Genomic DNA, 72089 nt, shown 5'->3' with positions numbered 1-72089 from the left:
CATTGGTAATGATTAAGTCCATTAATTTCAAAGAGCACTCTGACAAAATGATTTCCTATTCCTGCAAAAAGGTATCCGAATATATGGTGGTAGGTTTTTTCTTTAGTCTGAGCCCTCTAGGGATCATTCCTTTATCTGTATATTTTTTCAAGGAAGTAAGATCCCACCATGTACGGAGCTCTCTAGACATAAGATTTTCAAGTGAAGACACTGACATAGTAAGTTGTAAATTCTCCTGGATGGATCTATTGGGTGCATCATATATAGCATTATTATTATTATTAGAGTTATAGGTGCGGACACCACAGATGTATTTGCTGCACACATATGATGAAATCCAAAACTTTTTCCTCAACTGCAAACAACAGAGTTTTTCCAATGAAAGCGTATCTTAATTGCAACACAGCCCACGCTGTATACTTGATTACCTGCACAAAGTGCAAACTGCAATACGTGGGCTGCACTATTAATGCAATAAAATCTAGAATACGCAAACACATTTCCGATGTGCCCCACCATGGCAGCCGCAATGTGTCTGCAGCTAGTCTGCATTTTGCTGTCTGCCATGGTGGGGACACATCGGATATGATAGTACAAGGCATAGAAAAAGTTTTTCTGCCTAAACGTGGAGGAGACTATAGAAGAAAATTATTGAACAAGGAATCGTTTTGGATTTTTTAACTGAACACACGTCAACCTTAGGGGCTCAACAAACGTTTATTTGCAGCAATAATCCACATACTATCAATTTTGGTGTGTGTATTTCTCCTTTCTCTGAGAATGTTATAGTAAATTTCTGATGATCTGATCTCCATTACATTCCACCATAGTCTGCTAAAACACTGCTATATACCCGGCTCATACCCCATGTATCCTATTTATATGTATACCCTTGTATGACATAGTTTTTTGCATAGTTATTATACATTTATTTTCTCTATGCATACATATGGTTATATTTTTGTTTTTTCTTTCATTTAATTTTCATGAGAAGAGTTAACTGAAGGTGCAGCACCTTTTCCTGGGGGCGGTTACAGGCCTGTGGAAACAATCAGTGAACACAGGTGCACCCTCCCCTTTAAAAGGTCTCACTTTTAATGTCTTTCGGTGTCATGAAGAAGGGCTGGAAATGTCTCTGGTAGCCCGAAACGCGTAGACAAGACTGCTAATGTTTGTATTTCATGGATGAGTTTTTAAACGCAAGCTGAATAAACGTATATTCCTTTAAAGTGGAGCTGGATTTTTCTCAACTTCTTTCTGCATTTGCTGCCCGCACCTGACACGGGCCATCCGTGCTCACAACTAAAGGAAGGGCAGGTGAGAGCTGCTACACTTCTCTTTTCCTATCAGTTTTTTATATATGACACAATCTCTACATCATCTGCTCTGTAGTTCACTTGTGGCCATCACCATGATACAAGTTCAGACTGTCCTCACTGGGCTCCCAGATATCTGTGTCTTCATTTCCAGTTCTGAGAATGTAGACCTCTTCTGGTCATCTGTTTGGATTTCCCCTGACTATGATTATTCCTTCATTAGATACCACTTATACCATTGAGTCCATTTCACAATCTTTAGTCCATAGAACATATGAGGTTTCATAACAAATGATCAGCTAATAGAAGAATGTTAATTGCTGTTTTTTGAATTCTGGATTTATTGAGATTGAATATAGAAGAAGGAGAAAACATGACAATCTAAAATAGAAATCCAAACTGGATGCTGCTTGTTACACCATTACTTCATCAGAGATATTTCTGCTACTTACTTACTAAGAAGCAATCTGATAAATCAAAAATCAAAGGGGTTATTCAGGTAAATTTAATGATGACTTGTCCTAAAGTCATCATTTAGTCAAAACTACCTTTTTTAAAACAGACAGGAAAGCACATATTAAAATGATTATCTTGCCTCAATTTGTGGACATTTTGAAAGTCAGTCCAGTATGGATCGATGATAAGCATTTCCATTTTATCGAGAAGCTTATGAACGATCTAATATGAGGCAGAAAAGGGTTAGCATTACCTTTATTTTGTTATGTAAATCATTTTCAGGGGGGGGGGTTGGTGTTGTGACTCCCATATTTCAAAGATTATTTTCACGTATCCTGTCTTTGGACAGTTATGGAGAAGACATCCTGCTTTGGTACAAATGGTTAATAGACCATCGTTTAATAATATATTTTCTTTTTTAGAATCAGAGGATTTGAGGCGAGGTATTTATAAGAATAGAGCAATAAATGTCCTGCTTAGTAGAGTTGAGCGGACACCTGGATGTTCGGGTTCGACTGGTTCGAGTTCGGAACCCGAACTTGATCCCGAACCCCATTGAAGTCAATGGGGACCCAAACTTTTGAGCACTAAAATGGCTGTAAAAATGTCATGGAAAGGGCTAGAGGGCTGCAAATGTCGTCAAAATGTGGTTAAGAGCATGGCAAGTGCTCTGCAAACAAATGTGGATAGAGAAATGACTTAAAATAACATAAAATATGTAAAAATAAAAAATAATATTCTTGCTCTAGCAGGACCAGGTCCATATGGAGTAGGAGGTTGAGGAGGCGGTGGATGTGGCGGTGTAGGTGGAAGTTGCGGTGGAAGAGGAGGTGGCCTACACTTCTTTTTGATTTTAAATGTATTTGAATTTTTTTAAATTAGGGTACACCCCAAAACATTGGGAAATATAACCTGTGATAACCCCCTCCAGTCATGCTAAACACACATTCAGACAATACACTGGCTGCAGGGCAGGCCAGCACCTCCAAGGGGTAAAGGGCAAGCTCAGGCCATGTGCCCAATTTGAAGACCCAGAAGTTGCAGGGGCTGACCCCTGTCAGTCAGTTCGTGTAGGCGTGTGCACACTTACTGCCCCACCATGTCGCACGTCCCCGTGATGTTCACGATCCAATTTGATATCTGCTCTATCAACTTTCGATGTTCTTTTATGCGCCTACCATGGTGATCACGGGTGGCGGGGAATCAGGGTTCCAGGCCAGAGAGTGAGCGTGAGAAAGAGAGACCACATCCAAGGGAGGATTCATTTTTTCAAATTTAAGATTATAGAGTTGAAATATGGGAGAAATTATTAAAGCGTAAAAGTGTGAAATATTTTGAAAGTTTAAGCATTGAATAAAAGTATGTGGTGCACAATAATTACTGAATAATATATTACATTTTATTCCCTGTCCCTTATGCATAGTAGGTGTTTATTCACATCTAGAGTTGAGCAAACACCTGGATGTTCGGGTTCGAGAAGTTCAGCCGAACTTCCCGGAAATGTTCGGGTTCGGGATCCGAACCCGACCCGAACTTCGTCCCGAACCCCATTAAAGTCAATGGGGACCCGAACTTTTCAGCACTGAAAAGGCTGTAAAACAGCCCAGGAAAGGGCTAGAGGGCTGCAAAAGGCAGCAAAATGTAGTTAAATTTCCTGCAAACAAATGTGGATAGGGAAATGAATAAAAATAAAAATAAAATAAATAAAAATTAACCAAAATCAATTGGAGAGAGGTCCCATAGCAGAGAATCAGGCTTCATGTCATAACAGAGAATCAGGCTTCACGTCAGTCAAAACTGGAACAGTCCATTGTCATATATTTAGGCCCCGGCACCCAGACAGAGGAGAGAGGTCCCATAACAGAGATTCAGGCTTCATGTCAGCAGAGAATCAGTCTTCATGTCATAGCAGAGAATCAGGCTTCACGTCAGCCAAAACTGGAACAGTCCATTGTCAGAAATTTAGGCCCCGGCACCCAGAAAGAGGAGAGAGGTCCCATAGCAGAGATTCAGGCTTCATGTCATAGCAGAGAATCATGCTTCACGTCACCCAAAACTGGAACAGTCCATTGTCAGATATTTTGGCCCCGGCACCCAGACAGAGGAGAGGTTCATTCAACTTTGGGTTGCCCCGCAATATAATGGTAAAATGAAAATAAAAATAGGATTGAATGAGGAAGTGCCCTGGAGTACAATAATATATGGTTAAGGGGAGATAGTTAATGTCTAATCTGCACAAGGGATGGACAGGTCCTGTGGGATCCATGCCTGGTTCATTTTTATGAACGTCAGCTTGTCCACATTGGCTGTAGACAGGCGGCTGCGTTTGTCTGTAATGACGCCCCCTGCCGTGCTGAATACACGTTCAGACAAAACGATGGCCGCCGGGCAGGCCAGCACTTCCAAGGCATAAAAGGCTAGCTCTGGCCACGTGGACAATTTGGAGACCCAGAAGTTGAATGGGGCCGAACCATCAGTCAGTACGTGGAGGGGTGTGCACACGTACTGTTCCACCATGTTAGTGAAATGTTGCCTCCTGCTAACACGTTCCGTATCAGGTGGTGGTGCAGTTAGCTGTGGCGTGTTGACAAAACTTTTCCACATCTCTGCCATGCTAACCCTGCCCTCAGAGGAGCTGGCCGTGACACAGCTGCGTTGGCGACCTCTTGCTCCTCCTCTGCCTTCGCCTTGGGCTTCCACTTGTTCCCCTGTGACATTTGGGAATGCTCTCAGTAGCGCGTCTACCAATGTGCGCATGTACTCGTGCATCTTCCTATCACGCTCCAGTGCAGGAAGTAAGGTGGGCACATTGTCTTTGTACCGTGGATCCAGCAGGGTGGCAACCCAGTAGTCCGCACACGTTAAAATGTGGGCAACTCTGCTGTCGTTGCGCAGGCACTGCAGCATGTAGTCGCTCATGTGTGCCAGGCTGCCCAGAGGTAAGGACAAGCTGTCCTCTGTGGGAGGCGTATCGTTATCGTCCTGCTTTTCCCCCCAGCCACGCACCAGTGATGGGCCCAAGCTGCGTTGGGTGCCACCCCGCTGTGAACATGCTTCATCCTCATCCTCCTCCACCTCCTCCTACTCCTCGTCTTCCAGTAGTGGGCCCTGGCTGGCCACATTTGTACCTGGCCTCTGCTATTGCAAAAAACCTTCCTCTGAGTCACTTCGAAGAGACTGGCCTGAAAGTGCTAAAAATGACCCCTCTTCCTCCTCCTCCTCCTCCTGGGCCACCTCCCCTTCCATCATCGCCCTAAGTGTTTTCTCAAGGAGACATAGAAGTGGTATTGTAACGCTGATAACGGCGTCATCGCCACTGGCCATGTTGGTGGAGTACTCGAAACAGCGCAACAGGGCACACAGGTCTCGCATGGAGGCCCAGTCATTGGTGGTGAAGTGGTGCTGTTCCGCAGTGCGTGACCCGTGCGTGGTGCAGCTGAAACTCCACTATGGCCTGCTGCTGCTCGCAGTCTGTCCAGCATGTGCAAGGTGGAGTTCCACCTGGTGGGCACGTCGCATATGAGGCGGTGAGCGGGAAGGCCGAAATTACGCTGTAGCGCAGACAGGCGAGCCGCGGCAGGATGTGAACGCCGGAAGCGCGAACAGATGGCCCGCACTTTATGCAGCAGCTCTGACATGTCGGGGTAGTTGCGAATGAACTTCTGCACCACCAAATTCAGCACATGCGCTAGGCAAGGGATGTGCGTCAAATCGGCTAGTCCAAGAGCTGCAACGAGATTTCGCCCATTATCGCACACCACCAGGCCGGGCTTGAGGCTCACCGGCAGCAACCACTCGTCGGTCTGTTGTTCTTTACCCTGCCACAACTCCTGTGCGGTGTGGGGCCTGTCCCCCAAACATATGAGTTTCAGAACGGCCTGCTGACGTTTACCCCGGGCTGTGCTGAAGTTGGTGGTGAAGGTGTGTGGCTGACTGGATGAGCAGGTGGAAGAAGAGGAGGAGGAAGCTGAGTAGGAGGAGGAGGAGACAGGAGGCAAAGAATGTTGCCCTGCGATCCTTGGCGGCGGAAGGAAGTGCGCCAAACAGCTCTCCGCCTGGGGCCCAGCCGCCACTACATTTACCCAGTGTGCAGTTAGGGAGATATAGCGTCCCTGGCCGTGCTTACTGGTCCACGTATCTGTGGTTAGGTGGACCTTGCCACAGATGGCGTTGCGCAGTGCACACTTGATTTTATCGGATACTTGGTTGTGCAGGGAAAGCACGGCTCTCTGGAGAAGTAGTGCTGGCTGGGAACAACATACTGTGGGACAGCAAGCGACATGAGCTGTTTGAAGCCAGCCTAAATGACAGCATTTCATAGGCCAGTGGTTTAGAAATGCTGGCATTCAGGGCCAGGGATCGAGGGTGGCTAGGTGGGAATTTACGCTTTCTCTCAAATGTTTGTGAAATGGAGAGCTGAACGCTGCCGTGTGACATGGTTGAGATGCTTGGTGATGCAGGTGGTGGTGTTGGTGGTACATCCCATGTTTGCTGGGCGGCAGGTGCCAACGTTCATCCAGAGGCGGAGGAAGAGGCCGAGGCGGCGGCAGCAGAAGTGGCCGAGGCGGCAGCAGTAGAAGAGGTAGCAGGGGGAGCCTGAGTGACTTCCTTGTTTTTAAGGTGTTTACTCCACTGCAGTTCATGCTTTGCATGCAGGTGCCTGGTCATGCAGGTTGTGCTAAGGTTCAGAACGTTAATGCCTCGCTTCAGGCTCTGATGGCACAGCGTGCAAACCACTCGGGTCTTGTCGTCAGCACATTGTTTGAAGAAGTGCCATGCCAGGGAACTCCTTGAAGCTGCCTTTGGGGTGCTCGGTCCCAGATGGCGGCGGTCAGTAGCAGGCGGAGTCTCTTGGCGGCGGGTGTTCTGCTTTTGCCCACTGCTCCCTCTTTGTCTTTTGCTATGCTGTTGGCTCGGTCTCACCACTGCCTCTTCCTCCGAACTTTGAAAGTCAGTGGCACAACCTTCATTCCATGTGGGGTCTAGGACCTCATCGTCCCCTGATTCGTCTTCCACCCAGTCTTGATCCCTGACCTCCTGTTCAGTCTGCACACTGCAGAAAGACGCAGCAGTTGGCACCTGTGTTTCGTCATCATCAGAGACGTGCTGAGGTGGTATTCCCATGTCCTCATCATCAGGAAACATAAGTGGTTGTGCGTTAGTGCATTCTATCTCTTCCACCCCTGGGGAAGGGCTAGGTGGATGCCCTTGGGAAACCCTGCCAGCAGAGTCTTCAAACAGCATAAGAGACTGCTGCATAACTTGAGGCTCAGACAGTTTCCCTGATATGCATGGGGGTGATGTGACAGACTGATGGGCTTGGTTTTCATGCGCCATCTGTGCGCTTTCTGCAGAAGACTGGGTGGGAGATAATGTTAACGTGCTGGATCCACTGTCGGCCACCCAATTGACTAATGCCTGTACCTGCTCAGGCCTTACCATCCTTAGAACGGCATTGGGCCCCACAAAATATCGCTGTAAATTCTGCTGGCTACTGGTACCTGAGGTAGTTGGTTCACTAGGTTGTGTGGCTGTGGCAGAACGGCCACATCCTCTCGCAGCACCAGAGGGTCCACTAACACCACCACGACCCTTTCCGCGTCCCTACTAGATGTTTTCCTCATTGTTACCGTTCACCACAATAAGAAAAATATTATTCGGCCAATGTATTGAATTCAAATTCAGGCCTATTTTACAGACACCTAACACTATCTGGCTATCTATTTAGGTACCGTATTACACTAATACAGGCACACCAGTAATGACAGATTTAGCTGAATATAAATTTGAGGCCTATTATTTAGGCTTGGTGACAGGTATACGTTTACAGACAGAATTAGACTTGGATCTGCACTGTAGCGTGTGTGTGAAGTTATTGAGAATAACCCTATCTGCACCTTGAATCTTATATACCCTTTTAGGGATAGATTTAAAGTAGGCCTGATACAGCAGAAACCACTAATTTAGAGAATTGCAAAATTGGGAATTGTATTTCAACCCAGAACAAAAACTGTGCTTTGACGGACACTAAATAACTTGACCAGCTAAAGCAGTAATGACAGATTTGGATGAATATAAATGTCAGGCCTATTTTTTAGGCGCTGGGTGACAGGTATACGTTTACACACAGAATTAGACTTGGAATTGAACAGTAGCGTGTGTGTGAAGTTATTGAGAATAACCCTATCTGCACCTTGAATCTTATATACCCTTTTAGGGATAGATTTAAAGTAGGCCTGATACAGCAGAAACCACTAATTTAGAGAATTGCAAAATTGGGAATTGTATTTCAACCCAGAACAAAAACTGTGCTTTGACGGACACTAAATAACTTGACCAGCTAAAGCAGTAATGACAGATTTGGATGAATATAAATGTGAGGCCTATTTTTTAGGCGCTGGGTGACAGGTATACGTTTACACACAGAATTAGACTTGGAATTGAACAGTAGCGTGTGTGTGAAGTTATTGAGAATAATTTTGTGACAGGCTCAGCTTGAGCCTGATGTAGGATATAGCCAAAAAATAACCACACTATTGATGGTTAAATGCACTTGGGTGACAGGCTCAGCTTGCCCCTGATGTAGTATATGGCCAAAAAATAACCACACTATTGATGGTTAAATGCCCTTGATGACAGCTTGACCCTGATGTAGGATATAGCCAAAAAATAACCACACTATTGATGGTTAAATGCACTTGGTGACAGGCTCAACTTGCCCCTGATGTAGTATATGGCCAATAAATAACCACACTATTGATGGTTAAATGCACTTGATGACAGCTTGACCCTGATGTAGGATATAGCCAAAAAATAACCACACTATTGATGGTTAAATGCACTTCGTGACAGGCTCAACTTGCCCCTGATGTAATATATGGCCAAAAAATAACCACACTATTGATGGTTAAATGCACTTTATGACAGCTTGACCCTGATGTAGGATATAACCAAAAAATAACCACACTATTGATGGTTAAATGCACTTGGGTGACAGGCTCAGCTTGCCCCTGATGTAGTATATGGCCAAAAAATAACCACACTATTGATGGTTAAATGCACTTGATGACAGCTTGACCCTGATGTAGGATATAGCCAAAAAATAACCACACTATTGATGGTTAAATGCACTTGGGTGACAGGCTCAGCTTGCCCCTGATGTAGTATATGGCCAAAAAATAACCACACTATTGATGGTTAAATGCACTTGATGACAGCTTGATACAGCAGAAACCACTAATTTAGAGAATTGCAAAATTGGGAATTGTATTTCAACCCAGAACAAAAACTGTGCTTTGACGGACACTAAATAACTTGAACAGCTAAAGCAGTAATGACAGATTTGGATGAATATAAATGTGAGGCCTATTTTTTAGGCGCTGGGTGACAGGTATACGTTTACACACAGAATTAGACTTGGAATTGAACAGTAGCGTGTGTGTGAAGTTATTGAGAATAATTTTGTGACAGGCTCAGCTTGAGCCTGATGTAGGATATAGCCAAAAAATAACCACACTATTGATGGTTAAATGCACTTGAGTGACAGGCTCAGCTTGCCCCTGATGTAGTATATGGCCAAAAAATAACCACACTATTGATGGTTAAATGCACTTGATGACAGCTTGACCCTGATGTAGGATATAGCAAAAAATAACCACACTATTGATGGTTAAATGTACTTGGTGGCAGCTTGTGCTGGCGCACCACAAGCCACAAAATGGCCGCCGATCACCCCAGAAAAAAGTAACTGAAAAACGCTCTGGGCAGCCTGAAAACACTGAGCAATTGAATAGCAGCAGTTCAATGATCCACAGCTGTAGATCGATCACTGAATGAAGTCTTTTGGAGGAGTTAATCACTGCCTAATCTCGCCCTAACGTCGCAGCTGCAACCTCTCCCTACACTTATATCAGCAGAGTGACGTGCAGCGCTACGTGACCCAAGCTTATATAGAGGCTGGGTCACATGCTGCACTGGCCAATCACAGCCATGCCAATAGTAGGCATGGCTGTGATGGCCTCTTGGGGCAAGTAGCATGATGCTTGTTGATTGGCTGCTTTGCAGCCTTTCAAAAAGCGCCAAGAAAGCACCGAACCCGAACCCGGACTTTTACGAAAATGTTCGGGTTCGGGTCCGTGTCACGGACACCCCAAAATTCGGTACGAACCCGAACTATACAGTTCGGGTTCGCTCATCCCTATTCCTATAGTGTCTCTTGGTATGTTTAACATCTTTGCAATCTTCTTATAGCCATTGCCCTTCCTGTGAAGAGAAATCACCTCTTCTCTTGTCTTCCTGGACCATTCTCTTGACTTCACTATGTTTGTAAACACACCAGTAAATGTCTAGAAGGAGCTGAGTATCACAGTCCTTTTAAATCTGCCTAATTGGTGCTTATTATTCTTGATCGCTGCTCCTTGACATCCACAGGTGTTTTCAATACCTGATCGAAAACACTTGAATGAACCTCTGTTCTTAAGAGTGGTAGTCTTTAAGGGGTTGAATAATTGTGTCAATGAAGAAATCACAAAAAAAACATTTAATACTGTATTACAAAAACAATTCATGTCATTTTAGTTGCATTTGGTTCTTTAACCCCTTAAGGACCGAGCTCATTTTCACCTTAAGGACCAGGCCATTTTTTGGAAATCTGACCAGTGTCACTTTAAGTGCTAATAACTTTAAAACGCTTTGACTTACCCAGGCTATTCTGAGATAGTTTTTTCGTCACATATTGTACTTCATGACACTGGTAAAATGAAGTAAAAAAAAAATTTTTTTTGCACAAAAAAATACCTAATTTACCAAAAATTGGGAAAAATTAGCAAATTTCAAAGTTTCAGTTTCTCTACTTCTGTAATACATAGCAATACCCCAAAAAATTGTGGTGACTTTATATTCCCCATATGTCTACTTCATGTTTGAATTATTTTGGGAATGATATTTTATTTTTTGGGGATGTTATAAGGCTTAGAAGTTTAGAAGCAAATCTTGAAATTTTTCAGAAATTTACAAAAACTCAATTTTTAGGGACCAGTTCAGGTCTGAAGTCACTTTGCGAGGCTTAGATAATAGAAACCACCCAAAAATGACCACATCTAAGAAACTATACCCCTCAAGGTATTCAAAACTGATTTTGCATACATTGTTAACCCTTTAGGTGTTGCACAAGAGTTATTGGCAAATGGGGAGGAAATTTGAGAATTTCATTTTTTTGTCAAATTTTTCATTTTAACCCATTTTTTTCCACTAACAAAGCAAGGGTTAACAGCCAAACAAGACTGTATCTTTATTGCCCTGACTCTGCCGTTTACAGAAACACCCCATATGTGGTCGTAAACTACTGTACGGCCACACAGCGGGGCGTAGAGTGAAAGGTGCGCCGTTTGGTTTTTGGAAGGCTGATTTTTATGGACTGGTTTATTTACACCATGTCCCATTTGAAGACCCCTGATGCACCCCTAGAAAAGAAACTCCCTAAAAGTGACCCCATCTAAGAAACTACACCCCTCAAGGTATTCAAAACTAATTTTACAAACTTTGCTAACCCTTTAGGTGTTGCACAAGATTTAATGGAAAATAGAGACACAATTTCAAAATTTCACGATTTTGACAGATTTTCCATTTTAATATTTTTTTTCCAGTTACAAAGCAAGGGTTAACAGCCAAACAAAACTCATTATTTATGGCCCTGATTCTGTAGTTTATAGAAACACTCCATATGTGGTCGTAAACCGCTGTACGGGCACACGGCAGGGCGCAGAAGGAAAGGAATGCCATACGGTTTTTGGAAGGCAGGTTTTGCTGGACTGTTTTTTTGACACCATATCCCATTTGAAGCCCCCCTGATGCACCCCTAGAGTAGAAACTCCAAAAAAGTGACCCCATTTTAGAAACTAAGGGATAGGGTGGCAGTATTGTTGGTACTAGTTTAGGGTACATGTGATTTTTGGTTACTCTATATTACACTTTTTGTGCGGCAAGGTAACAAGAAATAGCTTTTTTGGTACGTTTTTTTTTTGTTATTTACAAAATTCATCTGACAGGTTAGATCATGTGGTCATTTTATAGAGCAGGTTGTCACGGGCGCGGCGATACCTAATATGTATACAATTTTTTTTATTTATGTAAGTTTTATAAAATAACTTCATTTTTAAAATCAAAAAAATGTTTTAGTGTCTCCATAGTCTAAGAGCCATCGTTTTTTCAGTTTTTGGGCGATTATCTTGAGTAGGGTCTCATTTATTTGCGGGATGAGATGACGGTTTGATTGGCACTATTTTGGGGTGCATGACCTTTTGATTGCTTGCTATTACACTTTTTGTGATGTAAGATGGCAAAAAATGGCTTTTTTTACACTATTTTTATTTTTTATTTTTTTACGGTGGTCACCTGAGGGGTTAGGTCATGTGATATTTTTATAGAGCCGGTCGATACGGACGCGGCGATACCTAATATGTATAATTTATTTTTATTTGTGTAAGTTTTACACAATGATTTCATTTTTGAAACAAAAAAAATCATGTTTTAGTGTTTCCATAGTCTAAGAGCCATAGTTTTTTCAGTTTTTGGGCGATTATCTTGAGTAGGGTCTCATTTTTTGCGGGATGAGATGACTGTTTGATTGTTACTATTGTGGCGTACATGCGACTTTTTTGATCACTTTTATTACCTTCTTTGGGAAGTAAGGTGGTCAAAATTTCAATTTTCTCATAGTTTTTATTTTTTTATTTTTATGGCGTTTACCATGCAGGGAAAGTAACAGGACCGTTTTATAGATCAGGTCGTTACGGACGCGGCGATACCTAATATGTGTAGTGTATTTTATTTTTTATATTTTTATTCAGTGATAAATGTTTTTTTTTTTAATCTTAACTTTTTTCACTTTTTTTTACATTTTTTTGACCCAGACCCACTTGGTTCTTGAAGATCCAGTGGGTCTGATGTCTGTATAATACAGTACAGAACCCTATATAGGGCTCTGTACTGTATTTTACTTACACTGAACAGACCTATGCTTTTAGCATAGATCTGTTCAGCACCATGGACAGCAGGACGCCTGAGCAGGCGTCCTGTTGCCATGGGAACCTTCCCCGTCTGCCACAACTGCGCAGACGGGGAAGGGTAAGCACAGGGCTGAGGGGGGCTGTCGGGGGGCTCTCTCCCTCTCCATTGGGGGGCTGAAAAGGCAGTTACGGACCGCGGTATGGAAAGGGTTAAACGGCTGATATCTGCACAGATGTCAGCCGTTTATACCAGGGTGTCAGCAATGTGCTGGCACCCTGGCATACCCACTAGAATCCAACGAATTTTCAAGGGGAGGCGAGCGGGGGATCGCGATCCCGCCTGCCGCACCGCCCGCCTCCCGCAACGCCCCCACCGCCTGCGACACCCCCCCCGCACCACCCGCCGGCATCAAATCGTGCAGGGGTGCAGGGGGGGTAAAAAATATTGATTTTAGCCACTCTAAAGTTTCTGATCCCCGCGGTCAGGGACCGCGGGGATCAGAAACTGCAAAAAGCGCAGCAAACCGCAGGTCTGAATTAACCTGCGGTTTGCTGCGATCGCCGACACGGGGGGGTCACATGACCCCCCCTGGCGTTGTGACAGGATGCCGGTTGAATTATTTCAGCCGGCATCCCATTCCGATTAACCCCCGCGGCGCCGGAATCCCGATTTTAAGTCCTTAAGGACTCGGGAAATAGGGCGTACCGGTACGTCCTGTGTCCTTAAGGGGTTAAAAAGTCCTTGTAAGATTTCATTCTGAACACAATTACAAATGTACACTAAATTCCCTAAAACCCTTTCCAGCATTGGGGGTTGAATAATTTTGAACACAACTGTATGTGTTTTGCGGAAAGAGAAGACGTCATCGGCGCAGGCGCACTGAGGGAGTGCTGAGGAGGCGAGCCTCCTTATCTCAGAGCGCCAGTGCCGAATCAACACAGGCGCGCGATTTTTGAAATGTTGACAGAGCTGGCCGGAGGAGGAGATCGCGGCTGGTCCTGTCAATCAACAAGAGGAGGGGGCGGTTTTCTGCGGCTGCTACCAGCAAGTAGACGCCCTACTTGCTGGTAGAAAGGTAATTAGCATATCATAAAAGTAAGTTTTTTGCTAAATCTACTGAACGAAAATTATTAATAACATAATGTATGGCAATATGGCAGGATAGGGATTATAAGTACACAAAAAAAAAATATGAGTTTAGTGGGGTGACAGAAACCCTTTAAGAACATTTTTCCAAATATATTACCAATATTATATCAGGATGTCATCTTACTGAAAATTGTTGAAAAGGGAGTTAAATATGTAGATAGAAAAGAGACGACTTTGGAAGATATGTTAAAACCAAATTTCTTCAGGTAGCCAAGAACTCAAAAAACCTGGCTAACCATAGAGGTTCAAGTTGCAATATGAGCACCTATGCTCAGACAAGAGGAACTTTAATGCTTCTTATAATAAAGAAGGTGTATGACATTAAAGAATTTATCCGTTGTGTCAACAATCCAGCAGTTTATAAAATTCATTGTACTGATTGCAATAAATTATATGTAGGATGTAGAATCAGGAAACTAAAAACTAGAATTTCAGAAGGTACATGTCACAGCCACTATCTCTGGCTGTGACCTTCTGTCATTGCTTGTTCGGCGCTCCTCGCTGAAGTTCTGTTTCTGTGTATTTGTAGTTCTTTATGGGTTATCTCCCCTGTGTGCCTATTAGGAGTTAATCCTCTGTCTGCTCCATGGGTGTGGTCTCTCTGCTGCACCCATGGAACCTGTATATAAGGCTCAGGTTTCCTCAGTTCTGGGTCAGCTCTCCTGGTGTGTGTTGTCTTGTCCTGCTCTGCTCCTGGTTTGTACTCTTTCTCCCATGCTGCTGACCCATGGGATCCGTGTCTGTCTGCCTGTGCTCTGTGGGTTTCCCTACTTGTTCATTTGCGTCCTCTTTCCCGTCCTACTTTACGTCGTCTGTCTGTTATCTGTTCTGCCTGTTATGTTTTAGTTACTTTGTGTTTATTCTGATGTCTGTGTTCAGCAAGCCTTTGTAGCAGAGTGGCACGACAAGGCCATGCAGTTTACTACTGGTGGAGCAAGTCCTTCTCTGCTCATTGCCACTCCTGCTCCCTTGCGTGAACTCCTGCTCGTATTATTAGTTGCCCTGTTTTGTATTCATATGTCTGTGTTCAGCAAGCCTTTGCAGCAGAGTGGCATGACAAGGCCATGCAGTTTACTACTGGTGGAGCAAGTCCTTCTCTGCTCATTGCCACTCCTGCTCCCTTGCGTGAACTCCTGCTTGTATTATTGGTTGCCCTGTTTTGTATTTGCCTGTATGTTATGTATGCCTATGTGCCGTCGGTACCTGTTGTCCATTCGTTCCTGCTGTCACTGTCTAGTTCACGCTCCAGAGTGGACCCTGGCAACTTCCTGCGGCAAAGTCTAACCCTACCATCTAGGGCTCTAGTGAACACCAGGAGTTGCTTAGTCACGCCCCTCTGGAGTATTACTAGACAGTGGCGCAGTGGGGGTTTTCTCCCACTGTGCTGACGGTACATAGAGCTCTTGTTTTGTCTGTGTTGCCTTCCCTGTTTTGTTTGTGCAATAAACTCTTATGTGTCTGTACCTGATTTCTGTTTTTTTGCTTGACGACGCGGTGGTCTCTCCTGGGACCTCCAACTCGTGACAGTACATCAGATATCAGTAAGAAACACAGAGCTACATCTGGCACAATGAACATTTCATTAAAAAAAATTCAAAAATTGCCTAAAACTATTTTGCTTCTATGGATTTGAGTACAAAAACCAATGAGAGAAGATTATACAAAAATCTATTGAATCAGGAAGCATATTAGATCCTTTGTTTGGATACAATGTTTTTTACTGATTTAAATTACAAAACTGCTTTATTGTATATTATATTTAAGATCTTACTTATAAGTAATAGTTTATCTGATTTATGACCCAAATCATATTATAGTATCACTAACTTCGAATTCCACCAAACTTTTGAATATGTCTCTGATGCAAGATGGGGATGTGTGCAGTAAGGCTGGTATGGTGATAGGTCTAAGTTGGTTTCAAAAGTGAAATGTAAGCTCTGCATGATCCTAAAACTCGCAATCGGGAAAGAATGCCTTATATTATTTTTATGAATGTAACTAATAAGTAATTTTATTAAGCGCTGGAGAATCTGTTTCTTTTAACTATTTTTATGGCTGGTCAACAGACTCTATATGATAGATTTTTACAGGTGTCTTAAAATGAAGTGGAAGTATACAAATTTGGTATCTTTGTAACCATGCTCACCTATAGAATAAGGAGAACAGGTTAATTTCACCATATAGTCAAACATATATTTTTTCTAGCTTCCCACTTTGCGAGAAGTAATAAATGGTGCCATTAGAAAGTACAAGCCCTCATATGATCATGTGAATGGAAAAATAAAAATATCATGGCTGTGTTAAAACAGAAAGCAAAAAACAAAAATATAAAAATGGAAAATTACCCAGTACTAAAAGAGTTAAACTTACAATGAAAATAATGAGAATAATCTCATATTACATTGTCTTGTAAACGCCTTACTATTGTTTTACTATAAGTAAATCAGTTAAAGGGAGTTTCCCACAGAGCTCTTTTGAAATTCAGTTGTTGGTTTATATCGCTCTCTGTGGATATCACAGCCAAGGGGAGACTCTCTGAGTGTAAAGAGACATTACTCGGTCAGTATTCACTCATTGTAAAATTTATCATAAAACAAGTTGGCAGAAAAATAACGAACACATCATACGGTAGGTAGCAAGTACTACAGTGGAGCTCCACACCTTCCACATTTCATACAGTCTAAAAATTACAGTGGCTTCTAACTTGTCAGCTTTTTCATTTGCCACAAGACCTGATTTTATACTACTGTTTCCTCATACTATACTTGGTTACTTCTTCGTATGAATTTTTAAATGTTTTAAAATGCTTGATTTTTTTCTAAATCCTTTCCCACAATCTGTACATGTAAATGTCTTCTCTCCTGTGTGAATTCTCTGATGTTCAGCAAGAATTGTCTTCTGAGTCCTGACTAAAACACTTCTCACATTCAGTACATGAATATAGCTTCTCATCTGTGTGAGTTTTATGATGTTGAACAAGATGTGATTTCTGACTAAAACAGTTCATACATTCAGTACAAGAATATGGCTTCTCTCCTGTGTGAATTCTCAGATGTTTATCAAGATGTGATTTTTGACTAAAACTCTTCTTACATTCAGGACATGAATATGGCTTCTCTCCTATGTGAATTCTCAGATGTCGAACAAGATGTGACTTCTTACTAAAGCACTTCTCACATTCTGTACATGTAAATGGCTTCTCTCCTGTGTGAATTCTTTGATGTTTAACAAGATCTGATTTATGACTAAAACACTTCTCACATTCAGGACAAGAAAATGGCTTCTCTCCTGTGTGAATTTTCTGATGTTGAACAAGACCTGATTTATGACTAAAACTCTTCTCACATTCAGGACATGAAAAAGGCTTCTCTCCAGTGTGAATTTTCTGATGTTGAACAAGATGTGATTTCTGACAAAAACACTTATCACATTCTAGGCATGAAAATGGCTTCTCTCCTGTGTGATTTCTCTGATGATATACAAGATTTGCTTTCAGACTAAAACTCTTCTCACATTCAGGACATGAATATGGCTTCTCTCCTGTGTGAATTCTCTGATGTCGAACAAGATGTGACTTCTTACTAAAACAATTATCACATTCTGTACATGTAAATGGCTTCTCTCCTGTGTGAATTCTTTGATGTTTAACAAGATCTGATTTATGACTAAAACACTTCTCACATTCAGGACAAGAAAATGGCTTCTCTCCTGTGTGGATTATCTGATGTTGAACAAGACCTGATTTATGACTAAAACACTTCTCACATTCAGGACATGAAAATGGCTTCTCTCCAGTGTGAATTTTCTGATGTCGAACAAGATGTGACTTCTTACTAAAACAATTATCACATTCTGTACATGCAAATGGCTTCTCTCCTGTGTGAATTCTTAGATGTTCAACAAGATTTTCTTTTCTAATAAATGATTTCTCACATTCTGGACATTTATGCAACCTTTCACCTTGATGAATTTTCTTAGATCTCTTTTCAAAAAGTTTACTATATTCAGATCTTGTCGACATTTTACCCAGTCTATATTCAGTAATATTACTGACAAGTTGTGCTTGATTATCTTCTACTTTATAAGAGGAAGAGAAAAGATAAGTCCAGTAGCCTCATATCCCGTCCTCACCTGGAGAAAGAAGAACATATTTATAAGATAAAAGGTCCTTGTTTTCTTTGCAAATAAAAAAATTAAAGCTACCAATACATAAATATATGTAACCTGCTTCCCCACATTTAACACTGCTGACATCCCCTGACAAGGCTCCACATTTTATCAGTCATACACATGGATAAGAGCTCCATGCTACACCGGGTTATTACACACTTATGTTTGAATGGTCTTGTATATAGATTTTCTCTCCTTGGATGTCATATTCAGAGACTTATGTTCCTCTATTTATTTTTTGCATTTTACCTTTTTAGCACTTTGGTTGATTATTAATCCTGCAGACCAGTCTATACCAATGTGTTCACATAAAAGTTTTTTTTGCACTTTAATATTATTTCTTTATGAACTTTACACTTCGGTCAATGTGCTATGTAGATAAACTATTTTTTACTTATTAAATAAATTAAAAACATGACAATCATGTCTCTCTGTCTATTAGAGAGGTGCTGGTAGTTCATAAACTGGCAACACGATGTTGATAATTGAAACTTCTGCACACTCTAAACTCATGTTTAATACATTTCTATTGGTTTTTCATGATTTAAGAGGCTAATCAGTGTATAGATGGCAAACATTTTCAGTCGACAGTAGTGATGAGAGAAAACAGAAAGAGTGTTGGCTTCTTCCTCCACCTCTTCTGCCTCTTCCACCTATACCACCACATCCACAGCTCCTTAAGTTCCTATTGCACCCCCTGGTTCAAGATTCTAATTTTAAATTTTTATGTTATTTCAAGTCATTTCTCTATCCACATTTGTTTGCAGGACAATTGTACTGCTCTTACACCCATTTTGGATCCTTTTGCAACCCTTTTTACCTTTCAATGACTTTTTTACAGCCATTTTTTAGCCCCAAATTTTGAGTCCCCATTGACTTCAATGGAATTTGTTGTTCGGAGTCAAGTTTGGAACCCGTACCAAACTTTAATTCAAAGTTCGGTCGAACCATTTGAACTCAAACATCCACTGGTCCGCTCATCACTAGTTAACAGACCTTTTTCATGTCACCTGATAGTAAGATTTTAGGAAAGCATGGAGAGTGAATTGTGGTCTACTTGATTTATCTATTGATATTAACTGCATATAGGAAACACATGGATAGCATGGGTACACTAGAGCGGGAGCAGCATTGGCGGCTCGGTCAGGATCGGTGATTGTCCTTGTTCCCTGCACATTTAGAGGTATGTACTATGACATGTATGGACACTTCGTGTATAATTACATTACAGACAAAGACACATTTCCTTATACACATCACAGATTACAATATCTTCTAATTCCTTTCACTTACAGTCAGTACTTACCAGACATGGACCCTCTACACACTCAGGACTTGATCTCCAGTCAGTGTCTTCTCCTCAGCAAGTCAGTGATCCAAGTGAATTCCCTTGGTGAATTCTGGCTTTCTTAGCCATGCTTGGGTCTTTTATACCTCTTTGGTGGCTATAGCTATCTGCTCCTCCTCTTCCCCCCAGGAGGCGCCCAGTCCCACCTTCATAATCATGAAACTTTGTTCACCAGATCTGGCTTCGCTCATTACAATAAACAATGGTAGAATAATGGCCTCACCTTCTCATCAACAAGTTTAGCATTTTCTGGCCTCCTGAGATGGCTTTTCATTTACACATTGTATTTACAGGGTAGAGACCTATTGTTCACACTCCTATTTAGCATCTGTAAGAGATCCCTGGGATACTCCGAGACCTTTTCATGTGAGAATCAGTGTAAACAATGAGCATTTTACATCCTGATGAAATTCATTCCATCCAGACCTACAACCACATGACTCTCCATTTTTAATTCACATATATGAAATACTCCATATTATATTCAGTAGAACAGATTATAAGACTTTCATTATAAACCCTCTATGACAACTTGTTATAGGATTATTTTTTATTTTCAGATATCAGGCCGATATGATTCAGTTATTAATTATGCATTACTGGGTCAGCTTTAATCAACCACACACATTTCATGATCAGATACATCAGCTTTTTTTTTATATATGACACAATCTCTACATCATCTGCTCTGTAGTTTACTTGTGACCATCACCATGATACAAGTTCAGACTTTCCTCATTGGGCTCCCAGATATCTGTGTCTTCATTTCCAGTTCTGAGAATGTAGACCTCTCATCTGTTTGGATTTCTCCTGACTATGACTATTCCTTCATTAGATACCTCTTATACCATTGAGTCCATTTCACAATCTTTAGTCCATAGAACATATGAGGTTTCATAACAAATGATCAGCTAAGAGAAGAATGTTACTTGCTGTTTTTTGAATTCTGGATTTATTGAGATTGAATATAGAAGAAGGAAAAAACATGACAATCTGAAATAGAAATCCAAACTGGATGCTGCTTGTTACACCATTACTTCATCAGAGATATTTCTGCTACCTATTTACTAAGAAGCAATCTGATAAATCAAAAATTAAAGGGGTTATTCAGGTAAATTTAATGATGACTTGTCCTAAAGTCATCATTTAGTCAAAACTACCTTTTTTAAAACAGACAGGACAGCACATATTAAACTGATTATCTTGCCTCAATTTGTGGACATTTTGAAAGTCAGTCCAGTATGGATCGATGATAAGCATTTCCATTTTATCGAGAAGCTTATTAACAATCTAATATGAGGCAGAAAAGGGTTAGAATTACCTTAATTTTGTTATGTAAATCATTTTCTGGAGGGGGGTTGTCACTCCCATATTTCAAAGGTTATTTTCACGAATCCTGTCTTTGGACAGTTATGGAGAAGACATCCTGCTTTGGTACAAATGGTGAATAGACCATCGTTTAATAATATATATATTTTTTTTGAATCAGAGGATTTGAGGCGAGGTATTTATAAGAATAGAGCCATAAATGTCCTGCTTGGTAGAGTTGAGCGGACACCTGGATGTTCGGGTTCGACGGGTACGGCCGAACTTCAGAAAAAAGTATTAGTTCGGGACCCGAACTTGACCCCGAACCCCATTGAAGTCAATGGGGACCCGAACTTGACCCCTAACCCTATTGAAGTCAATGGGGACCCGAACTTTTGAGCACTAAAATGGCTGTAAACATGTCATGCAAAGGGCTAGGGGGCTGCAAATATTGTCAAATGTGGTTAAGAGCATGGCAAGTGCTCTGCAAACAAATGTGGATAGAGAAATGACTTAAAATAACATAAAATACATACAAATAAAAAAGAATAATCTTGTTCTAGGAGGACCAGGTCCATATGGAGTAGGAGGTTGATAAGGCGGGGGATGTGGCGTTGTAGGTGGAAATTGCGATGGAGGAGGAGGAGGTAGCCTACACTTCTTTTTGTTTTTAAATGTATTTGTATTTTTTTTAATTAGGGTACACCCCAAAACATTGGGAAATATAACTTGTGATAACCCCCTCCAGTCATGCTAAACACACGTTCAGACAATACACTGGCTGCAGGGCAGGCCAGCACCTCCAAGGGGTAAAGGACAGGCTCAGGCCATATGCCCAATTTGGAGACCCAGAAGTTGCAGGGGCTGACCCCTGTCAGTCAGTTCGTGTAGGCGTGTGCACACTTACTGCCCCACCATGTCGCACGTCCCCGTGATGTTCATGATCCAATTTGATATCTGCTCAATCAACTATCGATGTTCTTTTATGCACCTACCATGGTGATCACGGGTGGCGGGGAATCAGGGTACCATGCCAGAGAGTGAGAGTGAGAAAGAGAGACCACATCCAAGGGAGGATTCATTTTTTCAAATTTAAAATTATAGAGTTGAAATATGGGAGAAATTATTAAAGCGTAAAAGTGTGAAATCTTTTCAGAGTTTAAGCAATGAATAAAAGTATGTGGCGCACATTAATTACTGAATAATATATTACATTTTATTACCTGTCACCTATGCATAGTAGGTGTTTATTCAAGTCTAAAATTGTATAATGGGAACCCAAGAATGTAACAGAAAAATTACAGAAATTTATTTAGCTGTCAACTAGGTAGAGGAGGGGTATATTACACCCAAAAATTGTTGAATTTCACCAAAAAATGTAACTGACAATTTTTTTAAAAAACAAAACCTGTCTACTAGGTATAGCAGTGGTAAATCACACCCAAAAATTGGTGAATTTCACCGAAAAATGTAACTGACCATTATTATTATTTGTTAAAGTCTACTAGGTATAGCAGTGGTAATATACACACAAAAATTGGTGAATTTCACCAGAAAATGTAACTGACAAATTTTATTTTTTCGGTCAACTAGGTATAGGAGTGGTACATCACACCCAAAAATTGTTGAATTTCACCAGAATATATAACTGACAATTATAATTTTTTTGTTTAACCTGTCTACTAGGTATAGCAGTGGTACTATACACCCAAATTTTTTTTTATTTCACCCGAAAATGTTAATGACAATTTATTTATATTTTTTTAACCAGCCTACTAGGTATAGCAGTGGTACTATACACCCAAAAATTGGTGACTTTCACCCGAAAATGTTAATGACAATTTTTTAGCGTGGATGCAAAGTAAGCTTACCTCTTATGCGCAGGGTAAGAGGGTACCTTACTAATGTGTCTGGTCTGTATGGTTCACTTTCGCTGTTGTCCAGGTCCGACCGAGGATCACAGGTCTCTCTCTGTTTGCGCCGTAGGCACAATCTGGGCTTCTGTTTGCAATGGGCGTTTCTCACTACTCCATGCAGTTAGTTGAATTGCTCCAGCTGGCTTGTGCTGTCCGTAGGTTACCAGACTATGGCCAATAGATCTGGTATCTGTTTATTTAATGAAAGCGCTTTCTCTAGATGACAATGGTATTGTAATCTAGTTCTGCCGGTTTATTGCCAGGGTCAGTTGCTTATCCATCCACGCCAGACGCGTTTCGAAGGTTAGACTACCTTCTTCCTCAGTGGCTTTAGTAAGAACTGTCTGGCTGCCCGGCTTTTATTCCTCTGGCTATCAGAAGGGCTCTATATTAACCCTGAAATGGATCTTATGGATCTGGTATTCTTCTGTCATGTTGCGTTTTCATTGCGTTTCCTCTGCGGTTTCTTATAAGTTCATGCGTTTTTTGCTCCACACTTGCTTTAGCCTATCCCTAATGCTTTCAATAGGTTATTTTTATGAAAGCTGGTGGCATTCTCACACTTAGTATGTTCTTCTTTCAAATAAATATTGGAAAATCATGCTTCTTAACAGCGTATATACATTTATTATTATTATTAATAAAAATATCAGTAGCAATGTACAGAATGATCCCATAACCATACTCTAACACCACTATTAAGCCCCTATCATATCACTTAGGGTAACTATATCTTTTATGGGATTTGTAGCTCCAAATAATTCCATAAGGATGTGGGGTCACTGATAGGACTTCCTTGTGTGGTATAATGGGTAATCGTGATATACATTACTCAATATTTTTTGTATACATAAAAATCAAATATAAATAGATAAAATGTGAACTAAATTTAAAAAAGATTTTTTATAAATATATGAAATTTTTTCTAAAAAATATATAATATTCATGTGAATGGATAGAGGAGATATATAAGAGAGATTGGTCAAAGGGTACCCTTATTTTGGGGGTCTGGGATACAATCACTAACCTCATGTGGTTCATTAGCCATACGCAGTATTCCAGTACATAATAGTGGCCAGAGGGGCAAAGTTTCTATTTTCATAAATCGGTGACCACTGGTTAATGATGTAATTGGGTTGGGAGCCTCCCGACCAGGAGGGGTCACAGTGCTGATACATACTACCCAGACCATACTACCCAGGCTGGGGTCGGATCTTGTGCTCTGGTAGCGCTTTATTGATGATGTCATCTTTATCTGGCAAGGTGATGAAGGGGGCTTATCCACCTTCTTTGAAGAGATCAATAATAATAATTACAGTCTCAAATTCACATCTAACATCAACCAAGACCATACAGAGTTCCTTGACCTACTGATCACTTCTCAAGTGGACCACTACGTGTGTACCACTTATCAGAAAAAAGTGGCGAAAAATTGCTTTATCCTCTATTCCAGCTGTCATCTACCTTCATGGTTGATGAACATACCTACAGGACAATTCCGCAGGATTAAGAGGAACTGCACTAATGAGGATAAATTTGAAGAGGAAGCTACCAATATGAGGAAACAATTCCTGGCTAAAAACTATCCAGATGCAGTAGTAGATAAAGCCCTACAAAAAGTCAGGGAAATGGACAGAAACCAGTTTTTTGTGCCTAATCAGATTGATATTGAGACAAAATCCAGTGAAGAAAAATACTGTATAATATTACCTTATAACGCACAACATAAAAAAATTGAGCGTTCCATCAAAAACCACTGGCATCTGATCCAGAAGGACAAAATCATAGGCCCTTTAGTACCGCTAGTACCGGAGATAATATATACTAAAGCACCCAATCTGGGTCTAAAAATAGCACCATCTATTAAACATAGAAAAGGGCCTAATGAATCCATTAACAACTGGCTCAAAAGAAGCGGGTTCCACAGTTGTGGGTGTTGCGTGAATTGCAAAAATACATCTTTTGCTAGGAAAACCACACGAGTTAATTCAACCCAAAATACTTTCTCCGTTGAGATAAAAAAACTTCTAACATGCAATAGTTCTAATGTCATCTATATAATTGAATGCACGTGTGGCAAACAATATATAGGTAGAACTAAAAGACCATTGAAAATAAGAATAGCGGAACACATAAATAATATTAAAAAGGGATATGAAAAGCATGTATTGTCCAGACATTTTAAACTGATCCACAACCAGGACCCAAAAACCCTGAGATTCGCAGCATTCGAACAGATAGACCGGTATTGCAGGGGAGGGAATCATATCGCCCGAATGTCCAGGGCGGAATCAAGGAGAATTTTCTAATTCGGCAGTCTGGCACCAGCCGGACTTAATGCCGAGCTCAAAATCTTCGGATTCCTCTAATGGGTTGGATGCCCTCGGATCATGGGGGCTACCAGTCTGGCTGATTATCAGCACTGTGACCCCTCCTGGTCGGGAGGCTCCCAACCCAATTACATCATTAACCAGTGGTCACCGATTTATGAAAATAGAAACTTTGCCCCTCTGGCCACTATTATGTACTGGAATACTGAGTATGGCTAATGAACCACATGAGGTTAGTGATTGTATCCCAGACCCCCAAAATAAGGGTACCCTTTGACCAATCTCTCTTATATATCTTCTCTATCCATTCACATGAATATTATATATTTTTTAGAAAAAATTTCATATATTTATAAAAAATCTTTTTTAAATTTAGTTCACATTTTATCTATTTATATTTGATTTTTATGTATAGAAAAAATATCGAGTAATGTATATCACGATTACCCATTATACCACACAAGGAAGTCCTATCAGTGACCCCACATCCTTATGGAATTATTTGGAGCTACAAATCCCATAAAAGATATAGTTACCCTAAGTGATATGATAGGGGCTTAATAGTGGTGTTAGAGTATGGTTATGGGATCATTCTGTACATTGCTACTGATATTTTTATTAATAATAATAAATGTATATACGCTGTTAAGATGCATGATTTTCCAATATTTATTTTAAAGAAGAACATACTAAGTGTGAGAATGCAACCAGCTTTCATAAAAATAACCTATTGAAAGCATTAAAGCAAGTGTGGAGCAAAAAACGCATGAACTTATAAGAAACCGCAGAGGAAACGCAATGAAAACGCAACATGACAGAAGAATACCAGATCCATAAGATCCATTTCAGGGTTAATATAGAGCCCTTCTGATAGCCAGAGGAATAAAAGCCGGGCAGCCAGACAGTTCTTACTAAAGCCACTGAGGAAGAAGGTAGTCTAACCTTCGAAACGCGTCTGGCGTGGATGGATAAGCAACTGACCCTGGCAATAAACCGGCAGAACTAGATTTACAATACCATTGTCATCTAGAGAAAGCGCTTTCATTAAATAAACAGATACCAGATCTATTGGCCATAGTCTGGTAACCTACGGACAGCACAAGCCAGCTGGAGCAATTCAACTAACTGCATGGAGTAGTGAGAAACGCCCATTGCAAACAGAAGCCCGGATTGTGCCTACGGCGCAAACAGAGAGAGACCTGTGATCTGCGGTCGGACCTGGACAACAGCGAAAGTGAACCATACAGACCAGACACATTAGTAAGGTACCCTCTTACCCTGCGCATAAGAGGTAAGCTTACTTTGCATCCACGCTATAGACCGGACATTACCACCAAGCGTGAGTACTATTATAAATAGTAGTGAATGGTATCAAATACTCGGTATTGTACTTTTTTTTCTTCTGGACGACTGCGGACAGTCTACAGTATTGATTTAAATAATCGAGACCTCAACACCGGAGTGAATAGCTACACTTGCAGGAAGTGGCTACAGTTGTGAAATTGCCATTACAGAGCTCCCGCTGAATACGGGCAATATATTAATTCTAAATAGTGACTGAACACCACTTAATTTCAAGCACAGGAACACAATTTACTTTAAATGGATTTTGATGCACGTTTAATGATTCACACAGGTTGATGCGGATCGATCACAAGTATTTTCCTTCCCTTTTTGACTCCTTTTTACTCTTGGATTTTTTCTGGACTCTATCTCACCTATTGGAATACTCTGCAACATTGTATTTCACGTTTTGACACGTTTATATTATTTTGATCAGCATATTAGTAACACCCTGACACTTGGAGACTTTATATAATTTCAGAAGGTGTCCATTGAGTATTATTTCTATTTATCCAACTATTGCAATGGGAGCTCGCCCATACTTGCTGATTGGCTGGATTTGACCAGATAGTCCAATACCAGTCCTATCCAACCTGCAACAATTAAGCGTCCATTCTCAGCGGCTATTATATATTTTATATTAGTTATTAGCATATTGTATTTTATCTTATAGTGTCCACAGGCCTGTATTTTAGATATTGGATTTATTGTTTCTGTTTTATGCTATTGATGCTACTATATGCCATTGATTTTATTTTGAATAAATAGTGTGATTATACTACCTGTTGGTTCCGGATATTAGAGTGCCCATCTTTTCTTTTGATTTATAACTTTGGTGCCTTGAGTGCGACATCAGATAGGTGCACCTGGCCATCCCAAACCAGGAGGTAGAGCCGTCCTTTACCTTCTTCTTTTTAATTTTTTTTTTTAACTGGCCTACTAGGTATAGCAGTGGTACTATACACCTATATGGAGTAGGAGTTTGAGGAGGCGATGGACGTAGCAGTGTAAGTGGAAGCGGCGGTGGAGGAGGAAATGGTAGGCAACACAGGTTTTTGGTTTTAATTTAATTTTTTAAAATTAGGGTACACTCCAAAAGAGTGTGAAATATCAAAATACAAACATGAGCAATTGCACTGCAGTATAACAATGGCTGGTTAGTGCCGGTATACATGTCTATTCTGGACAAGGTACGGACAAGTCCTGAGGGATCCATGCCTGGTTCATTTTAATAAACGTGAGCTTGTCCACATTGGCTGTGGACAGACGGCTGCGCTTGTCTGTGATGATGCCCCCTGCCGTGCTAAACACACGTTCAGATAATACACTGGCTGCAGGGCAGGCCAGCACCTCCAAGGCGTAAAGGGCAAGCTCAGGCCATGTGCCCAATTTGGAGACCCAGAAGTTGAAGGGGGCAGACCCGTCATTAAGTACATGTAGGCGTGTCCACACATACTGCTCCACCATGTCGGTGAAATGCTGCCTCCTGCTAAGACGTTCCATATCAGCTGTATGAAATAAAGAAAATAGAAATGTCAGTCCTGTGTCCCAGAACACGGACAGTTACTTGCGCTGCTGGTTCCGATGTGGTGTGGTGGGTAATTCACACTCGAGAGTCATGCAATAAAAAGGTTTGAAACCGCGCTGCTTAAGATTCAGTCGAACGCTGCACAGGTGAAAGAATCAGGGTATTAGCCTCCGTCCTCCTCTCTCAAGGGGTTCGATCCTCCTCTGATCGCCTCCTCTGTAGGATTAAATGACCGGCATATAGTGAAGTACCCTCTTAGTTGTTGGTAAAAATGGTTTTATTCTACTCACAGACAATGGTAGATAACAGGCATGTCACAATAAAATCAATTCAAACTCCTGCCCTTTTTTTTTTGTTCCATATCAGCTGGTGGTGCTGGTTGTTGTGGCGTGCTGACAAAGCTTTTCCACATTTCGGCCATGCTTCTGAGGTGCTGGCGGTGCCCCAGCTGCGTTGCTGACCTCTTCCTCGTCCTCTGCCTTCGCCTTGTGCTTTCACTGTGCCCCCGCTGTCAGGTGGGAATGCCACCAGCAGCGCGTCTACCATCGTGCACTTGTACTCGCGCATCTTACGATCACGCTCCAGTGAGGGAATTAAGGACGGTATGTTGTCCTTGTAACGGGGATCAGCAGCGTGGCCACCCAATAATCAGCCCAAGTTAGAATGTGGGCAACTCAGCGGTCGTTGCGGAGACACTGCGGCATGTAATCGCTCATGTGTGCCAGGCTGCCCAGAGGCAACGAAAAGCTGTCCTCTGTGGGAGGTGTATCGTCTGTGTCCTCTGTATACCCCCATCCACGCACCAGTGATGGCCAGGAGCTGGTCTGGGTGCCACCCTGCTGTGAACATGGTTTCTCCTCCTCCATCTCCTCATCCTCCACCTCCTCATCCTCCAGAACTGTGACCTGACTGGACAATTGTGTACTTTGGGTTTGTGGGTGCAGGAACCCACCCTCAGAACCACTTGGGAATGACTGGCCTGGAAACCCTACAAAATGATTACTCTCCCTCCTCCTCCTCCTGTGCCACAACCTCTTCCATAATCGCCAGGAGCGTTTTTTCAAGGAGGCATAGAAGTGGGATAGTAACGCTGAGAACGGCGTTATCGGCACTGGCCATGTTGGTGGAGTACTCAAAACAGCGCAACAAGGAACACAGGTCTCGCATGGAGACCCAGTCATTGGTGGTGAAGTGGTGCTGTTCCGCCGAGCGACTGACCCGTGCGTGCTGCAGCTGAAACTCCACTATCGCCTGCTGCTGCTCGTACAGTCTGGCCAGCATGTGCAAGGTGGAGTTCCTCCTTGTGGGCATGTCGCATATGAGGCGGTGAGCGGGAAGGCTGAAATTTTGCTCTAGCGCTGACAGGCAATCCGTGAATTGAGTGATCTGCGCTGCAATAACTGGTGTTGTTGTCAGGGCCAGATATAGGGAAAAAATTTAAACAGAGAAAACATTGTTTTTTTCCATAATCTATCCACATTTTTGCTGTCAATGGTGTCATCCGTGAATTGCGTGATCTGCGCTGCAATAACTTGTGTGGTTGTCAGGGCCAGATATAGGGAAAAAATTGAAATACAGAAAACCCTTTTTTTCCCCATAATAAATCCACATTTTTCCTGTCAACGGTGTAATCCATGAATTGTGTGATTTGTGCTTCAACACCTTGTGTGGTTGTCAGGGCCAGATATAGGGAAAAATTTTTAATATAAATATAAACTACATCAGAAAACAGTGTCTGTACTGCAGTTTACAATAATCTGATGCGGTGCTCTGGCTCAGACATGTCCTCCAAGCAGGATATTTTGGATGCATGGTCACATGCTGGAAATTACTGGGAGATTGCTTTGAGTCGGACCTTGCACTCCTTAAATTCGCCCACGGGCTCCTGGTATTGCCCATACGACCCAGGTAGGTTTAGCGTTAGGTCTCGAGCTACTTGAGAAACCTTGGCGTGGTGCTCGGGCTCAGACATGTCCTCCAAGCAGGATATGTTGGCTAATTCTCAATTTTACACCAGTACGAGGGTTAGTAAGACCGCAGAGTGCACCTGTCTTTGTTTTTGTTATATTATTTATACTGTTTATCACATCCACATATTTGCTATCCTGTGTAGGATGTCCATTATGATACTTGTGGTCCGCTGCAGGCATCCTCCATTGTATGCATTTTTGCTTAGGATTGCCATTAGCAGCGGACCACAAGTGCAGGATCTGCCCCGGTATAGATGCACCACTGCATATGGGGTTGAGCACTTCCTGCTTTTTAATACCACGCCAATTTGAAGTTTGTATTTAGAATTTTTTGGAGGTGTAGAAACTCCTAGTCTAAATGTGCCTTTATTTCCATCCACAGGCAGCATTCTGGTGCACATGTGAGGCCTGGGCTATATCAGCCAGTCTTGGGTGGGGATCAGAGCTCTCTGCCTCCTCCCTTTGTATGCATGGTCACATGCTGGAGATTACTGGGAGATTGCTTTGAGTCGGACCTTGCGCTCCTGTAATTCGCCCACGGGCACCTGGTATTGCCCATACGGCCCAGGTAGGTTTAGCGTTAGGTCCAGAGCTACTTGAGAAACCTTGGCGCGGTGCTCGGGCTCAGACATGTCCTCCAAGCAGGATATGTTGGCTAATTTTCAATTTTACACCAGTACGAGGGTTAGTAAGACAGCAGAGTGCACCTGTCTTCGTTTTTGTTATATTATTTTTTCGATAATCTGGGCCTAATCTACTGTCCATATTATGTGTTGTTCTGTCATATACTGTCCTGCATCCGAAAACTGTGTCTTTAGCAGACAGTCAAAAAATCTGCGCCACATCTAGTGACAATACCATTATTATGAAGAAGGCGAGCACTAAGGGACAGGGAAGTGGGCGGGATGCTGATGGCGAATGCAGAGGCCATGGCCCTGGGCGCAATGAAACTGTGGCTGCTGCCAGTGCACCACAAAAAATAAATAAAAAAAACGTACCCAGCTTCATGTCCAACTTAATTGGGCAGCGCACAACAACACTGTCCAAGTCGAACCAGTGCGAACAGTTGGTTGGTTGGATTGCTGAAGATAATGCTTCCAGTCGGTTAAGCACCACCCTCTCTTCCACCAAGTCCAGTCTCTGTAGCCAAGAGCCTGGTCAACCAAATCCTCACTCAGATCATCATTCCTCCCACCATGGAGAGTCTGGCCAAACAATTGATCCCACACTCGTATATTCATAGGGCTCTCTTGCAAGCACGCTTGAAGACGAACATGAGATTGGGTGCCCTGATTCCCAACCTTTTGAGCCTTCACAGTCTCAAGAAGATGACGGTGGTGAACGGCAATCACTCGTTCACTAGGTGGATGATGATGAGACACAGTAGTGAATCACTGAGGTTGTGGTTAGGTCAAGACAAGAGGATGAGCAGAGTGAGGAAGTGGAAGAGGAGGTAGTGGACGATGAGGTCACTGACCCAACATAGGAAGGTGAAAAGCCGAGTGAGGACAGCAGTACAGAGGGGGAGGGATCTGCAGCACCGCAACAGGCTGGAAGAAGCAGAGGGGTTCCAAAAGGGAGAAGTCGTTCCACACCAAACAGGCCCGCAACCGTTACACTGAGCATCCTCATGCGTAAATCTACGCAGTGGTAGTTTGCAACCTGTGCCATACCAAAATGAGCCGGGGCGTGAACACTAGCAACCTCACCACTACCAGCATGATTCGGCACATGGCATCAAAGCACCTTAATAAGTGGGTCAAACCCTGGGTCCACAATCTGGGTCTGCGGGTAACACCACTGCCTCCTCTTCTCCTGTGTTACGCACTGCTGGCCCTCTCAAAGGCGCTGGCCGGGATGCCCCTCGCCCTGCACCTAGACCTTCTCATTAACCATCAGCAACAACATCCACTTCTCTGTCCCATCGCAGCGTCCAAATGTCCATAACACAGTCATTTCAACGCAAGCACAAATACCCACCCACCCACAGGTCATAGCACTAAATTGCCAAATTTCAAAATTACTAGCCCTTGAAATGTTGCCATTTAGGCTTGTGGACACTGAGAACTTCCGCAGCCTAATGTCGGTGGCCGTCCCTCAGTACGCAGTCCCCACCTGCCACTATTTTTCACGGTATGCCGTGCCCACCTTAAACCAGCATGTGTCCCACAACATAACCCGTACCTTGACCAATGCAGTTTCTGGGAAGATCCACTTAACCACGGACACATGGACAAGAGCTGGTGGCCAGGGACGCTACATTTCCCTGACCGCACACTGGGTGAATGTTGTGGAGGCCGGGAGTGAGTCGTACCTTGGGATGGCACAGGTGCTACCCACGCCCAGAATTGAGGGCCCTACGTCTATCATGGTCTCCGCTAGCAGCTATGTTACTGGCTCCATCCCCCACTTCTCGTCCTCCGCCTTATCCGCCTCCACTTCCACCTCCAGCACCAGTCAGCCATCAGTCGCTAGCTGGAAACAGTGTAGCACTGCTGTGGGGAAGTGTCAACAGGCCGTACTGAAGCTGATCTGCTTAGGGGACAAACAGCACACCGCCAAAGAGCTTTGGCAGGGTATAATGGACCAGACCGAGCTGTGGCTCTCTCCACTCAACATACAACCAGGCATGGTTGTGTCTGACAATAGCCGTAACTTGGTGGCGGCTTTAAAGCTCGGCAACCTGACACACATCCTATGCCTAACCCACGTCTTAAACTTAGTGGTTCAGCGGTTTACCAAAACCTACCCCAATTTGCCAGAGCTACTAATGAAGGCGCGGCACATGTGTGCCCATTTTTGCAAGTCGTCCGGAGCTTCAGCCGGTATGTCAATGCTGCAGCAGCGCTTGCAGCTTCCAGCTCACGACTATTGTGCAACGTGAGCACTTGCTGGAACTCTACGTTCTGCATGTTTGCCCGGCTTTGTGAGCAGCAGAGGGCAGTTGTGGAATACCAGCAGCAACATAATCGTCGCCTTTTGAGTCAACTGTCACTATTCACAAGCGAAGAGTGGGCATTGATGTCCTCTGTGAGGTTTTAAAAAACTTTGATGAATCCACACAGATGGTTAGTGGCGATAACGCTATTATCAGCGTAACCATCCCACTGCTGTGTCTACTCAAATGTTCGCTGCTCACAATTAAGGACGACGCTCTGAATGTGGCTGACGAGGAAATGGGGGAGGACATTACACAGGGTGATACCTAGACCACCCACAGTTCGTCTTCTCAGTGCGAATTGATCATGAAGAGGAGGAGGAGCTGGAGACAGTTGCCTCTGCTACAGAGGGTAGTACCCATGGAACCTTAATTCCATCTGTTCAGCGTGGATGGTCAGAAGAGGAGGAGGAGGAGATGGAGGAAGATTAGATGGAGAGTCACCCTGGTGTCGACATCGACGTCTTGCCTGTTGGTACTCTGGCACACATGGCTAACTTCATGTTAGGCTGCCTTTCCCACAACCCCTGCGTTATACGCATTTTAAATAACACTGATTACTGGGTGTTCACTCTTCTCGACCCCCGCTACAAAGAGAACTTCTCATCTCTCATTCCTGTGGTTTTGAGGACGAGTAAAATGGTGCAATACCAGAAGGTACTTGTTGAGAGATTGCTCAAAAAATTTCCATCTGACAACGCGCCCGGCAGAGTCCGTACTTCATTAGGCAACCGAGGAAGGGAGACAATGGGAACACACAGCAGTTCCAACAAAGGCAGGGCAACAGTCTCCAAGGCATGGGACACTTTCATGACACCCCGCCAGCAACCTCACCCTGAAGCCCGGCCTAGTGATACAAGGAGGGAAAAGTTTTGGAAGATGGTGAAGAAATACATAGCAGACCGTGTCAGCCTCCTGACACTCAGTTCACACCTGAGCGTTTTACAGCGCGTTCCTACGCGCTGTAAAACGCACAACAAGGAGAAACCAATGCTTCCCTATGGGAATGGTTCTCACCTGGGCGTTTTACAGCGCGTACGATCGCGCTGTAAAACGCCCGACGCTTAAACAAGTACTTGAGCGTTTTTTGGGGCGTTTGTCGCGCGTTCCCGTACATAGACTTTCGGGAACGCGCGACACTGTGTGTTCGCTTGTCTCTGTATGCGCGCTTGTAAACGCCCGTACAATCGCGCATACAGAGCGCTCCTTTCAGAACGCTCAGGTGTGAACCCGGTGTAAATGATTCCTCAGTGCCTTACAACTACTGGGTGTCCAAGCTGAACACATGGCACGAACTTGCGCTCTACGCTTTGGAGGTGCTGGCCTGTACCTGCCGCCAGCGTTTTGTCTGTGCGTGTATTTAGTGCTGCTGGTGGCATTATAACAGATAAGCGTATCCGCTTGTCCACTGGCAATGCTGACAGGTTGACTCAGATAAAAATGAACAAGGCCTGGATTGCCCCTGACTTCTCAACTCCACCAGAGGAGAGCTGAGCTGATCATGAACATAAAGGCAATTTTAATGTATTGTCTATAATGTACTCAATCTACTGTAGTGTATTCCAATGCATCTTTTCCGCCACAAAAATAGAATATATGGTTGAATTTTGTTTTCTCTTCCTCCTCATCCAGATTGTATATATTCCCTCCATTCTAATTTTTTTTATAGGGTCAGCTCAACTGCAGGTCCTCAACTGAACAGCATGCACTCCCATATAATGTTTTAGAGTGTCAGCTCATCGACAGGCACTCGCATATAATGTTTTAGAGCGTCTGCTCATCTGCAGGCACTCACATATAATGTTTTAGAGCGTCATCTCATCTACAGGCACTCGCATATAATGTTTTAGAGCGTCAGCTCATCTGCAGACACTCACATATAATGTTTTAGAGCGTCAGCTGAACAGCATGCACTCGCAAATAATGTTTAGAGCGTCTGCTTATCTGCAGGCACTTGCATATAATGTTTTAGAGGGTCAGCTCAGCAACAGACCCTTACCCCTAATATTTTAGATGGTCACCAGCAGGCCCTTGCTCCTAATGTTTTAGAGGGTCACTAGCACACCATCAATCATAATTTTTTAAGGGTGTGTATGATGCCCTCTTTTATGTGTAATAAAGGTTGTTTTGGAGTGCCGGTTCCTTGTAATTTTTGGCAGCCCTTTCCCTTAGTGCATAGGCTTTATGGGTGTAGGAGTCCCACTACCTGAACAATTGTACCACAATGTGAATGAGGCCCTCCTTTATGTGAAATACAGGCTGTATCGGAGTGCCTCTTGCTTGTAATTTTTGGCAGCACTTGCACTTTATATACAAGTAAATATACAGGAAAGAATGTTTCCTAACAATTTTTCCTGTGAAATTTATAATTTTTGGGGGGTTTTGTGCGTATTTTTGTCACTCTGTAAAAGTGGCGTACAACTCGGACAACATGGTTCCCGGCAGCGACTTGGGAGTCCAAGATGCATCCAGACATCGTCCCCATGCTGTTCCCGATCCATTTCGGTAGTGTTTCTGTCATTTTCTGACCTTTTCCAATGGACCAGGCACCCTCCCCTCTTCAGAGCAGGAGGTGCCTGGTTGTCTGCCATTGACTTCCATTATTCGGCCGAGCACACGAGCATAGCTATGTGTTCGGGCCTAACACCCGGATACTTTGGTGCTCGCTCATCACTAGTAGTTATGTGTACGGGGCTGTGTGAGGGCTCATTTTTTGCAGGACGAGCTGTTCTCTTTAGTGATACCAATTTTCAGTGTGTGCAACTTTTTGATCACTTTTAATAAAAAAATTATTGGGTAGTTGAAATGACAAAAAATTGCAAATTGCCTGTTTTTATTTTATTCCTGTTACGCCATTTGCCATAGGCCATTAATATTTTTATATTTTAATTGTATGGGCATTTTTGCATGTGGCGATGTCCATAATGTATTTTTATTTTTAGAAAATGGGGGTGATTTGAACTTTCAGGTTTTTTTATTATATTTTTTTAATTTGTTTTTACATTTTTTTTTTGTTCTTTTAAGTCACCTTGGGTGACAATAACTGGCAATCATCAGATTGCCAATTGTGTTCATTGATGGCTATATAGCCATCATTGAACACTTCATTTGGAATATAACAATGCAATGCTGCCATCTAGTGGCCTGTATTGGTATATTCCTGAAATAGACACCGAAGCCTGCTTGAGGCTTCAAACTATTTCAGCAATGGAAAAGGTTCCCCGATCTCAGTAGGGGAACGCTGTTACCGGAGCTGGGAGCTTCTGGACTGATCAGATGCCGTGGTCACATTTGACCACGGCATATGAAGGGTAAAATGCATGCAATCAGCCGTATGACTGATCGCATACATGTGCCGCGGGTCTCTGCTTTTTAAAATAGCAGAAACCTGGCGGCTATGGCGCCAGCTGCACGTGCGATCGGGCACCATGTTTAGGGACTGGACTTCCGCCATACATATACGGCAGAGGTCCTTAAGGGGATAATTAAATCACTTTTTCCCTTATCTTGCTCTTGTTCTGTCAATTAAAGCATAAATAAAATAATTTTTACAAAATTGTCATATAACCCCTTTAAACTTGTCACTGAGACAAATGCAAATAAAAATGTCATGTGTCAACATCGCTCCCCTGTAATGTATAGATAAAGCCGCGCCTTGCGTATCGTCTACCACATTCACAGAGACGTGTGATTGTCCACAGAACAATAGTGACAGATCCTCACCTGGACATTAGCCTCACAATGACTACTACTCCAGTCATTCAGATAGGAGTTGTTCTCCCCCCACATAACTGTGCAGGGGTTTAGGGGGGGGAAATAATGAAAAAACAAAAATATAATGTGCAAGTAATGCACTAATGCATTTTAGAAATTCTTTTAGTTGTGTTTTTTTTTTGGGACATGAAATGTGTTTACAAGCATTTTAATTGATATTTTTTGGTTATGCCTTTTAATTTTCGATTTTTAGAGGCACCTAAAAAAGCCTTAGCTAGAACATGCTACTTTTTCACCTAAATTCACCAAATGTAAGAAAAAGACCACAGCAGAATCCTATTGTTGTGGTTCTAGTGCACGGACAGCCCAAAGTGAAATATTAAAATTGAATGTGGCATACTACTGTGGGCATATTATATCTGATATGCTTTTGAATGAACTTACAAGTGGATTGTATGTGCAGTGAGTCCAATAGACCCATAGCGGATTTAATACACATACAATATCAACATCAAATTGACATTAGAGTTGAGCGGACACCTGTATGTTCGGGTTCTAACTTCACAAAAAAGTTTGAGTTCGGCACCCGAACTTGACCCCGAACCCGAACCACATTGAAGTCAATGGGGACCTGAACATTTTAGCACTAAAATGGCTGTAAAAATATAATGGAAAGGGCTAGAGTGCTGCAAATGGCATCTAAATGTGGTTAAGAGCATGGCAAGTGCTCTGCAAACAAATGTGGATAGGGAAATGACTTCAAATAACATAAAATATGTAAAAATAAAAAATAATAATCTTGATCTAGGAGGACAAGGTCCATATGGAGTATGAGGTTGAGGAGGCGGTGGATGTGGCGGTGTAGGTCGAAGCGGCGGAGGAAGAGGAGGAGGTAGCCTACACTGCTTTTTGGTTTTAAATTTATTTTTATTTTTTTAAATTAGGGTACACCCCAAAACATTGGGAAATATAACCTGTGATAACCCCCTCCAGTTGTGCTAAACACACGTTCAGACAATACACTGGTTGTAGGGCAGGCCAGCACCTCCAAGGTGTAAAGGGCAAGCTCAGGCCATGTGCCCAATTTGGAGACCCAGACGTTGCAGGGGGCAGAACCATCAGTCAGTTCGTGTAGGCGTGTGCAAACATACGCACCATGTCGCACGTCCCCGTGATGTTCACGATCCAATTAGATATCTTCTCTATCAACTTTCGATGTTCTTTTCTGCACCTACCATTTTGATCACGGTTCGCAGCGAATCAGGGTTCCACCCCAGAGAGGGAGCGTGAGAAAGAGAGACCACATCCAAGGGAGATCAATGGAAGAAATGTAATTGTGATCGAGCGGAATTGTGGGAGAAGCTATTAAAACGGAAGAATTGAAGGAAAGGAGGGGGCGCGCTGCAATTACCCACTCCCGACTCGGGGAGGTAGTGACTATAAATAACAATACAGGACTCTTAAGATGCCCTGTTATTTGAATGATTAATTAAAAATTACAGTGAATGTCACTGCTGTATTTTGGATTAGGAAACGATAGACAGGAGAGGTCCTGCTGCCGCTTTGTTGACTCTAGATAACTTCTGCCTGATCGCACGTTCCTGTGACGTCCACCATCTAATTAGATATCTTCTCTATCAACTTTCAATGTTCTTTTCTGAGCCTACCATGTTGATCACGGTTATCGGCGAATCAGGGTCCCACGCTGGAGATGGAGCCTGAGAAAGAGAGACCACATCCAAGGGAGATGAATGGATGAAATTTTATTTTGATCAAGCGGAAATATGGGAAAAAATATTAAAGCAGAAGAATCGAAGGAAAGGAGGGGGCGCACAGAAATTACCCACTCCCAACTTGGGGAGGTAGTGACGATAAATAACAATACAGGACTCTTAAGATGCCCTGTTATTGGAATGATTAATAAAAAATTATAGGGAATGTCGCTGGGGTATTTTGGATTTGGAATCGTTAGCCAGGAGAGGCCCTGCTGCCGCTTTGTTGACTCTAGATAACTTCTGCCTGATCGCACGTTCTCATGTGACATCCACCATCCATTTGGATATTTTCTCTATCAACTTTCGATGTTCTTTTCTGAGCCTACCATGTTGATCACGGTTATTGGCGAATCAGGTTTCCACGCCAGAGAGGGAGCATGAGAAAGGGAGACCTCATCCAAAGAAGGTCAATGGCTGCAATGGGATGAAGCGTAAATGTGGGACAAATTATTAAAGCAGAAGGATCAAAGGAAAGGGCCAATTAAATACGAATTTTAGTCCTTGTCACCTATGCAGAGTAGGTGTTTTTCATCGCCAGAAATGGGTTAATGTCACCCACCAATGGAACAGATTATTTAAAAAAAATTCGGTCCCTGTCAACTATGCAGAGCAGGGGTTTATTCACGTCAAAAAAATTGGAAAATGTCAACCCAAGAATGTAACAGAAAAACTAGTGAAATTTATTAACCTGTCTACTAGGTGGAGCAGTGGTCTATCACAGCCAAAAATTGTTAAATGTCACGTGAAAATGTAAAAGAAAACTTAGTGAAATTTATTAAGCTGTCAACTAGGTAGAGCAGGGGTATATCACAGCCAAAAATTGGTGAATTTCACCGAAAATGTTACAGACAAATTAGTGATTTTTTTTTTACCAGTCTACTAGGTATAGCAGTGGTATATCACACCCAAAAATTGGTGAATTTTAACCGAAAATGTAACAGACAAATTATTGAATTTTTTTTACCTGTCTACTAGGTATAGCAGTGGTATATCACACCCAAAAATTGGTGAATTTCACCCGAAAATGTAACAGACAAATTAGTGATTTGTTTTTTTACCTGAATACTAGGTATAGGAGGTGTATATCACACCAAAAAATTGGTGAATTTCACCCAAAAATGTAACAGACAAATTTGTGATTTTTTTTTTACTAGTCTACTAGGTATAGCCGTGGTATATCACACCAAAAATTGGTGAATTTCACCCGAATATGTAACAGACAAATTAGTGAATTTTTTTTACCTGTCTACTAGATATGGCAGGGGTATGTGACACCAAAAATTTTTAAATTTTACCTGAAAATGTAACAGACAAATTAGTGAATTTTTTTCCCCTGTCTACTAGGTATATCACACCCAAAAATGTGTGAATTTTACACGAAAAAGTAACTGACAAATTTGTGATTTTTTTTCCCCCTGTCTACTATGTATATCAGTGGTATATCACACCCAAAAATTTCTGAATTTTACACAAAAATGTAACAGACAAATTTGTGATTTTTTTTTTTTACCTGTGTACTAGGTATAGGAGTGGTATATGACACCCAAAAATTGGTGAATTTCACCTTAAAATGTAATAGACAAATTAGTGATTTTTTTTCCCTGAATACTAGGTATAGGAGTGGTATATTACACCTAAGAATTGGTGAATTTCACCCAAAATGTAACAGACAAATTATTGAATTTTCTTTACCTGTCTACTAGGTATAGCAGTGGTATATCACACCCAAAAATTGGTGAATTTCACCCGAAAATGTAACAGACAAATTTGTGAATTTTTTTACCTGTCTACTACGTATATCAGTGGTATATCACCCCAAAAAATTTGTGAATTTCACCTGAAAATGTAACAGAGAAATTCGTGATTTTTTTTTTTACCCGTCTATTAGGTATAGCAGTGGTATATCACACCCTCAAATTGGTGAATTTCACATGAAAATGTAACAGAAAAATTTGTGAATTTTTTCAACCTAATAGGTGTAGCAGTGGTATATCACACCCCAAAATTGGTGAATTTCACTCGAAAATGTAACAGACCAATTAGTGAAATTACATAAAATATGTGCAAAAAAAATATTTAATTTAAGAGGTGGAGGTCCATATGGTGTAGGATTTTGATGAGGCGGTGGACGTTCATTAAAATGAACCAGGCATGGATCCCACAGGACTTGTCCGTACCTTGTGCAGAATAGACATGTATACCGGCCTTACCCAGCCATTGTTATACTGCAGCGCAATTCCTCATTCTTGTATTTTGGATTTTTCCCACTCTTTTGGGGTGTACCCTAATAAAAAAAAAAAAATATTTTCCACCGCGGCTTCCAACTACACCGCTACGGTGTAGGTGGAAGCCGCGGTGGAAAATATATATTTTTTTTTTTTAGGGTACACCCCAAAAGAGTGGGAAAAATCCAAAATACAAGAATGAGGAATTGCGCTGCAGTATAACAATGGCTGGTTAGTGCCGGTATACATGTCTATTCTGCACAAGGTACGGACAAGTCCTGTGGGATCCATGCCTGGTTCATTTTAATGAACGTGAGCTTGTCCACATTGGCTGTGGACAGGCGGCTTCGCTTGTCTGTGATAACCGCTCCTGCCATGCTAAACACACGTTCAGATAATACACTGGCTGCAGGGCAGGCCAGCACCTCCAAGGCGTAAAGGGCAAGCTCAGGCCATGTGCCCAATTTGGAGACCCAGAAGTTGAAGGGGGCAGACCCGTCATTCAGTACGTGTAGGCGTGTGCACACATACTGCTCCACCATATTGGTGAAATGCTGCCTCCTGCTAAGACGTTCCATATCAGCTGGTGGTGCTGGTTGTTCTGGTGTGCTGACAAAGCTTTTCCACATTTTGTCCATGCTAACCCTGCCTTCTGAGGTGCTGGTGGTGCCCCAGCTGCGTTGGTGACCTCTTCCTCCTCCTCAGCCTTCGCCTTGAGCTTTCACTGTGCCCCCGCTGTCAGGTGGCAATGCCACCAGCAGCGCATCTACCAGCATGCGCTTGTACTCGAGCATCTTACGAACACGCTCCAGTGAGGGAATTAAGGACAGTATGTTGTCCTTGTAAGGGGGATCCAGCAGCGTGGCCACCCAGTAATCAGCACAAGTTAGAATGTGGGCAACTCGGCGGTCGTTGCAGAGACACTGCAGCATGTAATCGCTCATGTGTGCCAGGTTGCCCAGAGGCAATGAAAATCTGTCCTCTGTGGGAAGTGTATCGTCTGTGTCCTCTGTATCCCCCCAGCCACGCATCAGTGATGGCCATGAGCTGGTCTGGGTTACACCCTGCTCTAAACAAGGTTCCTCCAACTCCATCTCCTCCTCATCCACCTCGTCATCCTCCAGAACTGTGCTCTGGCTGGACAATTGTGCACCTTGGCGTTTGTGGGTTCAGGAAGCCACCCTCGGAGCCACTTGTGAATGACTGGCTAGAAATCCAACGAAATGATCCCTCTTCCTCCTCCTGTGCCACATGCGCTTCCATCATCACCAGCAGCGTATTTTCAAGGAGGCATAGAAGTGGGATAGTAACCCTGAGAGCAGCATTATTGGCACTGGCCATGTTGGTGAAGTACTCGAAACACTGCAACAAGGAACACAGGTTTCGCATGGAGGCCCAGTCATTGGTGGTGAAGTGGTGCTGTTCAGCAGAGTGACTCACCCGTGCGTGCTGCAGCTGAATCTCCAATATCGCCTGCTGCTGCTCACACAGTCTGGCACTTTATCGCACACCACCAGGCCGAGCTTGAGACTCACTGGCACCAACCACTCATTGTTGTTCAAGGCCTGTCCACAGCTCCTGCGCGGTGTGGGTTTTTTCCCCAAACAGAGGTTTTAAAACTGCCTGCTGTAATTTACCCCTGGCTGTGCTGAAGTTGGTGGTGAAGGTGTTACGCTGACCAGATGAGGAGCCGGTAGAGGATAAGCAAGCAGAGTAGGAGGAGGAAGCAACAGGAGGCAAACTAAAGCGCCCTGCAATCCTCGGTGGTGGAAGTACATGTGGCAAACTGCTATCCGCCTCAGGCCCAGCCGCCACTGCATTTACCCAGTGTGCTGTTATGGAGATATAACGTCCCTGACCATGCTTACTGGTCCACGTATCCATAGTGAGGTGCACCTTGCCACAGATGGCGTTGCGCAGTGCACACCTGATTGTGTCCCCCACTTGGTTGTGCAGGGAAGGGATGGCACGAATGTAAAAGCAGTGGCTGCTGGGCACGACGTACTGTGGGACAGCTACCGCCATAAGGCTTTCAAAACTCTCCGTCTCCACCAGACGGAATGACAGCATTTCAAAGGCCAATAATTTTTAAATGCTGGCATTCAGGGCCAGGGATCGCGAATGCGTAGTGGGGTACTTCCTCTTCCGCTCCACTGTTTGGGAGATGGAGAGCTAAACGCTTCCGTGGGACATAGTGGAGATGCTTGGTGTACCAGATGGTGTTGTTGCTGGCAGATCCTCTGTTTGCGGGGTGGCAGGTGGCACTGTCACTCCAGTGGTGGATGAATAGGCCGAGACTGCAGCAGAAGAGGAAGCAGGAGCAGCCAGAGAACTTTCTTGGGTTTTGAGGTGTCTACTCCATTGCAGCTCGTGCTTTACACTTAGATTCCTGGTCATGCAGGTTGTACTCAGGTTGCAAACCACTCATGTCTTTTCGTCAGCACATTGTCTGAAGAACTGCCACGCCAGGGAACTCCTTGAAGCTGGCTTTGGTGTGCTTGATCCCTTGCTGCGGTGGGCAGTAGCAGGAGTACTGTCTAGGGGACGGCCGCTCCGCTTTTGCACTCTGCTCCCACTTCTGCTGTGCTGGTGGCTCTGTGCGACCACCGCCTCTTCCTCCAAACTACACAGTTCACTCGCATGACCTTGATTCCATGTAAGGTCGAGGACCTCATCGTCCTCCACATCATCTTCCACCCAGTCTTCACCCCTGCCCTCCTTGTCGGTCTGCACACTTTTGAAAGCCACAGCAGTTGGCATCTGTGTTTCCTCATCATCTGAGACGTGCTGCGATGGTCCTCCCATCTACTCATCTTGAAACATAAGTGGTTGGGCATTGGTGCACTCAATCTCTTCCACTTTTGGGGCAGGGCTAGGTGGATGGCCCTGGGAAACCCTGCTAGCAGTGTCATCAAAAAGCAGAAGAAACTGCTGCATGACTTGGGGCTCTGACTGCTTGGCTGATTTGCAAGAAGGTGATGTGAAAGACTGATGGACATCGGCTGCAGGTGCCAACTCTGATCTTTCAGCAGGAGACTGGGTGGGAGACAATGTAAAGGAACTGGAGGCACTGTCAGCAACCCAATGTACTATCGCCTGTACTTGTTCTGGCCTCACCATCCATAGAGCCACATTAGGCCCGACCAAAAAATGTCTAAGGTTCTGTTGTCTACTCGCACCTTAGGAAGGTGTTTCACTTGTTAGTGTAGCTGGCACAGATCGACCACGTCCTCTCCCTGCAACAGGAGCTCCACCAGCAGCACCACGACCGGGCCACGTTCCTTATTTGACACTCTCCTCATATTTCTCAGATTCATTATTTTGCCCAAAATGGGTTTTTTTAAACCCAGAATATTATTGCTGTATTTCCCATGATTTGAAATTTCAAGATTCCATTATGTAATTAGTAATTCATATTATGACGTGATGTAATTAAAATCTGAAAAAGCAAATCAGTGATATTCTCAAAAAAAGTAAAAATAAAACTAATAAAACATGAATGACTGAATATATGATATGTTTTAGTTGGTTTTCATATAATTGGCCAGCTGGTATTGGAATGTAATGATATATAAATCTCCACTTTGTCTCATATAACTCCCCTTGTATAATTCTCAATTTCACTGACATCAGTATATTAGTGGTAATTGATGTCCCCTCTATAAAGGCAGCTTTTTGTTCTTTATGTTCTTTAGATAACTATCACTTGAAAGAATTATTAATTGTTAATTGTGGTTAGTGTAACATAAACTTGCAATAACGTTACCAATCCTTTGTAAAGCAAAAAGACTCTGCGTCCGGAGTGGAACTGTAATGGTACGGCTGCTGAGCTGTGTCGGCTCACTGTCAGCGCAATATACACCAAACGCGTTTCGGAGCTGTGAGTTGCGTGCTTGATGGTTCCCTGCAACACCAGATAGCTGAGTGCCCTCCAAACTATTTATATCTATTACTGCGATTTTATCAGTCATACACATGGATAAGAGCTCCATGCTACACCGGGTCATTACACACCTCTTCTTGAATGGTCTTGTATGGAGATTTTCTCTCCTTGGATGTCACATTTAGGGACTTATGTTCCTCTGTTTATTTTTGCACTTTACCTCTTTAGCACTTTGGTTGATTATTAATCCTGCAGACCAGTCTATACCATTGTGTTCATATAAAGGTTTTTTGCACTGTAATATTATTTATATATGAACTTTACACTTTGGCCCATGTGCTATGTAGCATTATCCCCGGCCTAGTACCATGATAGTACCATAGATTTTATCGGTCCCTTGTGAGTTTATTTTTTTTTTTTTTTAGGAGATTACTTATTTAATAAATCTAAAACCGGACAATCCTTGCTCTCTGTCTATCATAAACTGCCAACACTATTGATCATTGAAACTTCTTCACTCTCTAAACTCACGTTCAATACATTTATATTGGTTTCTCATGTTTTAATGGACAAATCAGATAATAGATGGCTAATATTTTTAGTCACCAGACTTTTTCATGTCATCTGATTGTCGAGATAGTAAGATTTAAGGAAGGCATGGAGATTGAATTGTGGTCTTCTTGATTTATCTATTGATATTAACTGGCATATAGGTAATACATGGATAGCATTGGTATGGTAGAGTGGGAGCAGCACTGGCAGCCGCCTCTTGGCATTGATCACTAATGATACATTTACTGTCCACCAACATATCCAAGTCTATTTTGGTGACAATTTTATAATGTATTTGCTATATAATATATAATAGGAGAATTGGTTTTCTTGACTCAAGTGGTTATCCTTTCATTTATTCGGATAAAACTTTACTTTAAATTTCTCCTCCCAAGAGTCCAAATGCCCCTGTAATACTATATTACCATCCACTGTATTAAATACCTTATAGAGAACTGTATTGTCTGCAGATTTTAAAATTCTTCTTTATAAGCTCCCTGTAAATTTAATACTTAATGTATTAACAAATATAACATAAACCTGACCTCTATTCTATAGCTTCCTTCATGTATCTAAGACACAACCAGTCACCATGTGCATTCAAGGCTATGATGATGCGCTGTGGTGTGTTGTGCATTCACAAGATTTAGACAATGCAAATATCCAAGAAAAAAACGGCACATGGACCTCACATCCCATTAAAGTTTTGAATAATCCCTAACTAGTACATACACTCCAATAACCCCTGGGGAACATGGACATACATACACTATGTACTGTCTACAATATGTGTTATGTGTTACGCTGCGCTCAAGGAGCACCAGACTCTGATTAGTGGAGGTCATGGTTCTCAGACTTTCTCTGATCTGATATTGATGACCTAGCCAGAGTATAGGTGATCAATACAAATTATCAGATAACTTTATTTCTAGAAGTGTAGATGATTATGATATTCTTAATTTAATGCTTTTAATTTCTTATATTTCAGCTAAAATTATCATTTAGTCAAAACTACCTTTTTTAAACAGACAGGACAGCACATATTAAACTGATTATCTTGCCTCAATTTGTGGACCTTTTAAAAGTCAGTCCAGTATGGATCGATGATAAGCATTTCCATTTTATTGAGAAGCTTATGAACGATCTAACATGAGGCAGAAAAGGGTTAGAATTACCTTGATTTTATGTAAATCATTTTCTGGGGGGGGGGGTTGGAGTGTAACTCCCATATTTCAAAGTTTATTTTCTCGCATCCTGTCTTTGGACAGTTATGGAGAAGACATCCTGCTTTGGTGCTTTGGTACAAATGGTGAATAAACAATTGTTTAATAATATTTTTTTCTCTTTTAGAATTAGAGAAGAGGTGCGGTATAATTTAAAAACTTTGCCGGGTAGTAAAGGATCTTTTAACCCCTTGAGGACCCTAAGATTTCCTTTTTTTGCGTTTTTGTTTTTCACTCCCCGCTTTTTAATTTTTCCATGCACATAGCCTTATGAGGGCTTATTTTTTGCGGGACAAGTTGTACTTTCTAATGGCACCATTTACGGTTGCATAACATGCAGTAGGAAGCAGAATTTTTTTCCAAATAGTGTAGAATTGGAAAAATACACAATTAAAATACTTCAGGTCAGTATGTTTACAACGATACCACACATATATAATTTTTCTTCCGCTTTAATACTGAAAAAAATTAAAACCTTTGAGGAAAAAAGAAATTTATAACCATATTCTGATCCCTATAACTTTTTGAAGTTATGTGTAGGAGCTGTGTGAGGGCTCATTTTTTGCAGGACAGTCTGTTCTTTTCAGTGATATCACTTTGCATTGTATGCGACTTTTTGATCACTTTTAATTAAAAATAAAATTATTGGGTAGTTAAAGTGACAAAGAATGGCAAATTGCCATTATGGCCTCCATAAAGTTCAGAAGTGCAAGTTCCACTATCCTTTTTACCATTTTTGGTGCCATAATGCCCTCCATTAAATCCAGGGATGCAGGTAGCAACATGCATGATGAGCCCACTTTATACCTCTCCTGGTGCCAGACAGATTCCAATGAATGCAATGAGAGCAGGCTATAGCTTTATAATTACACTGATTAAAGTCAGCCTATGGGGCAGACAAGCTGGTCAGGGGTGCAAGAATAACTGGAGTCAGCCGCACCTCCAGCTCAGTACAACTGCAAAAAAGGGGCTCATGTCTTTTAATATATCATGCTCTTGATTCAGTTTGAACTTCTCAAAAAGTTCAGATTCAGATGAAACTTAAGTCTTTCTTATTTGTTTTGGGCAAAGAGAGGGAGAGGAAGAGAGAATCAAATTTTTGATAAATTTCTGTGCAGACTTTGAACTGTTTTCACTGAAACAAACGAAATGTCTCTTTTTATGGTTAAAATTCTTGTGACAATGTTTAAATCAAGCAATCACGTGTGGAACAGTCTAAAGTCCAAGCTTGGGACAAAGCATAGCCCTTTCACCGAGATCCTTATCTGCTCCACAATTAGAACTATAGATGTTAATACAAGAACACTATCCATCATTTCTTGCAGATCTACTGCTTCTCTTCTGGGATGGATATCTTCATTTCTCCTCTTTCCTCTTGATAATTTCCTTTATGTTCAGTTTCTTGAGAGGACTCAATCAGTCTTATATTGTCAACAGCTTATAGCAAATGAAATTAACTTAAGAACATTTTTCCAAATATATTACCAATATTATATCAAGGTGTCTTCTTACAGAAAATTGTTGAAAAGGGAGTTAAATATGTAGATAGACAAGAGACGACTTTGGAAGATTTGTTAAAACCAAATTTCTTCAGATAGCCAAGAACTCAAAAAACCTGGCTAACCATAGAGGTTCAAGTTGCAATGTGAGCACCTTTGCTCAGACAAGAGGAACTTTAATGCTTCTTATAATAAAGAAGGTGTATGACATCAAAGAATTTAACCGTTGTGTCAACAATCCTGCAGTTTTTAATATTTATTGTACCGATTGCAATAATTTATCTGTAGGATGTAGAACCAGGAAACTAAAAACTAGAATTTCAGAACGTATAGCAGATATCGGTAAGGAACACAGAGCTACATCTGGTAGTGAACATTTAATTTAAAAAAATTCTAAAATTCCCTAAAACTATTTGAGAGAAGATTATACAAAAATGTATTTAATCAGGAAGCATATTAGATCCTTTGCTTAGATACACAGTTTTTTACTGATTTAAATTACAAATCTGCTTTATTGTATATTATATTTAGGATCTTACTTATAAGTAATGGATTATCTGATTTATGGCCAAAATCATATTATAGTATCACTCACTTCGAATTCCACCAAACTTTTGAATATGTCTCTGATGCAAGATGGGGATGTGTGCAGTAAGGCTGGTATGGTAATAGGTCTAAGTTGGTTTCAAAAGTGAAATGTAAGCTCTGCATGATCCTAAAACTCGCAATCGGGAAATAATGCCTTATATTATTTTTATGAATGTAACTAATAAGTAATTTTTTTAAGCGCTGGAGAATCTGTTTCTTTTAACTATTTTTAAGGGTGGTCAACAGACTCTATATGATAGATTTTTACAGGTGTCTTAAAATGAAGTGGAACTATACAAATTTGGTATCTCTGTAACCATGCTCACCTATAGAATAAGGAGAACAAGTTAATTTCACCATATAGTCAAACATATATATTTTTTACAGCTTCCCACTTTGTGTGAAGTAATAAATGGTGCCATTAGAAAGTACAACTTGTCCTGTAGAAAACAAGCCCTCATATGATCATGTCAATGGAGAAATAAAAATATCATGGCTGTGGTAAAACAGAAAACAAAAAAACAAAAATTCAAAATTACCTGGCTCTGAAGGGGTTACACTCAGGCTCGGACTGGCCCACAGGGGTACAGGGGAATCCCCTGGTGGGCCCCTGAGAAAGGTGGGCCCCTAGTCTCCCACCCCCTGCACAAGTGGAACATAACACAGTAAACTTACTGCACTACATACATATATTCAATGTACAGCACCTCAACCAGCCTATTTTCATATAACAAACTTGCTAGATTATTAATTATATTTTAATGTATCCATATGGTGGGCCCCCAAAATAAATTTTACTGGTGGGCCCTAGGCATCCCAGTCCGACACTGGTTACACTTACAATGAAAATGATGAGTATAATCTCATATTAAATTGTCTTGTAAATGCCTTACTATTGTTTTACTATAAGTAAATCAGTTAAAGGGAGTTTCCCAAAGAGCTCTTTTAAAATTCAGTTGTTGTTTTAGATCGCACTCTTTGGACATCACAGCCAAGGGTAGACTCTCTGAGTGTAAAGAGACATTACTCTGTCAGAATTTACTCATTGTAAAATTTATTATAAAACAAGTTTGGCAGAAAAAAAGAAAGAACACATCATAAGGTAGCGAGTCCTACAGTGGAGCTCCACACCTTCCACATTTCATATAATCTAAAAATTACAGTGGCTTCTGACTTGTCAGCTCTTTCATTTGCCGCAAGACTTGATTCTATATTACTGTTTCCTCATACTATACATACACATGGTTACTTCCTTGTGTGAATATTTAAATGTTTTAAAAGATTTGATTTGTTATTAAATCCTTTCCCACAATCTGTACATATAAATGGCTTCTCTCCTGTGTGAATTCTCTGATGTTGAGCAAGAATTGACTTCTCACTAAAACACTTCTCACATTCAGTACATGAATATGGCTTCTCTCCTGTGTGAATTCTCTGATGTCGTATAAGTATCGATTTCCGACTAAAACTATTATCACATTCTGAGCATGAAAATGGCTTTTCTCCTGTGTGAATTTTCTGATGTTCATCAAGATGTGATTTCTGACTAAAACACTTATCACATTCTGAGCATGAAAATGGCTTCTCGCCTGTGTGAGATCTCTGATGTTTAAAAAGACCCGATTTATCAAAAAAACATTTCTCACATTCAGGACATGAATACGGATTATCTCCTGTGTGAATTTTCTGATGTTGAGAAAGATGGGATTTCTGACGAAAACACTTATCACATTCTAGGCATGAAAATGGCTTCTCTCCTGTGTGAATTTTCTGATGATCTACAAGATATGCTTTTAGACTAAAACTCTTCTCACATTCAGGACATGAATAAGGCTTCTCTCCTGTGTGAATTCTCTGATGTCCAACAAGAAGTGATTTCAGACTAAAACACTTTTCACATTCTAGACAAGAATATGGCTTCTCTCCTGTGTGAATTCTCTGGTGTCTCACTACTGCTATTTTTGAAGTAAAATATTTCTCACATTCTGAGCATGAATATGGCTTTTCTCCTGTGTGAATTCTTAGATGTTGAACAAAATGTTCTTTTCTAATAAATGATTTCTCACATTCTGGACATTTAAACAACCTTTCACCTCGGTGAATTTTCTTAGATCTCTTTTCAAAAACTTTACTATATTCAGATCTTGTCGACATTTCACACAGTCTATGTTCAGTACTATTACTGACAAGTTATACTTGATTATCTTCTACTTTACAAGAGGAAGAGAAAAGATAAGTCCAGTAGCCTCATATCCCGTCCTCACCTGGAGAAATAAGAACATATTTATAAGATAAAAGGTCCTTATTTTCTTTGCAAATAAAATAATGAATGCTACCAATACATAAATATATGTAACCTGCTTCCGTACACTCATCACTGCTGACATCCCCTGACAAGGTTCCACATGTTATCTGTCATACATATACATAAGAGCTCCATGCTACACCGGGTCATTACACACTTATGTTTGAATGGTCTTGTATGGAGATTTTCTCTCCTTGGATGTCATATTCAGAGACTTATGTTCCTCTATTTATTTTTGCACTTTAACTTTTTAGCACTTTGTTTGATCATTAACCCTGCAGATCAGTCTATACTATTGTGTTCACATAAAGTTTTTTTTTGCACTTTAATATTATTTCTTTATGAACTTTACACTTCGGCCCATGTGCTATGTAGCATTAACCCTGGGCTAAACAATTTTTTATTAGATTACTTATTAAATAAATAAATTAATAAAAAATTTATAGTGTATCTCTGTCTATTAGGGAAGGTGCTGGTAGTTCATAAACTGGCAAAACTATTGATAATTGAAACTTCTGTACACTCTAAACTCATGTTTATTACATTTCTATTGGTTTTTCATGATTTAAGAGGCAATTTATTTATAGACGGCAAACATTTTCAGTCAACAGTAGTGATGAGAGAAAACAGAAAGAGTGTTGGCTTATTTTTCCACCTCTTCCACCTATACCACAGCCTCCTCAACGTCCTATTACACCCCCTGATTTTTATTTTTATTTTTTATATATTTTATGTTATTTCAAGTCATTTCTCTACCCACATTTGTTTGCAGGACAATTGTACTGCTCTTACCCCCATTTTGCATTGTTTTGCAGTCCTCTAGCCCTTTCGAATACTTTTTTACAGCCATTTACAGCCCCAAATTTCGAGTCCCCATTGACTTCAATAGAATTCGTTGTTCGGGGTCAAGTTCGAAACCCGTACCAAACTTTGAATCAAAGTTCGGTTGAATCCTTTGAACTCGCTCATCACTAGTCAACAGACCTTTTTTATGTCACCTGATAGTAAGATTTTAGGAAAGCATGGAGAGTGAATTTTGGTCTTCTTGATTTATCTATTGATATTAACTGCATATAGGAAATACATGGATAGCATGGGTACACTAGAGCGTGAGCAGCACTGGCAGCCGCCTCCTGGTATTGATCAGACTGTCCACCAACTTATCCAAGTTCATTTCAGTGACAATCTTATAATGTATTTGCTATATAATATATAATGGAAGAATTTGTTGACCCAAGTGTTAATCTATTTATGTGCATAAAACTTTACTTGAAATTTATCCTCCCAAGAGTCCAAATCCCCCTGTAATAATATATTACCCTCCACTGTATTAATTACCGAATAGAGTATTGTCTGCAAATTTTAAAATTCTTTGCTATAAGCTCCCTGTAAAGTCAATACTTATAATGTATAAACAAATATAACTTAAAATTTACCTTTATAGCATCCTACATGTATCTAAGACACAATCAGTCACCATATGCTTTCAGGATTATGATGATACGCTGAGGTGTGTTTTGAATTTACATCCTATGGACAATTCAAAAATCCATTAAAAAAACTGGCACATGGACCCCAAACTCCATTAAAGTTTTGAATAATCCCTATAAGGAGGCAACTATTTACCTCCATATTATATAAGTACACATTAGAAGACTGCACATAAGTAGGACATGACATTAAGAAATCATTTATAGAAGTCATGACGGCACAAAATAACATGAAAAGGCAATGTTTTGTGATCCACCATCCTCAACACTATGTACTGTCTACAATATGTGTTATGTGTACAGACCTGCATTATATAACTGTAGATACACAGATATCTCTAGTTAGAGGAGCATATAACGGTATCTATAGAGAAAATGATGTGTGAGTTAATTACAGATTTGTCTTGTGAGTAAAACTCTTTCACAAACTTATTGGTACAGTCCAGTGATGGCAGTCAGGATCGGTGATTGTCCTTGTTCCCTGCACAGTTACAGGTATGTACTATCACATGTATGGACGCCGCGTGTATAATTACATTACAGAAAAAGACACATTGTCCTTATACACAGCACAGATAACAATATCTTCTAATTCCTTCCACTTACAGTCAGTACTTACCAGACATGGACCCTCTACACACTCAGCACTTGATCTCGAGTCAGTGTCTTCTCCTCAGCAAGTCAGTGATCCAAGTGAATTCCCTTGGTGATTTCTGGCTTTATGAGCCATGCTTGGGTCTTTTATACCACTTTGGTGGCTATAGCTATCTGCTCCTCCTCTTCCCCCCAGGAGGCGCCCAGTCCCACCTTCATAATCATAAAACTTTGTTCATCAGATCTGGCTTCCCTCATAACAATGGAAGAATAATGGCCCCACCCTCTCATCACAACCAGTTTAGCATTTTCTGGCCTCCTGAGATGGTTCTTAATTTACACACTGTATTTGCAGGGTAGAGACCTATTGTTCACACTCCTATTTAGCATCTGTAAGAGATCCCTGAGATACTCTAAGACCTTTTCATGTGAGAATCAGTGTAAACAATGAGCATCTTACATCCTGATGAGATACATTCCATCCAGACCTACAACCACTTGACTCTCCATTTAGAATTCACATATGTGAAATACTCCATATTATATTCAGTAGAACAGATTATAAGACTTTCATTATAAACCCTCTATGACAACTTGTTATAGGAAATATTATATGGTATCTATAGAGAAAATGATGTGTGAGTTAATTACAGATTAGTCCTGTGAGTAAAACTCTTTCACAAACTTATTGGTACAGTCCAGTGATGGCAGTCAGGATCGGTGATTGTCCGTGTTCCCTGCACAGTTACAGGTATGTACTATCACATGTATGGACACTGCGTGTATAATTACATTACAGACAAAGACACATTGTCCTTATACACAGCACAGTCAGTACTTACCAGACATGGACCCTCTACACACTCAGTACTTGATCTCCAGTCAGTGTTTTCTCCTCAGCAAGTCAGTGATCCAAGTGAATTCCCTTGGTGAATTCTGTCTTTCTGAGCCATGCTTGGGTATTTTATACCTCTTTGGTGGCTATATCTATCTGCTCCTCCTCTTCCGCCCAGGAGGTGCCCAGTCCCACCTTTATAATCATGAAACTTTGTTCATCAGATCTTTCTTCCCTCATTACAATATGCAATGGAAGAATAATGGCCCCACCTTCTCATCAACAAGTTTAGCATTTTCTGGCCTCCTGAGATGGTCCCTCATTTACACATTGTATTTGCAGGGTAGAGACCTATTGTTCACACTGCTATTTAGCATCTGTAAGAGATCCCTGGGATACTCCGAGACCTTTTCATGTGAGAATCAGTGTAAACAATGAGCATCTTACATCCTGATGAGAAACATTCCATCCAGACCTACAACCACTTGACTCTCCATTTAGAATTCACATGTGAAATACTCCATATTATATTCAGTAGAACAGATTATAAGACTTTCATTATAAACCCTCTATGACAACTTGTTATAGGAAATATTTATTATTTTCAGATATCATGCCGATACGATTTAGTTATAAATTATGCATTACTGGTTCAGCTTTAATCAACCACACACATTTCATGATCAGATACATCAGTTTTTTTATATATGACACAATCTCTACATCATCTGCACTGTAGTTCACTTGTGGCCATCAATATGATACAAGTTCAGACTGTCCTCACTGGGGTCCCAGATATCTGTGTCTTCATTTCCAGTTCTGAGAATGTAGACCTCTTTTGGTCATCTGCTTGGATTTCCCCTGACTATGATTATTCCTTCATTAGATACTACTTATACCATTGAGTCCATTTCACAATCTTTAGTCCATTGAACATATGAGGCTTCATAACAATTGATCAGCTAAGAGAAGAATGCCACTTGCTCTTTTGTGAACTCTGATTTTGTTGAAATTAAATATAGAAGAAGGAAAAAACATGACAATCTAAAATAGAAATCCAAACTGGATGCTGCTTGTTACACCATTACTTCATCAGAGATATTTCTGATACTTAGTAAGAAGCAATCTGATAAATAAAAATTAAAGGGTTTAGGGTGGGTTCACATTAGTGTTAGGGATTCTGTTATGGTTTTCTGTTATAGCATGGTTACAACGGAAAACAACAGAATCGATACTGCGGAAAGATTAATCCGTTCTTCTGCCCATAGACTTGTATTATGACGGAATGCAAAACGGAAGCCTTTAAAAGGCACTCTGTTTGTTTTCCGTCCTAATAGAAGTCTATGGGAATCAAAACTGATCAGTCTGGGTCCCGTTATGCAAGACGGAAAAAATGTCCTATCGACAGGACTTTGTTTTCCGTCTTGCATAACGAGACTCAGACGGATCCGTTATGCTTTGCCATAGACTTCTATCAGGACAGAAAGCAAATGGTATGCCTTTTAAAGGCTTCCGTTTTGCATTCTGTCGGGGCATTCCGTTATTTTCTGTTATAACCATGTTATAACGAAAATCCCTAACGGAATCCCTAACGCTAGTGTGAACCCACCCTTATTTAGGTAAATTTAATGATGACTTGTCCTCAGCTGCTATAGGGAGACACCGCGCTGACCGGAGCTCTGGTGAGCGCAGCGTTCAAGGAGCACCAGACTCTTTTAAAAGCTGATCAGTGGAGGTCATGGGTCTCAGACTTTTTCTGATCTGATCTGATATTGATGACCTAGCCAGAGGATAGGTCATCAACACAAATTATCAGATAACTGGATTTCTAGAAGCGTAAATGATTATAATACTCTTAATTTAATGCTTTTAATTTCTATCATCCCAGCTAAAATTATCATATACTCAAAACTATCTTTTTTTAAACAGACAGGACAGCACATATTCAACTGATTATCTTGCCTCGATTTGTGGACGTTTGAAAAGTCAGTCCAGTATGGATCGATGATAAGCATTTCCATTTTATCGAGAAGCTTATGAACGATCTAATATGGGGCAGAAAAGGGTTAGCATTTTGTTGATTTTGTTATGTAAATAATTTTCTGGGGGGGGGGGGTGTCACTCCCATATTTCAAAGGTTATTTTCTCGCATCCTGTCTTTGGACAGTTATAGAAAAACCATCCTGTTTTGGTACAAATGGTGAATAGACCATCGTTTAATAAAAAAAATTCTCTTTTAGAATCAGAGGATTTGAGGCGAAGAATTTATAAGAATAGAGCCATAAATGTTAGTAAATATTGCACAATTTTGAAAACTATGCCGGGTATTATTTTATATTTAAACCCCTTGAGGACCCTGAGATTTTCTTTTTTTTTTCTTTTTCATTATTCACTCCCACCATTCCCATAATCTTAACTTATGAAGGCTTATTTCTGGCGGGACAAGTTGTACTTTCTAATGGCACCATTTAAGCTTGCATAACATGTAGTAGGAAGCGGGAAAAAATGTCCAAATAGTGTAGAATTGAGAAAATACATAATTCTGATAAAGTTTTTTATTTTTATTATTTATACACTGTACACTATGCAGTAAAATTGACCTGTTATCTTTATTCTCCAAGTGAGTACGGTTACCACACTTATATAATTTTTTTGCGTTTTAATATTAAAAAAAAATTAAAACCCTTGAGGAAATTTATAACCATTTTCTAACCCCTATAACTTTTTTGCAGTTATGTGTACGGGGCTGTGTGAGGGCTCATTTTTTGCGGGACGAACTGTTCTTTTTAGTGATACCAATTTGCAGTGTATGAGAATTTTTGATAACTTAAAAAATATAATAATTGCGTAGTTGAAGTGACAAAAAATGGCAAATTGCCTGTTTTTATTTTTTTCCCATTACGCCATATGCCATAGGCCATTAATATTGTTATATTTGAATTGTATGGGCATTTTTGCATGCAGCGATGTCCATGATGTATAACAAAGGGGAACCTGGGCACTCACAAGATAATCAGCCCATAAAGAATTTATTACTACACAAATAGATTACACCTTGCGCTGTCTAATTCAACCTCCCATTCGCGTGGCAAACGGTATTACAATCTACGGCAGGCTGGTCACGATAACTGGGGTCCTGGCTAAACGCGTTTCAGGGTATCTGGTCCCCTCTTCCTCAGCAGCTAGCGTTTAGCCTGGACCCCAGTTATCGTGACCAGCCTGCTGTAGATTGTAATACCGTCTGCCGCGCGAATGGGAGGTTGAATTAGACAGCGCAAGACTAACCATATAGCCGGAGTCCAGCTGCACGTGGCAAACAAACCACCATCACGGGAGAACGGGGACGAGAGACGCTCGTGAGTACTGGCCTGACAAACACAGGACCACCTAGTCGAGCATTTGTGGGACATTTACTTACACAGTAAGATCGTCCTTATTCTTCTGGCAGGCTGTCACAAGGAGCACAAGAAAGTTTTCCCCAGTGAAACGCCACTGGTGATATCATATATAGCGGGACGCCGCTACCTCTGTGTGTATGTACACACTGTTTTCATTTGGCTTACAGGATACTATTTGTGACATTATACCAGGAACATTTATTGATTTTTTCCAGGATATTTTTGAAAGTATCAATCACGTTTGCGACTATATATCAAGTGTAACCCACTTACCTCATTGACAGTATTGTTTTATTTATAGCTATATTTTGTTACTTGTAGCTATTTGATTTTGATTTTACATTTATCCCCATATTTTAAGGATATTTTAGGGTTTTTCTTGTTGGTATTAATATTCCTGTCTTTTAATAGCATTTATAGGACGTGTATGTGTAGCGGATATTCCACGAATTTGTATTTCACTAATTTGTATTTTAATCTATTTGTGTAGTAATAAATTCTTTATGGTCTGATTATCTTGAGAGTGCCCAGGTTCCCCTTTGTTATAGGTATCTGACCTCTTGAGGACAGAGTGAGTCCTCTTCTCTGAGAGCACCTCATTTTGGTCCTACTGAATACTGTGCGCTACATCCATTACTGCTTCTCAGATGTCCATGATGTATTTTTATTTTAAGAAAAAGGGAGTGATTTGAACTTTCAGTTTTTTTTATTTTCTTATTATATTTGTAAAAAAAAATGTTAACTTTTTTTTTTTTACTTTTTTTAAGTCACCTTGGGAGACAATAACTGGCAATCATTAGATTGCCCATTGTGTTCATTGATGGCTATATAGCCATCATTGAACACTTTATTTGGTATATAACAATACAATGCTGCCACCTAGTGGCCTGTATTGGTATATTCCTGAAATAGACTCCGAAGCCACTAGACTTATCGAACATGTACATGCTGAACATAAGGTTAGAAGTGATGTCTTGAGATGTGCGGGGATAGAGATAGTTTATATGTCGGAACGAGGAGGAGATAGGAAACGCATTCTTTTGCAACGCGAAGCCGCATGGATAATTAAAACCAAAGCCATGGGTCCTTTAGGATTAAATGACAAAAATGACTTGGCTGTCTTTGTATGATATATATGTTTTTAGATAATGTAGATGTATATGTGTTTTTTGTATTTCTGATGGTATTTGGATGTAGGTGAGGGACTCACCTGTGCGATGGTGACATGGGAGTGATGTATATAGTACACCTCGCCACCACGTCACAGGATGCTTGACAAAGCGCGACTTAGCATAAAACGGCTGTTGCCTGATTACCTGTGTAGTGCCCTGCATCTACCTTTATTTAACTTCAATAAAGCTGCAAAAGAAGGTCGGTGGTGAGTGCCGCTGTTTTATTTTCTCTTGATATGCATGCTTGGCTGTCTTTATGGCAGAGTACCACCGAGTAAACGCATGAGTACAGTGCGGGTGTAAACCCTGTTGAACGTTATACACACTGGGCAAAGCCGGCTGCGTTTTTCTTAGTATTTATATATAGACTACAAAGCCTGCTTGAGGCTTAGTTCAGGCTTATTTCAGCAATGTAAAAGGTTACCCGATTTCAGTCGAGGAACGCTGTTACAGGAGGGGAAGCTTCCAGACTAATCAGATGCCGTGGTCACATTTGCAAACAGTATCTGAAGGGTACAATGCATGCAATCAGCCTTATGGCTGATCACATTCATGTGCTGCGGGTCTCTGCTATTTAAAATAGCAGAAACCTGGTGGCTATGGCGCCCACTGCACGTGCGAGCGGGCACCATGTTTAGGGACTGGACTTCAGCTTTACATATATGGCGGAGGTCCTTAAGTGATTAATTAAATCACTTTTTCCATTTTCTTGCTCTTGTTCCGTCAATTAAAGCATAAATAAAATAATTTTTTCAAAATTGCCAGATAACCCCTTTAAACCTGTTGTCACTGAGACAAATGCAAATAAAAATGTCTTGTGTCAACATCACTCCCCTGTAATGTAGATGAGGCCGCGCCTTGCATATCGTCTACCAGATTCACAGAGACATTTGATTGTCCACACAACAATAGAGAGAGAGCCTCACCTGAACATTAGTCTCACAATGACTACTACTCCAGTCATTCAGATGAGAATTGTTCTCCCCCCACATAACAGTGCAGGGGTTTAGGGGGGGGAAAATGAAAAAAATAAAAAAAAATATAATGTGCACTATTGCATTTTAGAAATTGTCTATATATCTTTGGTTAAGTGTACCTTCCCAGTAAGTGCTTTGGTTAGGGCACGGGTGATGTTCTAGGACACATGCTGGTGTAAGGCGGGCACGGCACACAGTGAAAAATTGTGGCGGCTGGGGACTGCGTACCAAGAGCCGGCCGCCGACATCAGGCTGCGGAAGGCCTCAGTGTCCAATAGCATAAATGGAAAAATTTCAAAGGCCAGTAACTTTGAAAGTTGCGCATTCAGTGCTATGGCCTGTAGGTGGGTGGGTATTTATGTTTGCGTTCAAATGACTGTGTTATGGACATTTGAACTCTGCGCTGGGACAGGGAAGTGGGTGTTGTTGCTGATGGTTCATGCAAAGGTGTAGGTGCAGAGCAAGGGGCATCCGGGCCTGCGCCTTCGACAGGGGATTGGCCAGCAGCGCATAACACAGGGGAAGAGGAGGCAGTGGTGTGACCCGCAGACCCAGATGGTGGACCCAGGCGTTTGTCCCACTTATTAGGGTACTTGGATGCCATGTGGCGGATCATGCTGGTGCTGGTGAGGTTGCTAGTGTTCAGTCCCCGGCTCAGTTTGGTACGGCACAGGTTGCAAACTACCACTCTTCTGTCGTCTGCACTTTCCTCAAAAAAGAGCCATACTGCGGATTTTTGCATGGGGGTGCTCGGTGTGACGGTTGAGTGCCTGTTTGGTGTGGGCTGACTTCTCCCTTTTGCAACCCCTCTGCCTCTTCCAGCCTATTGGTGTGCTGTGGATCCCTCCCCCTCTGTACTGCTGTCCTTTCTCGGCTTTTCACCTTCCCATGTTGGGTCAGTGACCTCATCGTCCACCACCTCCTTTTCCACTTCCTTACTCTGCTCATCGTCCTGACTTGACCTAACCACAACCCCAGTGATTGACATCTGTGTCTCATCATCATCCACCTCGTGAACGAATAATTGACGTTCCCCACTGTCAACTTGGACAGTGTTGTCCTGCGCCGCCCAGCTAAGTTGGACATGAAGCTGGGTACGGTAGATTTTTAATTTTTTTTGTGGTGCACTGGCAGCAGGCACAGTTGCATTGCACCCAGGGCCATGGCCTCTGCGTGCACCATCAGTATCACGCCCACTTCCCCGTCTCTCAGTGCTCGCCTTTTTAATATTAATGGTTTTGTCACTTGATGTGGCGCAGTTTGTTTTACTGTCCGCTAAAGAAACTGTTTTCGGATGGAGTACTGTATATGTCACAGAAACCCACAGAATATGGACACTAGATTAGGGCCAGATTATTGTAATTTGCAATACATACACCGTTTTTAGATGCAGGACAGTATTGGTTACAGAACACCAGAGAATATGGACACTAGATTAGGCCCCGATTAGTTAAATTTGACCTAAAGAAACAGTTTTCGGATGGAGTGCTGGATATGTCACGGATGTGTATTAAACGCACACACTCTAGACAATAAATGTGGCGCTGATCATTTGAATTTACGCAAAAAGACACAGTCTGCGGATGATGTACAGTATACTGTATGTCACTAATAGGTATTAAAGAAAAATATCTTGCTGCTGTCAAGCACACACAGTAGTCCTTAAAAGGACTTTGGGGTCTTTGAAAAGCTTTTGGTATTTTGCCCAACATCTGCCTTATATTTATCTAAGACACAATCAGTCACCATGTGTTTTGAATTCACATTATATGAACAATACAAATATTCAGGAAAAAACTTCCACATGGACTCCAAGTTTTGAATAAACTTAATACCACCAAAGAACTGATACAAACACCCCAAAAACTCCCTGAAATCAGAAGCGTTGACCACAATATTTTGTAGGGACTGGAACCTTGACCTTAATACCATCAATATTCACTTTGAATCTGAATATTCACTTCAAGCTAAAAATAATAACCACTAGGAGGACTTTTTTTTGCAGTCCTCTCATTTACCCCCATCGTAAAGGAATGTATAGTCAGTATATGTCTACTCTGAAAAGGCTGAGACTAAAAAAAATATTTTAAATTTCTCTGATCCTTTCAGTAGTCAACATATGAATAGCAACTGATCCAACTCACAAGACAAGAAATTAGGCAAAATATGTGCAGCTATCTATATAATATACATGAGTAACATCAATTTCTCTGACATTTTGTAGTGTATACGCTTTTCTTTCATGTTATATAATTACAAATTAGAAGACTGCCCTCCAGTAGGACATACTCTTAATAAATTATTTAATGGAAGTTATGAGAGAACAAAATAACTTAAAAAAAGCAATGTTTTGTGCTCCCCATCCTCTACACTATGTACTGTCTATAATATGTGTTATGTGTACAGACCTGTATTATATAACTGTAGATACACAGATATCTCTAGTTAGGAGATCAGATAACGGTATCTATAGAGAAAATGATGTGACAGTTAATTAAAGATGTGTCCTGTCAGTAATCTTTGTTCCTCAAATATTTGGTGTTTTAATGTAGTCCAGTGATGGCAGTCAGGATCGGTGATTGTTCGTATTACCGGCACAGTTACAGGTATGTACTATCACATGTACGGACACTGCGTGTACAATTACTTACACACTACTGTGTGGACAATCACCAGTCACTGCTGCCATCACTGAACCTCCAGGAAAGAGTTATTCCCATTGTAAGAATTTCCTCCCTCTTACTGGGTCTGATTCTAAGGTTCAGTGCAAGAAATTAAATACAAGAAGAAGTGTAGAAAATGTGTATTGTAATCAGTGGAAAATCAGTGTCCAGTTATGATGGTAGATATATGGAGATCTACATGGAGACATACACAGGAGACATTACAGACAGAGACACATTGTCCTTATACACAGCACAGATTACAATATCTCATAATTCCTTCCACTTACAGTCAGTTCAGTGACACTTACCAGACATGGACCCTTCACACACTTAGGACTTGATCTCCAGTCAGTGTCTTCTCCTCAGCAAGTCAGCGATCAAAGTAAATTCCCTTGGTGAATTCTAGCTTTCTGAGCCATGCTTGGGTCTTTTATACCCCTTTGGTGTCTATAGCTATCTGCTCCTCCTCTTCCCCCCCAGGAGACACCCAGTCCCACCTTCATAATCAATAAAACCTTTCATCATCAGATCTGGCTTTCCTCATTACCATATATAATGGAAGAATACTGGCCCCACCTTCTAATAAACCAGTTTACCATTTTCAGGCCTCCTGAGATGGTCCTTCATTTACACATTGTATTTGCAGGGTAGAGACCTATTGTTCACACTCCTATTTAACATCTGTAAGAGATTCCTGGGAGACTCCGAGACGTCTCCATGTGAGAATCAGTGTAAACAATGAGCATTTTACATCCTGATGAGATACATTCAATCCAGACCTACAGCCACATGACTCTTCATCTATAATTCACACATATGACATACTCCTTATCATATCCACTATAACAGCTGTAAAGGAAGGACAGGCACTCGCGCTTGATTTTTTTGATGCAGAATTAAATTTCAGTCACATTAATTCATAGTGACGCGTTTCAGTACTCAAATGTGCTTTCATCAGACTATGCACAAGTATTCTCATAACATGTCTTAAATAGCAAAAAAAGGAACTGACGTCATACCACTGTTCCCCCCCTGACAAGATACATTAATGGATAGGGAAGCTCCGTGTGTCTCCATTTGTTGCAATGAAAAAAGTCCCATAGTTAGTTCCGCTGAAAAGAAAAAAAGAAAAAAGGGGGATTTTAATTATCAGATCAGACTACTTATATTGTATTCACGGTTCAAACCTCTTGGTTCCATTGTTTGCAAACGATGGATCCGATACGCTTCTTTTTTCAAAAACAATTTGTTTCGATCGCCACCATGGCGAGGTAATGGAACACTTTCAATCACCTGGTAGCGTAATTGTGCTATTGTATGCTTTTTCTCATGAAAATGATATGGTACGGGAAGCAATAAATTACCCTTTCTGATGGAGGACTTGTGTTTGCTCAGCCTGTCTTTAATTCTCATAGAGGTTTCCCCCACGTATAGTAGTCCACACGGACATTTCAAGATGTAGACAAATCTGCTGTCACACGTGAATACACCTCTTATGGGAATTCTCTCCCCAGAATGTGGGTGAGAAAAGTGAGTCCCCCTGATCACGCTTGAGCAATTTACACAATTCAGGCACGGAAATGTACCCTGTCTGGGAGAGGACAACACACTCTGTCTCAAATCTCGCTTGTTACTGCCAATGTCGGCCCTGACTAATTTATCTTTAATGTTTAATTTATCTTTTGAAACATAGCATGGGAGGTCTCTGAAATTCCTCAATCTGAAATAGTGTGCCAATGTATATTAACAATACCCCTGTTACGCTGAGCGCTCCGGGTCCCCTGCTGGTCTCGGAGCGCTCACAGCGTATGTCCCCAGGCAGCACTCCAGTGTCTCGGCGTGTGCGTCCTCGCTCTCTAGGGCGCGCGCGCTCCGGGACTCTTAGATTCAAAGGACCAGTGCACCAGTGATTGGTGCCTGGTCCAAAGGGGTTATTAAGGGTTAAGGTTGTGAGAGGCAGTGCTGACTTAATTAGTCTGCACCTGTGCACTGCCCATTTATACCTTCTCCTCCCACAGCCTTCTGCCGGATCTTTGTGCCTTGTGCCTCAGAGAAAGCGTTCCCTATGATGTTAGTTTGCCTTACCTGTTGCCTTACCTGTTGCTACCGTCCACTCGCCTTTGAACCTTTGCTGCCTGCCCTGACCGCTGCTTCGTCCGACTACGCTCTTGCCTTCTCCCTGTGTACCACGCCTTATCAGTTGCCAGAAAGGTCGAGTTGTTACTAGGGGACACGACCTGGTAGTTACCACCGCGGCAAATCCATCCCGCTTTGCAGCGGGCTCTGGTGAAGACCAGTAACTGCTTAGAACCGGTCCTCTAGTACAACCCGCGCCATCGCCTCTCTGGTGCAGAGGATTCACTACCTGTCCTGCCGGTTCGTGACAACCCCTTAGTTGTTGGGTCAATGGGTTGTATTTAACCACCAAGGGGATGCGTGGTTGCTTCTTTGTCCTGATTTTTTCTGGAGTATCTACCTTATTTCTCTGTTGTTGTAAAAGTTGCCTAGGATAACAAATTTACTTGTCATTTCCTGTAGCCTAGTTTCACAGACCTCCGTATTGCTAAAAATTTTCCTAACCCGCTGGTATTGAGAAAAAGGGATAGATTTCTTTGTAGAGACCGGGTGACTGCGGGAAAATGCAAGTAAACTATTGCGATCGGTCTCCTTTGTGAACAAATCAGTGTGTAATCCACCCTCATTCCCTTTCAGAACCCATGTATCTAGAAAGGAAATTTTATCCATGTCATAGTGCATGACAAACTGTAGCTCCGCCCAGATGGAGTTCAGATGGGTAGCAAATTTCGTAAGGGATCTAATGTCGCCCCGCCATACGCAAAAAATATCATCGATGAAACAACGCCAAAAGATGCAGTGCTGTGTGTATAATGGGTCAGAATAAACAAAATGACTCTCGAAATTTGACATATAGCTATTTGCGTACGGCGGTGCGACATTCGATCCCATCGCGGTCCCGCGGCGCTGTTGATAAAAGGAATGTTGGAAAAGGAAATAGTTTTGTTCTATTAGTATACTGAAAAGTGATAGAATTTTTTACTTCATATCTGCTAGCTTCTAACAGGTCTGCAACGGCTGAAAGTCCCTTCTTATTTGTTATTGAAGTATAGAGACTGCATACGTCAAATGTGACTAATATGCAGTCCCTATCTATTGTCAAAAGATGAATCTCAGATAAGAAATGACCTGTATCGAGTATATATGATGATGATGATGTCTGGGTCAGAGGGGTCAACACCTTTTCTAAGAAAATTGTTGGGCGAGACAGGATGGAGTCAGTCGATGCCACAATGGGACGACCTGGAGGTGTGGTCATAGATTTATGTACTTTGGGTAAGGTGTAAAACACTGGGGTAAAAAGATAACACTAATCAGCATGTCTCTGCTGACTGTGTTATACTAAGACAAAAAAAACAGCTATTTTCGGCCTGCAGAGAGCCTTTATAGGGGTGTAGAACACTGTGCCTTGCAGTAACACGCATAGGGAGTCTTCTTTTTTTTTTTTTTAAACACACTTTATTGAGCAAATCAATAAAATACAGTATCCGAGTGTTGGAGGGAAGACAAGCCTCCATCACCCCTACATATATCAAAATATAGCATGAACTACAGGTCAGTCATTGTGTCGCAAATAATTCAGATACATCAAAGATGCAAATCCCTGAGAAAACGTCCATTGGCTAATATAAATAATAGTCACCCAATATTATTACTTCAAGGAGTCACTGTGTATCGCGATTCTTCACATCCGAGACAGGTTTAGCTGCCTACAATTCTCTGATAACCCCTAAATGAAATCCATCTGTCCCAGGCCTTCGAAAGTTTATGGTGCGATCTTAGTTCCCAGGAGGACAGCTCTTCTAGTCTATAAATCTGATCAATCCTCTGGAACCATTGTTCCATTGGGGGAACATCCGTGGATAGCCACAATAGCGGGATCAGTAATTTAGCAGCATTTATCAAGTGCTTAAAAAATTAGGTGGAGGAGAGTCTTGTGGTAAAAGGTTTAGGAGAGCCACTTCAGGAGTTGGATTAATATCGGAACCACATATATCATTACTCGTTTGAATTTTTTTTTCCCACCATGATGACAATATTGGACACGTCCACCATATGTGGAAGAAAGTTCCCCTCTGCTTCAGGCATCTCCAGCAGATGTCAGAAGCCGTAGCTGAGTACAAGCATGTTTTGTCAGGGGTTTTATACCACCTTGTGATAATTTTGTAATTATTCTCCTGGATTTTGACACACCTCGAGGACTTATGTGAGGAGTTAAAAACAGTAATGGTATCAACCGGGGTTAAGCATTTACCTAGATCCTTTTCCCACATTCTAATAAAAGCCGGTGTTAGGGCGAATGGGGGAGTCCTTAATCTTTTGTACCACTGAGAGATCAACTTTTGGGGTGGGGGATTTTGAGTGGTAATGTGCTCAAACCAGGTTATGGGTCGTAACAGGGTGTGTAGAAGGGCATTTTGGGACATGTAGGCCTGTAAAAAATGAAGACCTACAAAGCTGGAACCGGATACTTTCAGAAGATCCCCCATATCCTTCATGGAGAGTAGTTGGCCATCTCTGTAGAGGTCCACCAAGCTCACCGTAGATCTACTAATTTCAATGGGAAGGCTATCTCTTAAAGCTTGTGGGGCTAAGTGGAAAACATCTGCTACATTTAGAATAGGGGACGGTAGCGGGGAGTTCAAGGGGGTGTTTTGCAGGGAGTACCAAGCGTGTAGGGTTGCTTTCATGGTAGGGGTAAAGTTAGGATGTGTAGGTATCTGGGACATACGGCCTAAAAGGGCCGCTTTGAAGGGAAACCCCAGTAATGATTCTTCCATCTGGACCCAAGATTTATGTTTGGGGGCCGCTAACCAGTCTACAACTCTAGTGAGCAGGATAGCTCAACCATATAATTCCGGGTCTGGCAAGGATATACCTCCTCTCTCTCTCGGATAAGACAACAGTTTATATGACAATCTAGCCTTTTTTTTGTTCCATATGAAAGATCTGAACATGGATTTAAGCTTTGAATAGTAAGTTGAGGGAACAGGGATAGGTAAGGTCTGTTAAAGATAGGTGAGTTTGGGAAGAATAAGAGAAAGTAAAATATTTTTCCTCTCGAGCCACGAAAGCGTAGGGACATCCAGGGAGTTTAAGTCTTCTGTCAACTTGTTCTGGAGAGGAATATAGTTTAGATTAAACAGATGGCTAGGGTCTGTACTTATTTTCACCCCTAAATATGTTAAATAAGGGGAAGACCAGTTAAAAGGCGAGCAAGCTTCTAGGTGAGTTTTAACTGAGTTTTTAATGCCAGCGGAAATTATCAGCGATTTATTGTGATTGACTTTGAAGTCAGAGAGTGATCCGTAAATCTTAGGGAGAGCCGTTTCAGGGTTGCTTACTATTAAGAGTATATCATCCGCAAAGGCGGCAATTTTGTGCTGCTGGTCCCCTAGAGCTATTCCCTGGATGTCCCTATCCATCCGAATGGTCTGAAGAAAAGGTTCGAAAGCGAGGATAAATAATAAGGGGGAGAGGGGGCAACCCTGGCGAGTGCCATTACGTATTTTAAAGGGGTCTGATAGGGTGTCGTTAACCCTAACTGAGGCTGAGGCATGTAAGTACATAGCTTCTATTGCATTAATGAAAGGGGGGGGGGGAATTTTGAGTACGCAGTGCTGAGTACATAAAAGACCACCTGACTCTGTCAAATGCCTTCTCCGCATCTGTGATAAGAAAGACTAGGGGAAGGCCTTTTCTCTTGACATAGTGAATGATGTTAAGTATTCGTGCTGTATTGTCTTTCCCCTCTCTATGTTTCAAAAAATCCTACTTGATCCCTATGGATTAGTGAGGGAAGTAATTTTGCCAGTCTGTTTGCTAACATCTTGGCTAAAAGCTTCAAATCCATGTTGAGGAGGGAGATGGGCCTATAGTTGGGACAGAGAGAGTGGTCTTTACCCTCTTTGGGGATTAATGTAATGTGGGCTTTAGTCATATCGGCAGAAAGGGGAACGCCTCGTAGGGAATCATTGTAAATTGGTAGGAGGTGAGGGATCAATACTTCATGGAAAGATAAGTAATATGGTGTCGGGAGTCCGTCTGGCCCGGGGCATTTTCCTCTGGGGGAGTTTTTGATTGCATCTAAGATTTCTTCATAGAAGAAAGGAGAGGCTAAATGGATTCTGTCTTGTTCCGTGACCATGGGGAGTGACAGATTATCCAGATATGAACTAGAGGGTGTCGAGGAGTCTGTGTTACCCTAGAGAGGGTGCGTGGAATTTAGGTTATAAAGGGACATAGGGAGTCTTCTGTGGTGGTGAAATAATACTGTGAGTCAGTATGACATGCAGATGACAGGCGTCGCTCTTTGAATCACTGGGCCAAAACTGACCAAATAACTAAAGTATCAACTCAGCCTTACAAGTCGAAGTTAGCGTCAAGAAGAAGTGCACTCCTTTTACATCGTCGTCAGCTGATTCCACATAGATGTCTACAGAACCTGTTCTATAAAACGCTTATACAAGTAGAGCCCCCCTGGCAGAGTGGAGAGGGTGTCAGCAGTAAGTTTGTGTTGACGTCACTGATTAATTTGCCCTTCCTCTCATCCGTCAGAACAATACCCCCCCCCCCCCCTCCCCGGATCCTGTCTGTGGAGCATATGCATTTACTCGGCCAGCATTTGCTCAATAATCCATCAGTATTGCTAATGCCAAAAAAAAAACAGGAGTGGATCTAAAACAGAGATCACATGAATGGAATATTTTCATGTCTTCTGTGTTTTGTACCCACTCCTGCTTTTAGCTACCAAATCATAAGCCAATTCTGATGGGACCATACAGGCCTTACAGCTGCTACACAGACAGGATCTGTTGTGCGGCTCATTTTTCCTTCCTTCTGACAGATCAGAAGAAAGGTCAAATAAATGATGATGCCAGCCAGGCCGAAAGGCAAAATAGTGGCCCAGTGGGGAGGGTAGGAACAGCATGAGAAGTCCACAAAGTGGCCCTATGACATAACGGTGAGGTGGAAGCAGCATGAGGAGCCCACAGAGTGACCCAATGACAGAGTCTGGAGTTGTCAGCAGTATGAGGAGGCCACTGAGTGGCATAATGACCGAGTGTGAAGGTGGCAGCAGCATGAGGAAGCCACAGAGTGGCAAAATGACAGCATCTGGAGTTGGCGACAGCATCAGGAGGCTACAGAGTTGAGGAGGACATGAATGACGTGCAGACAGTAATCGATGATGATGATGTAGCTGATCGCACTTGGGAGCCGGGTGACGAAGGGGCATCACTGTTTTTCTTTATATAATAATGAAATATTATAAAATCCGGTGTCTCCATGATAAATCTGCAGTGTAGGCGGCGGCCCATGTGGCTTCTACACACTTTCAAAATAATCCTTTAGCGCTGCGAATAGATGACAGATGACTGGGACACTCCATGACCTTCCCAGGAGCTGCTGTCGGGAGCAGCGGTTCATTTCTGAGACGTCCGTATAGTGCAGGGGGAATCCGAATACCCTCTGCATCTCCGTGTACCACAGGATGTCCTCCATCCCATCCATGATGACTGGGAACTCGTGATGTTTTCCCTGACGAAAGGACCGGGGCCTGGTAGTTATGGTTTGAATATTGATTAACTTTGCGACTCTTCTGGACTCCAAGTAATCTTGAAGCTTTGTCTTCTCATTGTCTGTAGCTATTAGAGGCCTGTTCATGTCAGGCAGCTTCCCCCAGAAGTATGTGGCTCGATGAGCAACTGATACTACACTTGCATCAATCTTGACAGGATTAGTCTCCAGGTGGAGAGAAATAGTTTTTTTGGAACGCTTTCTCCATCGCAACCATGTCGTCGAATAAAAAGAAGACTGGCCGATTCTCTCCTGTCTTAGGCAACACTTAATTTTTATTATTACATTTATTAAATATCTAATATTAAATTGAATCAAAACTTGATTAAAATGATAAGAAAGTAAACTTACATTCGCCAATATATTATCCCAATCTTCGAGGGAAATTTGCGGACAATCTATTTGCCAAGCCTTTTGTGTCGTTGAATGTGTATTATTTAATCTTGTTTTAAGCAACACTTTATAAAGTTGAAAATTTTTAACCTTCTGTTCTGTCCCATATTCCCAATAAATGAATAGACAAAGCGGCAACTCTGTGTCCTCCTCATGCTGCTGCCATCTCCACAAAACTTTCGTCGTCACTTGGGATGAAGTGGATGACTCAGTTAACAAATCAAGAACCACTGGGTTGCTGGTCAAGACACAACCGCTAGATGACAGCGGGAGCTCAGGCCTCTCGCTGCAACTCCTGCTGCCACACCCCTTTACTCTGCTGCGACCTGTGCCTGGGCCAGAAACATTTAGGCCTCTGCCACTCCTTTGTGCAGGGCCTGGCACTTCTCTGTCTGACATACTTTTAGCTGAACTAAATAAATGAAACGGAAATTAAAACACCCCTAAAAGCACAGAATATATTTTTCTATTTGTACTGAAATAGGCAACTAAACGCTTTCACCAGAAATTACTGGAATAGTGCAGTGAGTATATGTTTTTCTTGAATTACTGAAATACGGCACTATACGCTTTCACCAGAAATTACTGCAACAGTGCAACGGGTATATATTTTTCTTGTATTACTGAAATACGCCCCTATACTCTTTCAATAGAAATTACTGAAACGGTGTAGTGGGTATATATTTTTCTTGCATTACAAAAATTTGACCAAATAAGCTTTCACCAGAAATGACTGCAACAGTGCAGTGGGTATATATTTTTCTTGTATTACTGAAATACACCCCTATACACTTTCACCAGAAATTACTGCAACTGTGCAATGGGTATATATTTTTCTTGTATTACTGAAATTTGGCCCTATGAGCTTTCACCAGAAATTACTGCAACATTGCAGTGGTTATAAATTTTTCTTGTATGACTGAAATACGCCCCTATATGCTTTCACCAGAAATTACTGGAATAGTGCTGTGGGTATATATATTTTTTTGTATTACTGAAATACGCCCTGATACACTTTCTCCAGAAATAATTGCAACAGTGCAGTGGGTATAAATTTTTATTGTGTTACTGAAATACAGCCCTATACTCTTTCAACAGAAATTACTGGAACAGTGCAGTGGGTATAAATTTTTCTTGTATTACTGAAATATGCCACTATACGCTTTCTTCAGAAATTACTGGAACAGTGCAGTGGGTATATATTTTTCTTGTATTACTGAAATACGCCACTATACGCTTCAGTATATAGGTAGGGGCATGGTCGGACCAAGTTATGGTACTGAATCCGATATCTGATGAAATTATATTTTGTACTAGTCTTTTATCAACTAATACCATATCTATGGGGGAGTATGAGTTATCGGGGCTTGAGAAAAAAGTTTAGTCTTTTTCAGACGCATGGAATATGCACCATGGGTCAAAAATCTCCAATTTGTGCAATAACTCTCTTAATGAGAAGTCTTACTGTCCACGGGTGTCTTGTCAATCGTAAGGCCAACTTTATTATAGTCGCCGCAGAGTATTACAAACCCCTGTCTTATTGGTGTCAAGTTTGTTGAAGAAGCGGTGAAGGAAGGGAATCTGTGATTCATTAGGTGCATATATGGATGCTACAGTGTAAAGCTGATTATTGATTAAACAGACAATGATAATGTAGCGGCCTTGGCTGTCTGTAGTAGATATAAGTTTAAAAGAGACTGTGTATCTTTAATGGCTAGCATCACCCCTGCTTTTTTCTTTTCAGGGTGGGAGTGAAAAATATGAGGAAAGCGCTTATTTTGAATACTGAAATTATCTTTAGGCAATAAATGGGCTTCCTAGGGACCTATAATGTCACAATGTAGGTTAGATACTTCTTTCCAGAAGCATGCTCTTTTGAAAGGGCTGTTCAACCCTTTGACATTTAGGGATGAGATCTTTCATGCCATGTCAGGTACCCAAGAACACACCCATAAACCCCTGTAGTGCCATATAAAATGTACAGTGCTACATAGAACAATAGAGTGCAAAGATGTGCCAGTAAATCAGAAGCGGGTAATGACATGTCACCCTCAAAAAAACTTAATAAACAACCTGGAAATTAATACTTTTAAGAAACCATACAGTCTCTAGTAGATCAAAAAACCCAGTCATAATTGCCATGTGTAGGGTGGGAGAGGGATCCAGTTCGCGATGTAAAAACAACTACATTAGCTGAGAAAAAGAAGAACAAAAATAAAATAAAAAATAAAATAAAATCTGAATTATATCTAACAGCGGACGTCCAACAGCCACCGCCAAGACATGACTTATTGGTTGTCCCAACAGGCAACCAACAGCTCGTATATGGGGGAGTCTCTGAAGGACTATAACATTTGTGTGTTTCTA

The 72089-nt window shown here is 41.6% G+C and overlaps 1 protein-coding gene across 1 annotated transcript; it reads right to left on the bottom strand.

Annotated features, from left to right (window-relative positions):
• Positions 1-16809: 16809 nt before the first annotated feature.
• LOC120993548 (gastrula zinc finger protein XlCGF57.1-like) lies at positions 16810-50393 on the bottom strand. The gene is made up of 2 exons (XM_040422029.1): positions 49565-50393; positions 16810-17876 (listed from the first exon to the last, which is right to left on the bottom strand). Exons 1-2 carry the CDS (start codon positions 50391-50393, stop codon positions 16810-16812), a joined length of 1896 nt encoding a protein of 631 aa, XP_040277963.1.
• Positions 50394-72089: the final 21696 nt, after the last annotated feature.

The sequence above is a fragment of the Bufo bufo genome, chromosome 3 (assembly GCF_905171765.1).
Source record: "Bufo bufo chromosome 3, aBufBuf1.1, whole genome shotgun sequence".
Taxonomy (NCBI): Eukaryota; Metazoa; Chordata; class Amphibia; order Anura; family Bufonidae; genus Bufo; species Bufo bufo.
The sequence above is the reverse complement of the archived record's forward strand: the minus strand, read 5'-3'. Positions and strand labels throughout refer to the sequence as shown.

What these genes read in the sequence shown, in the direction of transcription:
- LOC120993548 (XM_040422029.1), bottom strand. Translation starts at nt 50,393, where the DNA reads ATGTCGACAAGATCTGAATATAGTAAAGTTTTTGAAAAGAGATCTAAG. An exon ending in TCACACAGGAGAGAAGCCAT is followed by an intron (nt 17,877 to 49,564) that starts TTATATGTACAG and finishes GTGAAAGGTTGC; the next exon opens with ATAAATGTCCAGAATGTGAG.